Source organism: Harpegnathos saltator, unplaced genomic scaffold, assembly GCF_003227715.2.
Source record: "Harpegnathos saltator strain DR-91 unplaced genomic scaffold, Hsal_v8.6 scaffold182, whole genome shotgun sequence".
NCBI lineage: Eukaryota > Metazoa > Arthropoda > Insecta > Hymenoptera > Formicidae > Harpegnathos > Harpegnathos saltator.
The window spans coordinates 1215727-1287815 of NW_020229964.1; the positions used below are offsets into that span (position 1 = coordinate 1215727).

The 72089-nt window shown below is 34.9% G+C and overlaps 2 protein-coding genes across 2 annotated transcripts in view; both read left to right on the top strand.

The window, feature by feature from the left end:
• The first annotated feature begins 4601 nt into the window (after positions 1-4601).
• LOC105184288 (facilitated trehalose transporter Tret1-2 homolog) lies at positions 4602-41750 on the top strand. The gene is made up of 6 exons (XM_025297637.1): positions 4602-5040; positions 32090-32273; positions 32831-33002; positions 34059-34331; positions 36119-36430; positions 38730-41750. Exons 1-6 carry the CDS (start codon positions 4791-4793, stop codon positions 39156-39158), a joined length of 1620 nt encoding a protein of 539 aa, XP_025153422.1. The 5' UTR covers positions 4602-4790; the 3' UTR covers positions 39159-41750.
• Positions 41751-71927: 30177 nt separating this feature from the next.
• LOC105184287 (uncharacterized) overlaps positions 71928-72089 on the top strand; it is a 1922-nt gene continuing 1760 nt past the window's right edge. The window contains exon 1 of the mRNA XM_019841951.2: positions 71928-72089. This exon is cut by the window's right edge and continues 452 nt beyond it. The gene's annotated coding sequence lies outside the window, so the exon portion shown is untranslated.

Sequence of the window (72089 nt, forward strand, 5' to 3'; positions counted from 1 at the left end):
AGCAATACACACTCGAATGTAGTTTATGATGGAGCTCTGGCCCATTTTAGTCAAACTAAAGAAAGCTAAAGAATACCTTAATAACAGTTGCATCAATCGGTGAATTGGTAGAGGAGGACCAATAGTCTGGCTTGCCCCTGATTTAACTCCTTTAGATTTTTATTTGTGCGGACATCTTAAGACTAAAACTTTAGTCTATAATAATAATATTATTGATAGTCTGGAAACCCTCAAAAACCGGATTATTGTCGGATGTGACAAAATTCGGAATACACCAGGAATTTTTTAACGTCTTCGACATTTTCTGCAACGTCAATGTGAAGCGTATATTATTGCAGAAAGAAATCATTTCCAGCAATTTCCTTAAATAAGTCTTAAATATTCCTACAATACTCAATCATAAACAAAAAAGGATTTATATCTTGGAAAGGAAGAGTTTCCGGATCTATGTTTATATGACCATTTTTCATTTTTAGGAAGAATAGAATATGGTACTGAAGTTTAACCTTTTTCGGTATCATCTTATATGTATAAGGATATTTTGATACAAAAATTGATTTTTTCTAATATTTCATCCATCATTACACATTCAAGCGGTAATATTATCGAAAATAGAATAGAAGAAAATAAATGGAAATCATCAAGTAGTTGTAACGTTGCATCTCCCTTTAAGTACAAAGCATGTGTATTTGTAATTCGAGTAACGATAATTCTTCCGCGAAAGTGTCTTTTTTGTATAAAATCCCTTTTTATATAACATCTTACATCTCGTATCGAGAAAAAAGCAGCATTTTGTAAGCAAGTGCACACAATTCGCGCGACGTCCATTATTCGCAAGAATCTGTGCTCGTCAGTGGGTCAATAATTTATAGATATATCTCGCGCGTAATCGCTATTGAAGCGGCGCTAGAGATAATAATCCGTTTATCGCGTTATCAAGGGCTACTGGAGGTGACAAAGATTACGATTGCGTATGCGACGATCGTGGCGGCGCGACAGCCGGCGACATGCGCGTCTTTGAAACTGATAATCTATCTCTCACCTCCACTCGCGTTACGTAAGAAAATGATCGGAGGCTTATAATACAGCTGCTCCCCGGCGAAAAGAGCACTTTGAGCGAGTGTGTGTGCGAAACCGGTAAGTGGGCTTCTTTTCGCCGGACCGTTCCGCGCTGCGGATCTTTTCGGACCGAACGCCCAGCGTGCCGGCGAAATCCGCCCTTATCAGGACGCGATAGAAGTCGCAATTAGATCACCGATACGTGACGACGATCGCCGATATGCGACTTCTTTTCCTTCGCGCGTGAAAAAGCGCGGTGCGAGTGATTATCGATCCTTCGCCGGACTTCGCCGTAACAATCGCCGACGCTCGTCGGAAAAATGGGACTCCTCGGGGGGGTAAGGAGGGGATTCGGGAGTGATAATAATTATTCCATACGTACGCGTGCGAAACAATCCGTTCGATCGTTCCGCGAAGGGCGGCGACGCGTGTTTCGGCCGCGGCCGCGAGTGATAATGATTGATAACGCGATCGCGCGCGTGCGAGAGAGAGAGAGAGAGAGAGAGATGCGTCGAGCTCTCTTACGCGCTCTCTCGATTGTTCTCGAATTCAGCGGGAGTGTCAGATAAACCGCACAGAGTTACATCGATCGACATATGTTTGCAATTAGCTCGATTCGTTCGACGAGCGGCTGGATTCAGCTCGATCCCGAGCAGAATAATTTATGGAAAGGTTATTCGCCGATTTTCCTCGTTTTACCCTCTCTCGTGATCCAACAGGTATCTGGTATTCGTCGTACGTGCGGAAAGCGTAAAAAGAAACATCGCAAGAGTTTCCAGGCAAATAAATGTATTTTCGCGTCTGGTTGCTTCTCGATGTGGTTTCACGTTTCGGCAATAGGGGGAGGGGGGAGTTACTTTTATCTTCGCATTTTATCTCGACGCGCAAAGGCAACGTTTATCTATATCGCGCGTTGTTTATGCCGCGAGTTATTTATATTCGTTTAGGCGTCTCCTTACGTTTTTCGTCGTAGGCTTTGTGTGGACAAGTGCAGTTGCGCGCGGAAAGAAGCGAACCGCCTCGAGCGCGATCTGTTGTCTCGACGGCCATTTTGTCGATTTAATTAATCTCTAACGATTAGCCCGACCCGCTAGTCGCTCACTTCTCGTCGCTCCGTGGCGTCCGAGGAAGATCGAGAGACGCGCGTCGTCACGCATGTACGTAACGCGGCGATCGGTCGCAGCCCAGCCGAGCGAGTGAATCTCATACGTCTTGGGCTTTATTGATTTCTTCGTCCTACGTGCCTCTGCGAATTGCTCTGTCGCGTGTACTTTGATTGCTAGGGAAAATGCGACGAGGCGATGCAGCGAGAAACGCCGCGAAAATCTCTCGCGCAGATCGCGAGATCAACGCGCGACATCCGCGATATTCCCAGCGAGATTGCTTAGAAGCGCCCCTTGCGATCTCGATCGGCGATCGATCTGTGCTTTGCTACCCAATCGGCCGTTCTTACATCAGCATTACAATACGCAAGGCGGGTCTGCTACGCGTTAGCGGGTTATCGATTTTCTTTCGTCTCATATTAGGGAGCGAAGCGACGAATGGGTGGGAGGGAGTCATCTTCGAGCGGTGGCTGATATTTCTACGCAGGATGGGCTCCTTGGGCGTGAAAGAGATGAAAATTTTGTGGTGCTCAGCACAGCGTCGCTTTTAACCCTTTGTGTGGCAGTACTAAGTATACTCATTCAGCACAAATGTCGAAAACATTCTAGAGATGTCCCGGAGATGTCAGATATCTCTGTGATGTTCTCCAGGACGTATTTTGGACATTTGTGCCGTGCTTACCACTTTCTTTTTCTTTCTCGTGACGTTTATAGTTTACTGTTTGCAGTTCCGTGAAAATAAGTATGACCTCACATTTGTCTGATATATTAATACTTACTTTATGTGTTCCCCATGATTTTTACATTCAGTTCAATATTGTTCATCTTTAATTATTTATAAACAAATAAAGATGGAAAAAGGTAATTGAAAAAAATTAATTTCTTGGAAAGTATTTAAGATTGGGGGCTGAAAATTTTTACCGAATATTCTTCGCACGTTGAAATATAATGTATATTCTTTCCAGAATTTTTTACACGCTAGATTTCTTTTATAAATAAATTACTTGAATGAATTTTATAAACCTGACTGTTTAAACAAATTAATTTCTTGGAAAGTATTTAAGATTAGAGGCTAAACAATTTTACCGAATATTCTTCGCACGTCGAAATATAAAGTATATTTTTCTCACGATTTTTTGCACGCCAGATTCCTTCTATAAATAAATTAATTGAATGAATTTTGTAAATCTGGCTGTTTAAAAGAACATAATTTTTTTGAAAATATTGAAGATTAGAGGCTGAAACTCTCACCAAATATTCTTCGCACGTCGAAATATAATATATATTTTTTCCAGAATTTTTTGCACGCTAGATTTCTTTTAATAATTTCTATAAACAAATTATTTGAATGAATTTTGTAAATCTGACATGGGATTCGTAATTGACGATCTAAGAAAAAGACTGTTTTACAAGAGTGATTTTTCCATAAAATGTGCATCAAATTATTCATTCATAGTTTCATAACTTTGCATTTACACGAAACAATGTTTCCGCACAAATTTTCGCAGCAATCACGTATATACGTGATGAAGTTGTGATCTACGTGATGAAAAATCCTCATATAATCGCTGAGACAAATTATCAAAATTGCTTTCCTTAATTTTTTCTGTGGCAGTAATAACTATATTTACTGCCTCTTTTTCTTCCATTTCTACAATATATTGTTTACAGTTTCATGAAAATAAGTTTTTATACTTGATTGTTTATTTTTAATTATTTATAAACAAATAAAATTTTAAAAAGTGGTTAGAAAAAGTTTGATTTCCTGAAAAGTACTTATGACTAGAAATTTAAAATTTCCATTTTTTTTTAATTTAAAAAATTTTAATTAAAAAGAACTGGATATTCCTCATATGTCAAAATATAATATATATTTTTCTCAGAAGTTTTAGCATGCTAGATTTTTTTATAAACAGATTATTTAAATGAATTTTGTAAATGTGGCATAAAATTTGTAATTAACGATCTGAGAAACCTTTATATCGTGTATTCGATTTACATTTATTCAGATTTGCACTAACTTACCCTTGTATGACGGCCATATTGGATTTGTCATTTTGGATTTTTGAAATCTGACTTTAGATTTATAATCAGCGACCCAAGAGACACAGAAATCCATCAGGTAGAAAAAGTGCGCTACACAAAGGGTTAAACCGTGAACTTGACACGACGGACGTCATGTGGTTCGGTAACTCATGGAAAATTCCCTTTGCAGATAGCAGAATGTAGCTTGGTTGTTTCTCTGAAAAGAGCAAGATGATGTCGGTCGAGCTTATCAGACTGAACTGAATGATAAATCGCGCGCTATAGTCTCTCCTTTAGGACCCGTCGCATTCGAAACTCCCGCCAACGGTAGAGCATCCCTTTTCAGATAGAGGGGTTGCTCTACGGTTGCCGCGCAGCGACACCGCGCGACCTTGACACAGTGCTTGGTTTCAGGGTCTAGATCTCGCGACGTAGGTCGTTGTGTTTCGCGATAGTGACCCGCGAGAGAGCTCGAGTGGCCGCGTATATCGAAGAGCGACCAAGAGGCAAGAGCCAGACCGAAAGAGAGGGGGGACAGACGAAGAAAACTGAGGTGGAGGAACCGAGAGCGCGAGAGAAAGAGAGGGAGAGAGAGATCGGAAAATGACCCCCACTCAACACGACGAGGAGATAGAGGGGCGCTCGTATAAAGACTATGTCTACAGCCCTGTACCAGTAAGTTCCTCTTCAGCGGTGTTTGATGCCAACACCCCCGGCAAAGAATCCGTGCAGCTGAACGCGGTACATGGTAAAGAGTTGCGCAGGACCTCGTCTCACGTCGTTGACACGCGCTACCCTGAAGACATGACGGAAAAGGGTTCCACGTTTGTTCAGTTCCTGGCCGCTGCGGCAGGTGAGTCTTGGCCCCCTTTGTACCTTCCCGACGAAGGGCCGAGTTTCTTTGAGCGGCCTCCTCGTCGGCTGCTGACCGAAAGTGCGTTGATTGAAACTTGCCATACCGAAAACAACAGAAACGTGGTCGTTCTTAAAAAGCCCTGAATTTTCGAAAATTGTATTTCGAATTTCGAATCTCGTTGCTAAGGCGCGCGCGCATTCTCGATGGAGCGATAGTCCGGCAGGCGTGTGGATGAGTTAACCTCTTTGGCACGGCACTCGTTCGCCGCGTAGAATTGACTTGACAGCTTAGCGCAAAAGCAACGCCAGATGCTTCCACATATATATGTTTTGTGATAAAGTATCACCAATGTGTATAATTTGCTTTTAATTAATAGAAAAGGAAACAATTTTGAAAGTTCGGTTAAAAAATTACAGGTCGCACGTCGATATAATTATGATAGACATAAACATAAACCATAAGTAAACGTAGAAAGCAAAAAGTGATTAGATTTAAAGAAGCTTGGTATGATAAATTTCGAAATACAACAGTTCACAACAGTTGTAACATATGTTATGGTTATGTATTTGGCGACCGTCAATAATCGTACCGGAGAGGTCCACGTTGTTTGTCCGAAGACGTCGCGTATTAATTTAGCTTCGCCTGTGACATGTGACATGCGGCGACTCCTGTTTGCGAAGAATACATTGCCGCGACGGGAGATTTGCAGATGCGTTAGGGAGAAAAACACCCTCGGGCCATATGGCTAGCCCGATCGATTGGCTCGCCATGCTCTAGAGTTCCTTTCTAGTGTTCCTTGCATCTGAGTGTTCGATCCCTCTGCACTTCCGAAATAAACTCCGTCACAGAAGAGAGAGAGAGAGAGAAAGAGAGGGAGGAAGGGGGGAAGATCGAGATGTCACTTACGGGGTGGTATTGCAGTTTTCGATCTCTCTGAACGTTTCTTTTTCCTTTTCCCTCTTTCTTTTCATTAGGCATCAAGAGAGAGAGAGAGGGGGGAAGGGGGGGAGGGAGAGAGAGAGAGAGAGAGAGAGAGCTCTCCTCTGGGAAACGAAATTATATTGTGCACTCATCAAAGCCTCGTACGCGGCACGGCGTTTTTAAGCATACGGATTGAATGATGGGACAATAGAGGTCGCACGATTTGCTGCTTAACGGTGCAGTTACTCCTTTGATGCGAGTGATATTAATTGAAGACATTGAGTAGGCACAATGCGCGCCCCTCGGCTATCACCATGTGCATCGTCGGCACACCATGGGCGCATCCTGCACATGCGTCTTCCGACGCAGCTTCCTTCCACTTCGATCGTCGACCCGCGAAATTCTCGTGAGAATTCGTCAACCCCTTAGCTGTCTTCGATGACGGAAATATCCGAAAGAAATGCCATCGTGAGACTCGTTACTTTCATGTCATTCTCTAATCCCGCGTCCGTAATTTCGTAATTTTTCGTGATTCTGTTATTTTGCTTAACAGCTAACAATTATTTTTCTTAACAACTGTTATTTTGCTTAACAGCCAAGAGGTTAAAATTCCTCTCCCTCTTTCTCTCTCTCTCTCTCTCTCTTTTCGTCAGAAATTTTGTTATAGATATCTACGAGTATGTTTGTTCATGCTACTTTTTTTCCTTTATTCAAATTTTGTCTTGATCCTATCCTTCGGCGGGATTTATTCCAGGACGCCCGATAAGCTTTGCACTCTGTCTCTTTCTGTCTCTTTCAGAAATACAAGGTGTCCAGGATCTTTCGGAAATGAAAAATTGTGAAGATTAATCAGATCTAACTGAGAAGAAGTTATTTTGCAAAAATCGCACTAAATAAATAAAAAATAAATAAAATAGTTAGTAAATTATTAACGATTGAAAATCACCACATCTAAAGGCTCTTTTAATTGTAACTTGAAAATTTGCCTATTTATGTGCAAAATGGTAAAGTACTGTTTTGTTCGGAATGACTTAATCTACAATTATATGACGGCTATTTGCCTAGCGATGGATATAAGTATATTGAACTTTGAATCTTGAATCTTGAACCTGTCGCTAGCCACAATAGCCGTCACGTAATTATAGGTTAGGTTATCCTGAACAAAAAAGTCTTTTACCATTTTACAAATAAATACGTAAATTTTCAAGTTAACAATTAAAAGAGCTTCCAGATGTGGTCATTTTCAATCATTAATAACTTAACACCTATTGCGATTTTTGCAAAATCATACTTGATTTTTCTTCTCAGCTTGATCCGGTTAGTCTTCACAATTTTTTGTTTCCAAAAGATCTTGGACACCCTATATATTTCATAATATTCAAAGTTCACGATATGTAATCATATCGAATTGTTTGCCGAGAAATCAGCGTAATTGCGCGCAAATGTTTATTATTTATCGATCGGCGTAAGTTCTCTCGTGTCCGCGGATGGGAGAGGATTTTTCAAATCCAATTTCTCGACGATGATTGCTCATATTAAATGCAATCATCCGACAGAGAGCGCAATTTTGGTATTATACGCCCCTTATGTGTGCGGAAACGTCAACGACGATAACGACAATATTGCGGCGAGCGAGCGGCCATACTCGCGTGTAAATGTTATTATAATAATACCGAGGCCTGATGCATTCCCCGGCGTGCGCGTAACGCTCGTTATTCAATTCCCATTTTCTCGTCGAACGCGACACATTCACGTCCGACAAGTTATGCGTCTATTCTGTCATTGTTTCGTCACTTTCAAGGCAACTGCTTCTTATCGCTCGATAAGCTCGCAGCGAGAGATTTTAATTTCGTCGTTTCTCGAGCGACTTTTCTCTGGAATCCAAGTCTAATCACAACTAACATCGCAGATACGATCGGAGATTCAGCAACCGGAGGAACGATCTATTCGCGAATTTGCATGTGCGTATGAGAGAGAGAGAGAGAGAGAGAGAGAGAGAGAGAGAGAGAGAGAGAGAGAGAGAGAGAGAGAGAGAGAGAGAGAGAGAGAGTGAGAAAGACGGAAGGAGAAAGGGAGGGGGACAGATACGTCAGGTCGCGCGCGTGACGAAAAAAGGCAGAATAATTATTCGGTTCGGTGATTCCCCGATCGGCCGAGCCGAGATTAGCGCGAACTCAGCACACCAGCGTCGAGAACTGGGAAGAACGGAGGACGAGGCCGCGTGTGCGCGAAGGATCGCGATTCATATTCGCGATCCTTCGCGCGCGCGGGCGATGGGAATATTAAACGCTCGCATCCGGTGCTCAAACCAAATTCAATCTTGACCGACGGAGAGATCGCAATCAGCAGAAACTATTAGATCTTCCGGTCAATTTTGACCATGAATGGATTGCTTCTAAAGATAAAGTTTATTTCTATCGTGGAATCCGTGGAATTTGTTGCTAAGAAGACGGGGAAAACGTGCAGCAAGCAGAGGAAAATATTTTGATTGAAATAATTTCAATAATAAATAATGAAGAATCCATTATTTCATATTGTCAGAATTAATTGAATCACCTAATGTCGTAATAGATGTAGTAAAAAGTTGCAGCAAGCAAAAAAGTGGAAAATATTTTGATTGAAATAATTTCAATAATTAATAATGAACAATCCATTCATATATCGTTAACCTTCAGAATTAATTGAAACACTTAATGTTGTAGTAAGTGTAGTAAAAGGTTGCAGCAAGCGATGGAAAATATTTCGATTGAAATAATTTAAATAATAATGAACAATCCATGTCGTCAACTTTCAGAATTAATCGAAACACCTAATATAATAGGTGTAAAAGATTGCAATAAGCGGTGGAAAATATTTCAATTGAAATAATTTCAATAGTACATAATGAACAATTCATTCACGTATCGACAACCTTCAGAATTAATCAAAACATATAATGTTGTAATAAGTATAAAAGGTTGCAGCAAGGTTGCAGCAATTAAAATAATAAGTAATAAACAATCCACTTATCTCGTCGAGTTTCAATATTAACCGTAACATCTAATGCTTCTTCGTTACCGACATAACTGGCAGTCATCGGAAACGAAGCCTAATGCGATGATTTGAGGGTGCTTCACTCTTTCTTTTTCTCCTTCTCATGCTCTACCGGAAGCCCGATTCGTCAATGAGACGAATGCTGCGCGGTTCTTCGATTATTCGCTAATGATCACGGCCGACTGGGAAACGGGAGAAACGCGGTTTCCGATGGAAATCCGAAGCGTTCAACGTCGAGATCCTTCCAAGATCGACGGTAAGAAGCGAAAGGAGCTTTTCGTCTCCTCTTCACGCGTCGTTAGATCGTGTTCTCGAGGATATTTCTCCTCCTGCCGCGCTTGAACCTCCTCGTTTCGCGGGGAATTACGCTTAATTCTTCGGATCGCCGCGTGCGACGACACTCTTGGAAATTGAAATTCGGATAGATCCGCTTAGTTTCGCAATTGCGAAGAATTTAAACGCGCAGAGGAAAGAGGAGAAGAGAGAGCGAGAGAGAGAGAGAGAGGGGGGGGAGAAAGAGCGAGCGAGTATCCTTGAACGGAGAGAGAACGTTTTCTTGTTTCGCTTGTCATTCGAATGATTATTTATTTATACGGGAATCGACGAGCGATCCTGCTCGCGCTCGTAGTAAACACGCGAGTCGACGACCAATATTTACAGCATCGTCCACACTTGTTTCCACGCGATGCCAATCTTCGCGGGCGCGACAAAAGGATACTCCTACTGCCATGCGATATACGTATCATTCGCTATGATATATTCGCCGCGCCGCGATATTGTATTACAATCTGTCAACGCGGTAAATGAGTGTCTGCTCACGCGAAGCGTAACATATCCATCTGCTGGGCTCTTTATTCTATTCTCGGTGTTCTCGCGGTTTCGACGTCTTCGTGTCTCGAAGAATATTTCGAATAAAAATTTCAATAGTCGGACCAAAGGTTGCGAATATATCTCTTTCTTATTTTTTCTTCAGTTAGATCGCCTTCCTGTTTGTGTTTCATCGATGACGAGCCAAGCAAGGAGATACCTTAATCGCAACATTTGCTTTGAGTTATATTGCGTACAATTGAATTTACTTTTTCTAATCACCGTATATGTGTTCTAATTCAGCAGAAGCGACGAAACACTTCCGTAAACACGCTTATGCTCCGATTTAAATCAAATTTTAGTAAGAGAGTTCCTCTTGGATCGAAAAGAGGTGTAACGGAAGGATCTTCGCGATTCAAAAGTTAAGAAGCTTTTACAACATTTTCTCATATTTTCTGTATATATTAACGCACTTTACCGACCAAGATTATTGGTCTGTGTAATACTTAACAAGTTTTAGCCACCGCTTATTGTTTATTAAAAAGTCACTAACAAAAGAAGTTTGAAAAAACAGATGACAGTTAACTTAGTTTTGCAAGATACACTCTGTTGGCAGGAACAGTATATGTTTTTCTTTTCATCTTGTGTAAAAGTAACCTTGTGTAAAAGTAACCTAACCTAACCTAACCTAACTAAATTGTGTCATTAATGTACATTGTCAAGGGATGTCACAGAAAAAAGCAACTCTCAAGCGAAATGAACAACGCGCACTGTTGATACAACACACATAACTAACGAAGATATAGATGTGACGTCAGGACAAACTTTGCACATTAATATACAGGGTGTCCCATTTAAAATGAGCCAGTTAACAATCTCGAAAAATATGAATGATACTAAGAAACGTTTTAGACAAAAATTGCATGGTTTCAAGGGCACATAAAACAATTATATCAGTTTGTTTACATGTGGCGTCGCTTTCGAGATATTTATTGATTATTACCTTCTTTTAAATATAAATCCAAATTTTTATTACATCATTTTTTCCTACCAATAAATCTGAACAACTTTTATCTGAAATATTTTTTTATTTGCTTAATATTCTTTGAAATATTTAAGGAAAACTTTTTCAACATTTAACTTCAATTTTCAACATTTAACTTACGATATCTTGCTATCTTTTTGTCGAAAGAAAAAATAGTACTACACATTTTTACTCTTTTGGTCTCAACAATATATTGTTACAATAGCGCCCCGACTTTTGTTAACTTATTGACTTTTGAAAATTACAAAATCATCAAATTAACAAAAGTCAAAGCTATTGTAACAATATATTCTTCAGACCAAATAGAGTAAAAAAGTCTAATATCACGTTTTTCCGACAAATAGCGAGATATTATAAATTAAATAACGGAAAAATTACCAAGTTTTCTTTAAATATCTCAAAAAATAGGTGAAAATGTTTTAAAAATTAGACGAATAAAAAATTTCAGATAAAAGTTGTTCTTTATTGGTAAAAAAAGATGATATAATAAAAAAATTGGGGCTCTCATTTAAGAAAAGTAATGATCAGTGAATATTGTCAATATTTCAAAAGGGGCGCCATTTGTGAACAAAATTATATAGTCGTTTTATATCGCCCTTGAAACCATGCAATTTTTGTGTGAAACGTTTTTTAGTCTTATCTATTATATTTTTCGAAATTTTTGCCTGGCTCTTTTAAAATGGGACATCTTATATACGGAAATTATGGAAAATTATTAAAAGAGTTGTTTAACTTCCAAACCGTAGAACATCCTTCTAGTATTCTTCTTTTTCATACAAGAGGAACTTATTTACAAATTTTGACCTGAATCGGGATTTCTTTCTGAGCGCTTTCGAAGGAACAGCCGCGGAAGCTTTGCAGACCTGCATGAACAATCGTAACGATGGGAATTACGTTCATTATCGTAACAAAGTGCGCGGTGACTCAAAATAAGAAAGTAACAATTGAGTTCTCTCTCAATTAATACGTGCTGGAACGTCGAACTACGTGTAACTTCTATTCGAAATTCGGATCTTAAATGTAAAACATTCTTGAATCATTAATTTATCATTTTTCTGGTATTTTTTTTAACTTTTTAACAATTTATCATTTTTTGAACCTACTTCATTTCTCTTAAAAGACCAAACCTCAGAGCAGTAATAAATGCCCTGTCCATCAATTATCTACTGTCCATATCTCGAAGGCGTAACCCTGAGATAATAACATAACCCCACAAAAGACTGTAGTCGGTGCCTAAAACCGGACAAGTATATTCTTATGTATTTTGATCCGCTGAATCCGAATCCGAGGTCAGAATTGGACAATTACTAGCTTTATTTATTACCAGCTCGTCTCTAACCTCAAAAAACTGGTGATTCGGATTCAGCGAGTCAAAATACATAAGAATATACTTGTCCGGTTTTAGGCACCGACTACTTTTTTTTTTGTAGGACTGTATAATTAGCATTACTCAGTCACTCACTCTTCTATCCTCATTGCGTCAGCTCGAAAATTAGTTTCAGGTTGTGTGCTGTCACAAACTTCTTGAAAATCTTCATTTTAATTTAGTCGACACGCGCGCTGATTTTTATCTCTTCGTTAAAACTTTTCCGCGTCGCGTTTGTCACACGTGCCGTAATTTTCCATTGTAATTGATTGCGCCTGTGTTCCTTCATCATGGTAGCTTTTACCGAGTTTTTGCTTGCTCTCTATCTGTGCCCGATCTTATAAGTGTAAACGTAGGTCCATTCGATGATCTCCTTTTTTTATTCGTGTTTATCGCGACAACTATGTGATAGATAACGCTCTGTCATTATAACGTTTTTATCTTCGACTGTATCGCGCACAATCTGGATTTTTCCAGGCAGTTCGTTATCCGCGGTGACGCAGCGATTTGTAATTTGCTCGCAATTGTACGCGTGTGTAATCCTCCCGTTGTTGCGATGTCGAACGCGGTTGAACGTTACGTAGCGCTCACTCACGTCAATGTTCGACAACTGAATGTGGTGCGATGTCAATCTGCACGATTTTGCAACGCAAATGACGTTAACGATGTTTACAGTCATGCGTGAAAATACGCGTGATAACGCCAGACCTCTTCCCCCTTGTCGGGCATTGATATTTATGCAACAATATCTGAGGTGCACGTAATCGCGCTTTCCTCGTCGTTATACATAACCGTCGTAATTCGTAAGACTATTTTCGTACGTTCGCCGTCGCGATATTATATCCATCGACGGCAAGCGATGATATTATTTCTCGTCTCGCCTGACGATTCGCTATACTTCTTTTCTGTTTTTGCTTGTAATCCGGATCGCGTTATTGCGACGATAAAGCAACTTTTATGGTTTACGCCTTTCTCGATCGCCGTCGACGTGAGCGATGACTTTCCGATATTATTCCATTACCATTGAGACCACGCGATCGTTCTCACGACGTCTAGTTAGTATATACTTGTATATCATAAGGTTATGGAAAGAACATAGGGGGAGAGGCTGGGTGTAATATTTTAACTTGATCTCATGAACAACTTGGCAATTACTCTGAGTAAAAATTCGACGATAAATCAGATGTGTCTGAAATCACTCGAAATCGCAGAGATTTATAAATCTATTTTAAGAATTAAGTTTGCTCCAGATATATTCTGAATCCTAGCAATTCAATCAAGAGTATTAGACTGAAATAAGAGTATTTAATTAAAATAAAAATGCAATTTGCTTCTTCTATATAGAGTATAAGTTTTATAATACTTTTGAAAAGAGAATAAATTTTTCTTCTTTCAAGGGAAGAATAAAATAAATTTTTTAAAAATTTGTGTTTAGTATATTTTAAAACTATCATCAAGAGAAGATTCTCTGTTGAAAACAAACATTATTTGGGAAAGAAAATGAAACTAATTATTTCTCATAGCAATAGAAGAATTATATTCTTTCCTGTGTATAGACAATAAAGAACATTAAATTGAAAAATAAGTATTCGATCATGTAAGAGAAAAAAAATATATGAGGCGAGGTAGACTAGAGATCGAGAATTGAAAATCCGGGCGAGTACTCTGCCAACTGAGCTACCCAAACACACTCTACACCTTTTGATATATAATTTCTCGCTTTCTCTCTCCCCTTCTTTAGTCATCAAGAAATTACTTATAAAATATTAAATGAATTAATTCTAAACATGACAATATATTTGCTGGATCAATTCTTTGAGACAATTTGTAGAAGAGACGAAAGCGGTACATACCCAGACAGCACACGGATGTCCATTGGACGTTCATTATATGTCCATTTTTTTACAAAAGACGTCCATAGGACGTACGTTTGTCACAACTTCGGGCATAGGACGTCCGATGTACGTCCATCGGACGTCCCACAGGTCCGATGTCCAATAAGGACATCCTTGTTACGTCCAATTTATGTCCACGGATGTAAATCGGACATACGGACATAAATTGGACGGACATAAAACGTACATCCATTGGATGTCCGGTGCTGTCTGGGTATGTATCGGGCATATGAGTAAACTGGGCCGGGAATCAAATCCTGGACCTTTCGTTTGCCGGGCGATGACTCTACCAACTGGGGTACTAAAGCGCCCTGTTTTGTTGTATCTTCCTCTCCCCCTTATACTTGGATTTTATGTCAAAATGATGCATCTGCAGGAAAACATATTATGATATTCAATGAAACATATTTGTTGAGTAACTAACTTTTTCCTATTATGTAATTGCCAAGGTGGCTCTAAGGTAAACACCGCACTCCACAAATATTAAACACCGTAGAAACAATCGTAGAAACATCATGTTAAATAAACGTTAATACGATCACCCTACTCATCTCATATTTCTTGCACTCGCTGATTTCATATAAAAGTATGCTGTTATCAAGAAAAAATCCACTGTTAAAAATAAACATTACTTGAAAGAAGAAAATTAAACTAATTACTTTGAAGCAATAGAATTATATTTATTTTTTTTTATACAGACAAGGAAGAATATTGGATTGAAAAATAAGAGTATAGAATTAAAATAAAAATTAAATTTGCTTTTTCTGTATAAAGTGTAAATATAAAGTGTATATTTAAATAAAATATAAAGTGTTAATTTTATAACATCTTTAGAAAGAGAATAAATTTTTCTTCTTTCGAAGGCAGGATAATGAATTTTCTTAAAATTTATGATTGATATATTTTAAGACTCATCAAGAAAAGGTTCCCTGTTGAAAACAAACATTATTTGAAAAAAAAAATTTAAGTTAATTATTTTTCTTAGTAATATAAAATTATATTCTTTTCTGTGTATAGAAGGAGACTTAGTTTTAATATGGTTGGAATCCTTTTATATGTTGCAATTTAAAACATGTAAAGATGTTTCAATGAGAGAACTTTTGTGAATTCATGGAATGCAAGTTCTGTCATTGGACTACCGGCTGCATTTCAAATAGCATCGCAGAAAAAAACGTTGCTGATTCGCGGCTCCTCCGAGCTGCGAGAGCGAGTGACGGGAGAGATGACTCTCCGCATCTCGCGAATCGCGTGGTTTAATTCCATTTCACTCGTTATCATTCCTGTCGGCACGGGCTATTTTTTTCTTTTGCCATCGGCACCGTATATTTCTGCCGACGCGATAATCCGTCACGCATGACATGTCGCGCGCGTGTCGACAAAAGAGACGAATCGTCACGTACAAGACATACGAAAAAAGAACACAGCGGCGATTACAATTTCTCGAGACGGCGTATGATAGCTTGAATGAGCGTCGGCGAATGAAAATCCAACGGCCAAGACGGATTATCCGGTCGACACCGGATCTGAGTTTTCCTTCAACTTCGATTACTCAGCGCGCTAGTGTCGCGCTCATATTATCTCATTTAAGGGGGCAAAGATGCACTTGCTCGTGAGGTAATAAAAATAAAAATAAATTTTCTGCTACATTCTGCCGTCGATATCTCGACACTTTTACTTCAATGGTCGCGCAAAATTACGCGTCATCACTCGTTTCTTTCCTAATCCGACTTTTTTACATAATTATGTATACGAATGCTGCGACAAGTCAAATAAGCAAATATACAGGGTGTTCAAAAAAAGAATTCCAGATTTACAAGATAAGATAATATGTTATACTGACATGTAACTTTTATCAAGTGTTATACGTTGATTGTTTTCACGTTTCGAAATCTGATATAGGAGTCCAAAGAGAGATAAAGTGTGAAAAAAGAATTTGTTCAATATCGTTCAGAACATTTATACAAAGAGTGTAGTTTGAAAAGGTATAAGGAAGGTATGATACAATATCTCACAAAGAGATTTTTAGAAGAAACTTTTGAAACAAAATTTGCTTGGTTTCAAAGGACACTTGTGACGATGATCTTGAGAATTTCTTTCAAAGTCACATAAAGTCGCCATAAAAATTTGTCGACAAAATTATAAGATGAGATTATTAACAATAACCGATTTACATCATAATTCTGTGTGAAAATATAAATACACATACATACACATCATGAAATATAAGCGGATAATAACAACTTCCCACACTATTCTAGAATTTTCGCCATTTCTGTACGAAAAAATAAATAAACACACATATCTGATTTTTTATCTTTCCATACTATCCTAGAGGTTTCGCTATTGAATATTCTATTATCTGCTTATATTTCAAGATGCGTGTGTGTGTGTGTACTTTATGTGTTTACTTATTTTTCCATTATTACAAAATTATTACAAAATCTCATAATTTTGTTGAAAAATTTTGGTAGTAACCTTATCGTGACCTTGAAAAAATTCTCAAGGTCAAACAAAGGTCATCGTGTCCTTTTCAACTTGCATTCTTTGTATAAAAGTTCTGAACAATATTGAGCAAATTTTTTTCTACATTTTATCTCCTTTTGGGCTCCTATATCGGATTTCAAAAGATGAAAACATCGGCGTATAACACTTGGTAAAGTATGGTGGTTACTAAAGTGGTTATTTGTGAGTAAAAAATGTTTAGTAAACGTAGATCGAAAAACTAATATTTTCAGAATGTACTTGTACACACGCGCGGGCACATATACAAACACGTATGCACTTGTCATTTAATGCGGATCAGTGAACTCGTGCAAATGATTACCTATGAAATCATACTCGGCATGGATTTCCTCGGTCGCTAAAAATGTCGCCTTCACTTGATGCGACACGCGCGCGCGACCGATCGGTGAGAAGTTGCTAAACGCGGTGTAATTAGTAAAGCGACAATGCCTGACACAGCGTGGAAATAGGTTGAAAGGAAATGAACAGGCGACAGCACCACGCGTCACAGTGCTGATTAGATTTGAGGAAAGCCGGATCCATCCGCGGCGAAGGTCGTTGACCCGTAATGCGTTAATTATCGACGTCAACCTCCGACTGCTCAAGCTGCGAACGCCAATGCTTGAATTCCTAATTGGGCTTTTCGATACTACCCTGGAGAATAATAAGGGCTGGAGAATAATGAGGGCGATGTTCATAGTCAGGTCTTGTGTTGAAGATCATCTCAGGTTCATCTTCGGATACGGGCGGTTTCATCGGTAACGAAGCATTCGAAGATGAACTTAACATTAGAACCACCGAGACGATTAACGACCTATTTCCACCAGAAACCAATTAAAATGACAGAGAGAAAGATATGTAATAGAAGAGAAAAACTGTTTATTTGTTCCTCTCAGTTTCATTCAATGCCAAATAAAGATGTGAAATGCATTGTTATAAGTTTGAGCAATTTTTATAAGAATTACGAAAGAGTCACTTTGATTCCTCCAGTAGTTCACAATTTTTAATCCTTTGTGTAGTACATTTCTTCTATTTCTACTACGGATTTTTGTAAAATCTTGCATTTCTATGTTTTCTGGCTCGATGATTATAAAACTGAAATCAGTTCAACATCAGTTCAATATATTGTGACGAATATTTAATAAAATTTTTAGCCTCCAATCTTAAATATTTTCCAAGAAATTAAATTTTTAAAAAAATTGCTTTTTATCAATTTGATTTGTTTGTAAATAATTAAAAATATACAATCGGATATGAAAATCATGAGGAACATATAAAGTAAGAATTAATATATGAAAAATGCAAGATTGTACTTATTTTCATTAAATTGTAAACAGTACATTGTAAAAATAAAAGAGAAAAAGATGATGAATATATTTGCTACTGCCACACGAAAGATTAAGACAATCTTGAGTACAAGACCGGCTATGAGCTATGAATGAGACGTATACTATTTTCCAGTTGATCCATTAACGACGTCACGTCGTTAATGTGACTTTGCTCACACCAATCACAATGTAACACGGTCGCTCTCGGCCTCCCTGCAATTTAGCGCAAATCCGCAACTGGTTGATCAGATCGTCGCGCTTTCGGCGGCTTTCGGAAATTTGCTGCTTGAATAATCGCGCGTCGATTAAATAGCGTATATAATTTATGGAAATCTAGGACAGTTTCCAGTGTGTCAGGTAATCAGAGGCGACAGCTAATGTAATTCCCGACGAGCAGAGAGCCGGCCTGGCTTTCCGCATGACCGTTTGCCGTTGTCAAACTGTCTGTCGCGAGGCGCACGTTGAGACGAGGAGATCGCTGCGGATGCTTCTCTCACCTTGGAGACCGCTCAGAAGAGAAGCACCCGATTCCGGGATTCCGCGGTCAGCGTCATCAATGGCAATCATGTTAATATGAAAATCCGCGTGATCGTATCTCCTCGATGTTATGTGCGCCTGTCTCTTACGACACATTACTGCTGCTGTGTGATAACGCAAAGCACCATCGCCGGTACAATTCCCGATTGCGTAAACGCGATAGTACCGAGAAGCGCACGTTATCGCGTTATAATAAATCGCTCGACCGGTTTTTCTCGCTCTAACGTGTGTGTACAGAGTGTAACACCAATATATAGGTCAGTATGATGGGTCGCCTGCCTCGGTTCGGACGATAATGTAGAGATTGCCGAAAAAGTCACTCGTTGACATTATTGATAATGATATTTGCAATGTTCCCAGTTATGACGAGGCCAACTAACTCTACACCGTGATTGTTATGATCGTTTATCGACAGGGCCGAGCCTCATTGAATTAAAAAAGACGTGTAAAAAAGTAAACCTGAGAAATATACATTACGGATTTAAACGGAGTAATAGATAAGGAGTTCAATAATACAACATATTTTCTTGTTTCATAATTTTTTAATTTCTTTCTTGCATTGAAAAGTTCGATAGGGATTGGAAATTAGAAAGAACGATATAGAAATATTTAGAAGTCTTATACAGGGTGAGTCAAAAGTATGGAAACCTTTAAAAATCTCGAAAGATATAAGTTTTACGGAAAAGTGTTTCAGACAAAAGTTATAAGGCTCAAACAATGTATGATATTTACTGATCTTATCAGTTGGACCTTGAATGGTGTTGCCAGGTTATGTCAAGGTCAACTTATTTTTTTTAATAGAAACTCCCATTTTTTTATCATATCATCTTTTTTTACCAATTAATTTTAATAACTATTGTCTGAAACATTTTTTTATTTGCCTAATATTTTTTGAGATATTTAAAGAAAACTTAGAAACTTTTTAATATTTAATTTACGATATCTTGCCAACTATTTATCAGAAGGAAAAATGCTATTAGACCTTTTTACTTTACTTTACTTTACACCCAGACTTTTGTTAATTTGATGATTTTGAAATTTCCAAAAGTCAATAAGTTAACAAAAGTTAGGGAAATATTGTAACAATATGTTCTTGAGACCAAATAGAGTAAAAAAGTCCATGTAGTCCATCCTAGTACCATTTTTTCTTCCGACAAATAGTTAACGAGATATCGTAAGTTAAGTATTGAAAAAGTCATCAATTTTTCTTAAATATCTCAAAATATATTAGCTAAATAAAAAAATGTTTCAGACAAATTAATTGTTCAAATTAATTGGTAGAAGATGATATAATGAGGGTTTCTGTTTAAAAAAAAAAGTTGATCTCAACCTGACGTTGACAACGCCACTTAAAGTCAAACTGATAAGATCAATAAATACATCGTTTTGAATCTTATAATTTTTGTCTGAAACACTTTTCTATAAAATTTATATCTTTCGAGATTTTTAAGGGTTTCCATACTTTTGACTCACCCTGTATATTATATTCCATTCATGTTTCTATAAAAGATTGCTTCTGCAAAAGTACGTGAATGGGCCAAACACGCAGTATAAATATTGATTATAACTTATTCGCTGACAACTATCAAGCGTATAAACATATTTTTGGTACATCATAATTTTGTATCTTGATGCCTCTTTTACCGAAAATACAGCTTGTCATCGATCAGAAGTAATCTTTTGTAGAAATATGGATGAAACATAACATATATAAAATTTTTAAATATTTCTATACCGTTCTTTATAATCTTCAATTCTTATCGAACTTTTTAACCTAAGAAAGAAATTAGGAAATTATGTGAAACAAGAAAATATGTTGCATTATTTATCTCCTTAACTATTGCTCTCATTTACTCTGCTTAAATCCGTCATGTTTATTTCTCAGTTTCACTTTTTTAAACATCATTTAATTCAATGAAGCACGACTCCTGTCATATATGGTCGATAAACTGTCATAACGATCACAGTGCAAAGTTAGTTGCATTCGTCATAACTGGGGGTACTGCAAATATTATCAACAAAGTTAAAGAGTGACTTTTTCGGCAACTTCTACATTATCGTCCGAGGATAGACAACCTATCATATTAACTTATATGTTTATGTTACACTTTGTACAATTTTGTGCACTATTTGTAACAGACCGAACACGCGCTTTCTGTTACATCGGCGATGTGAAGTTTCACGATACTGTAAAGCAGAATCCCGTTATTAGACATGGCATGGAAGTTGGTAGGAAATAGGGTGTAGGTCAAACACTCTCCTTTCGGAAGGATTGCCTTTCTTTCTAGCCAAAATGTTCATGTCCTGTCAAGGATGCTACGGAAAAATTGTCCATTCGATGATTATGAATTCATATCATATGGAGTTTAATATAAATAACACGCAACAGAAACCACATTTGAGCCATTGGTTAGAGCTAAAATCGTTCGGTTCGATTTGTCGATAAAATTTTATCGAACGTGAAGATCGATTAATTAATCATCGAACGCCATATGAATTCATAATCATCGGATGGACAATTTTTCAGTAGCGGCCCGCGTCATCGAGCAGTTAAGGAATTTTATTTCGCGTGGGACCGAAGAGAGACGAAAAATTTGCTGAATCTAATCTAGCCGTGATAACCAACTGTCGAGTATAAACTGATCTCGGCTTGAACCAATTTTGCCTTGTAAGCTTCGAACGGTGCAGCCATCGATAGTCAAACCGGAAGTGCCGCGGGCCTTAAATCTCACTGTGTTGCCCGAAATACGTAATTATGTAAAACCGCTTTATCGCCGGGAAAGCCTTCAAAGCGCTTTGATTCGGCGTCTCGTCGGCGGAATATTGCCGGCAGCTTGTTTCCGACCGTTGATATAATTGAATTATTAATCTGAAAAAAGAAACATGCTCGCAGGATCGACTTCACAAAAACGGCAGAAAGCGCGCGGGTTTCGTTGCGATAAAAAGAAAAAGAAGAAAAAAAAGTCGTGTTCAAGTTGATCAACGTGTCTCGCCAAGTTTCCTCGCCGGTAAAAACAATCGTCGGCCGCGTTTGATATCCTTGAAATGGGTCGCGAATTAACGTGTTGCATGCTCTCGTAATCGTTATTGATCGTACATATCCGAAAGTTTCAAGGCTTCATTGATCGAAAGTCGAGATGAAATATATCGATTTTGATGCGTAATCGAGCATGGAGAATGCGTTTCGATATGTTCTCGAAAAATCTTAATTTATTGAGTATAGTAATGTAAACAATATAATAATGGAGGCCTATTTATATTATTTCTAATATTAGAATTTAGTTTTGAAAATATTTATCTCAAAAACTGATTTACTTAAATAAGATATTGAACGAATACCACCTATCAAAATATTTTCCTTCATTTTCTACAACCATTTCTTATCTTTCTGACAAGAGATGGATTTCAAGACAATAAAAAGATTTTTCTTTGAAGTCGATCTAATTTTCACATTTGTTTGAAATAATGAAAGTGTGTATCCTTTAGAGCAGGGGTTCCCAACCAGGAATGTTTGCACCCTCTGACGGTGCGAAGAAACATTCTTGGCGGAAAGTGCGAGGAAAAGTGATTGTAATTAATAATGATTAAGATGAATTCTGGAGTAATCCGGAATTTTTACCATCAAATTAAAAAAAATGTTATTAAAATTATATATTTTTTACGTATCTGTACGTATATATTCATTACGTGTCACTATGCGAAGCTTAATACCATGGATAATAACTTTATAATATTAAAATGATAGTTAATTTCTATAAAACAATACTATGTAATAATAAATTATTATAAATTAACTTCTTAAAACCCTAACAACAAATTTTTACCGTAAAACATACGAATAATTTTTTTTGTAAGGGGTGCGAAGGTTCATTAATAAATTTTTAAGGGTGCGAAATATAAGAAAGGTTGGCAAACCCTGCTTTAGAGCATGTTGCATCGACTGAAACTGGAATAATAATCGGATGAATCAATATCAGGAGAATACGTGGGGTGTCGTAAAACTTACCATTTCAGCTTTAATAGCGTTTGTTTCACTGATAATATAATACGAGGTCGAGGACTGTTGTGAAGAAGGATCACTTTGTGTCGTTTACTCGCAACTGATGATCGTTTTTGGTCCAATGTTCGCTTGAATTTGTATAATTGTTGTCGATAATGATCAACGGTGACAATTTCATTCGAATTTAACAGTTTATTGTACACAATACCTTCTTGATCTCACCATATATACAGCAATACCTCTGAACTGTGAATATTGCACTTTTAAGTGCATGTCGCTGATTGTCCTGGATTAAGCCACGATTTTTTTTGTGTTGGATTATCAAAATAAATCCACTTTTCATCTTCAGTTATAATTCGCCACAATAAAACTTTTTTTCTATCTGGCAAGCAAAAACATGGCGATATTCAAACGATTTACAATGGCTCTTTCACTCAAATGTTCATGTGGAACCCATTTGCCTTTCTTTTGAATTTTTCCCATGGCATGTAGACGTTTAGAAATTGTTGATTTATCGACATTGAGTTCTTCAGCCAATTGTTTATCCGTTTAAGCGGTGTTTTCATTCAATAGCTTGCAATTCAGAATCTTCGAATTTTTTCGCTTGACCAGTACTTTCTTTGTCATTCAAATCGAAATCACTACTTTTGAATCGTTGGAACCAAAATTTACAGTTAGAATACGATGGAGCTTGATTACCATAAGTAACAAACGTTTCATAAGCTTCAATTGCCGATACATCGCCTAATACATCGTATGTTGAAGTTGAATATTATCGAACTTATATTACTCTAGCGATTATTTCTGATTTATATTTATTCTAAACTTTAATTATGAATAAGCTAAAATGACACGCGCATAGCGCGCGCTTATAGTGCTCTAGTGTTATAAAGAATGTCAAATCTTTCAGTGTTGCCAGATTTCAATATTCGTACTAACCATTAACTTGTTATTAAAGCCATCTATTGCTAGGGACCAGAATTAATTTAATCTCCTAATAATATTAAAACATATGTTAAAACGGTACAAACTTCCTTGGTTGCCTAATACAAGTCAAAATGAGAGAAAATATATCTGTTTCACTCTAATTTATTGCACCAATTCAGAAGTCCTTCGAGAAAGAACAGACACATATAGTGACTCAACCGGAGTTAAATAATTTGATTGCAGATTTGCATTTATCAAAATAAAATGCAGAGTTTTTGGCATCGCGTCTATGGCAATGACAACGTCTTACAGATAATATCAAAATTTATAAAAGTCTGTTTATAAAAATTGAAACAAGCCATTTGCCAAGTTTTTTGAAAAAAAGCACAATTTGTTTTCTTACACTGTGACGTTCGAACTCCAATTGATTAAATAAATGGCGTTTGTTCTCTATATAAAAATGACTTTAATTATATCTCGAAAACCGGAGCCGATAGAAATGTTTTGATGGCACATTCGCGTTCAACGTTGAAAACCAGAATAGCGAAATAGTGCTCTCTCGCACAAGATCTCACTTATAAAGTAGCGTTATCGTAATGTTTTATCGTCGGCTATTTTTACACTAACTGAGATTCGATTTGCAATCAGCTCTTATCGTTTTTCAATATTGTATTGTTTGATCTTTAACCCTCTTAACTCCGCCATACAACTTTGAAGTCACATACTGGTATATCAATATTCATAACTTAAATCATATATGCAGATATTGTAACTTTAAAGTTATAAACCGTTTTCTTTTAGAGTAAAACCTCTGAAAATTGTAAATTGTAATTGTTAAATGTACGCGGAGATTAATATTTGCTGGCTTAACGTTGCATAACTTTTTTTATAGTCAGGCAAAAATTAAGTATAGAGGGTTAATAAGAAGTGTTGCAACCGTAATTTAATACAATGCAATACGATAAAATACAGTTCACTTCGGAATAATATAAATTATAATATAATGTATGATATTGTGTTTATCGCTCAGGAAGCGTGTGTGTCATCTTTCTGTGTGTGTCAGAAAAACTGATAAACGCGCGCGCGATAAATATGTTCTCTAAACTGCTTTCTCGAATCATTAATTAAACTATCTACTTGAGATATGCGAACTATTCGAATTCGAATCGAATCTAATGTAATACGATTTGATTCGAATCCGAATCTCTATGATTCGAATCCGAATAATTCAAAAATTTCGAATCGCGAAGATTCGAATACGAATTAAGTACATTAGTGTTTGCGCGCTACAATCAGCTACAAAATGGGCCATCTGAGCCTGTATGTTTGAACTTTACTTGTAATTAACTTAACTTAACTAATTAATAACTTAATTATAAATTACTTTAAATATTTAAATATATATTTTACTTTAAGATGATATTACAATATCAATATTCCCTTTCATATTAAAATCTTCTATCATTATTTACATGTCTAATAGTTACGTTAAATTTTTTAATGATTCGATTCGATTTTATTCGATTCGATTTGAATTCGAATAAAATTTCATAGATTCGATTCGATTCAAATTCGAATTTAAAAAATGAGATTCGATTCGATTCGATTTGACATAAAAATTCTTGATTCGCTCTACTTGTTGATGAGACAGTTGAGGAACATGCAATCTTAAAATAAAAATATCAATTACCGGATAATATTGAAACTCTATACCATATAAACTAGTAGTAGTCTCTATACCATATAAACTAATAATATAAACTATAGGTCTTCAATACTAGCAGTGAATATTCGAACGCAGCTTTAATCTCAAATATTTTCTCCAATGCAATATTAACATTCAATTGAAATTTGTCAATATTAAAAAATGTTCAGATATTGTAAAAATTAGTGTCCAACGAAGAAGAAAATTATAACGTGATTCGGCATGGGACATGCTTTGACGATGTTCTTAACATTTTTTTAAGAAGTTTGACATATTTGTTGAGATATTTCTTTCTTGATTTCTATCTTATGAAAATTACGGTATATTCAATCCGATAATGCTGAAGAATAATTACAAGAATGCATTTAGTTAGCAAAGAAAGTTATTTGTAGCAAAATTTTATGAGTTTGGCTACTGATACTGTAATCTCACGAGTACCTAGTAACCGACCACATGTTTAGTTATCAATGCAACTCGCTTTAATGACATATGTGCTCGCGAGTATCAACAAGCAAACTGAGGGATAACTGATGATAAGATTAATTTCACAAGTGCGATTATAAATGAGGCTACGTAATAGTATTGTCAACCTCAGTTTAAAAAGCAAGTAGATATTTTAGTACTTTAAAAGTACGTGTTGATCACTTTTATCATAACCTTTATGATAACCATTATCATATTTCAGATTACATCCATCCCTTTTAAAGACGGGAAGTGGTTTTAAAAAAAAATTTCGAAAATTTTTACAATTAGATCAGGTACGTTCTACCCAATGATATTTTCAACTTCCGATACTGACCGGAAATTGCTTATAAAGATACAAGAACATAATCATCGAGGAAAAGAAAAAACTAAGTACAAAAAAGAAGAAATTATTATTAGGGATATGAAAAAGTTTCTATTGCAACGTTTTTATTAATATTATTATAAATAATATAGTACCTTTAATCGAAATATTTTCTGGGATTATCTACTACTTTTTTCCATCTTTCAGGCAAACAATGGATATCATGATAAAAGAAGTCTTTGCTCTTAGAACGAATGAAGTTATCGATGAATTGTTGCACTTCTTCAACATTGTAAAATCGTCTACAGAAAGACTGTGCTGCATAGAACAAAATAAATGAAAATCCGAAAGGCAATATCTGAAGAATATGCCGGGTGTGGACTTCCCATTGCAATTCCATTAAAGTTTTCGGGGCCATCAATACAAAATGGGATCTGGCATTGTCGTGCAGAAGAATCACTTTGTTTTGTTTTGTCGCAAAATATGGCAATTTCTCGATGAATTACTCATTCAACTGCCTCAATTGTCGACTGTATAAATCCACGGTGATACTCTGGGATGGTTTTAACAGCTCATAATACAGCATTCCTTACATGTCCTACCAGATACATAGAAGGATCTTATGACCATGGATATTTCGTTTTAGCTGTGACGTAGAGGATTCTCCGGCATTTATCCATGACCTTTTGCGACTGGGATTGTCATAATAAGTCCATTTTTCGTCTCTGGTCACAATTCTATACAAAAAAGATTTGTGTTTGTGTCTATTGAGCAGGCGACTCGGCTGGCAATAGTGGGTAATTCTTGAGGAACCCATTTTTCTTCTTTCAGAATTTTTCCCATCTCACACAAGCATCGAATTACAGTGCTCTGATTAACATATCATCTTTTTGCAAATTCAACACTCGATCGAGTCGAATCTCTTTGCATTAAGGCTTCCAAGTTATCCGATTTCGTCTCTTGCGATCGTGTTTTTTGTCTTTCACACCAAAATCGCCACTTTTAAAGTGCCGAAATCACTCACGACATGAACTTTCAGCGTTCCTTCATCATAAATTTTGCAAATAATTCTGGTTGCTTCGGCAACTGTTTTGCGCTGATGAAATAAAAAAACAGACAAATATGCGTTTTATCGATTTCCATCTTCGTAGAAATTAAAAATGTTTATGTCAATAAATATGACTTATTACGCATCAGTTTCTATGCAAGTTGACCAATACTGACATAATCTAATAGAAATATATCGTAACTTTCATGTAAATAATTCACAATGCCATCTATACGTGAATAATGAAAACTTTAGCATACTCCTAATATAAGAGAAAAAGAGATTTAATAAAGTAGAGAGCGCAAAAAAATTAAGAAACTTAACTACCCAGTCTATAATTTAAAATAAAGTATATAATTGTTATTTTATACGAGACATATAGTTCATAAAATGTTTATGAACAAAATAATTATCAATCGTAGGATGGTTTCAAATAGTCAATAAAACAGTCAATAAAAAGAGAACTCAATAAAAATGAAGATTTTATTTGCACGATAATAATAACTATATATATTAATAAATATTTATATTATACATATAAATATAATTATAATAATTATGTCCGGATATTGGATTCACAGAAAGTTTAGGCAATCGGGACAATTCTTCGCGTATTGATTCATTCGTGCTCTTTAAAATTTTAATTATTTTTGAATTAATATTTTGGAACTTTCTATATCTTTCATTTCTTAATAATAAATTTTAATATTTCAGCCTTCAATTAATTTAATATATTTATATCATTTCTTAATATATTTATATCATTAAATTTCATGTGCCTCTGTAAAATTAAGCAATCATAGCATTGCGCCGTTAATTGTCCGGCTATTGGGAGACATTTACTTTACTTTCTCCCTCGGAGTTTTTAATTTCTACAGAATATTCTAAATGTAAGGAAATCGATGACACGAAAATTCCATATTCGATTATTTACAACGTTCTCCTTGGCGACAGAAATTCGCACCTCGTTGTATGTTTAAATACGTTTCCGATACGTATGTAATCATTGTCAACAATTCGCGAGACGCGCAGAGAAACGTGCAAATTTCTTCGCAGTACTCACCAAACAATCGTTAAGTATACATCTTATATTATGCTTGACGAGTCTTATTGTTTACGCTGAGATAACACGTTCCACGAGCATTGTTTCCAAATGGACATTACGAATAAAGTACCCATTATCGTGAATTAACGAAAAATATCTACATGGCTTCGTTGATGCTGTACTACGGACCGCGTATACCTGAACATTATAATAAGTTCTTCCATCCGAACGTTTGTCACGTCTGTAAAATGACGAAGGACGACAAATTGATATCATGCCCTGAGTGCAACATGATCTTCTACTGCAGCAAGGAGCACAAACAGCTTGATAAACCACATCATGCGGAAATGTGTGCTGCTATTCAAGAACTTTCAATAATGGAACATCTAGACATTATACGCCAATTAAGCACGGACGAACAGAGAAAATCGAGGAGAAGAATTATCCCTATGTTGCAGCGGGCACTAAAACGTGAATTAGAGCCGTATGAAATGGAGATGGTCATGTTTACGAGAACATGTTTCATTTGCCATGAAAGCGCGGACCTACAAACTTGCACGAAATGTTATTCGGTCAACTATTGCGTTAATCACGCAGGAAATTTTCGAGAGTGGCACGACTCACAAGCAGCTTGCAAGCATCTCTTGACAAATCTCAATCTGGATATCCTTTGTTTGCATAATGTAGCTATGTTGAAATTCTGCACATTTCCCGATAAGAATAGATCTCTTGACGATATGGCTATGTTTATCAGACGGTACATGCCAAAAGAAATGAAGCAGCAACATAAATGGCCTCTATATAATTATTTATACAGCGATTTTATATCACAGCCGTTGACTTTATACTACGGGATGCGGAATGTAAATTTGTTATCTGTTTTTAACATGCAAATTCCTACTTGTGTGGTTCATATAATAGCGGCGGATTCCTTGGATATGGAATATTTACCTGCCTGGGAGCTTTTATTGCATCTTAATTATAAGATAAAACATCTAGAAATTGTGCTGATAGGAACGCGGTTACAAACCGAATCGGACAATATTAACGTTTGCTCGTTTTGCAATTCGCGCAAGCAATTGGTTAGTTTTGAATCTCATTGCACGTTGTACGAGATTTACAAGAACAGAGCAGAGTACAAACGACCGAATGTAATTGTAGGATTCCAAACGGATTTCGTCGGTGGGGAGATATGGCCGGAATGTATGTCAGCAATGCGCGAACAAAATTGTCCGTTGCTTTTTACCGCAATATCGCAAGTTAAAGCGCAGTCGAATATAAATAAGATACAAGCCGTTCTGGGCGTACATTTGACACCTTTATTTAACGAAAAAAATAAATTTGCTTCATGTAGACCACGTAAAGACCTTGAGTTTAAGCATATAATATTTCGTAATGAATATTTAACTATATTCCGGAATTTATGTGATTGACTGTTGCCTCTCTGATTTATTCGACGTTGTTGTATGCAATTATTGTGTGTCACTTTTAACAGAATATATAGTTCGTTTGATAAGAGTGTGTCTGGCGTAATTCGAAAACAATTTATTGTAATGACTTGGATAAATATACACATACTACTTAACTAGAACTGTGATGCCTTATTATTAATAATTTTTCCAGTCGCCTCCATTATCAATAATTGCACGGCATCTTTCTATTAATTCTATGGCATGTTCTTGAGGTAAAGACCTCCGAAAAATCAAATAAGCTTGAACTAACTTTTTGACCTTCTAATTTTTCTCCCCACGAAACTTAAGCTTCATCAATGCTCAAATGTTTTCGATAGAATTTATATCCGGTGTCTGTGACGACTAGTCCAATATATCATTCTATAGAAGAATGATTCCGATGCTTTAGGTCATTGTCCTCTTGTAGTAGTCATTTTTCATTTTACTTCTTAAACCACTTTTAACTAGACGGTAATAAAGTCCTTTCGTAAATCTCGACCATTCTAGCAGCGTCCAAATTATTCGTGAAGATGCAAAGGTAAAAAAACAGTATTAAACAGTATTAACGATATTAACAGTATTTTATTTTTTTAACCATACTGCTAACTTCCGTTGAAATTTCCCGTTTAACAGTTTCCATGTAAAAATTTTGCTGGACAAGCTCTTATCAAACAGATTGTATATAAGAAATATATACTTTATTTATGAATAAAAATTATGAATATCTTTCTTTATTAAAGTGTTTAATTGTTGCCACATTATTTCTCGATTGTAATAATACCTATAAAAACGAAGAAATTCTCCAAGTGCATAAAAGTCTTTTGTAAAAGAAGGAGCAATATTTCGATGAAATTAACAATTTGTATACAGGCAGTATATGAGGCATTTAAATCATGCTATCTCAATAACTATGAAAATATGTTAGATAGAAAAAAATGTTAAATACACAAGCTGTTTTAAGTGACGCATTATATAGCAATATTAATATGACCATGAACAGCAAAGTTACGGGAACGCCTTGAATTTTTTAAATTGAGTCTATTTTTATTGTATCATCTTTTTTCTATCAATTTGAACAACATTAGTCTGAAAAGTTTTTTTATTTGCCTAATATTTTTTGAGATATTTAAGGAAAACTTGGTAGCTTTCAATATTTGGCTTAAGATATCTCGATAACTATTTGTCGGAAGAAAAAGTAGTACTATACTTTTTTATTCTATTTAATCACAAGAATATACCGTTTAATAGTAGCTTAATAATAAGCTTAACTTTTGTTAATTTGATTTTGAAATTTTCAAAGGTTTTATTGTAACAACATATTCTTGAGGCCAAATAAAATAAAACAGTTTAATAGCATTTTTCCTTCCGACAACTAGTTATCAAGATATCGTAAGTCAAATGAAAAAGTTACCAAATTTTCTTAAATATCTCAAAAAATATTAAATGAATAAAAAATGCAAATAAAGAAATGTTTCAGACAAAAGTTGTCCAAATTAATTGGTAGAAAAAAATGTTATAATATAAGATAGGGGTTTTCATTTAAAAAATTCAAGGTGAGCTTCTTGTAACCTTGATGACTCTGTCCAACGTCATATTAATATTGCTATGTAATGCATCTCTCTCTCTCTCTCTCTCTCTCTCTCTCTCTCTCTCTTTTATTTAAAATCCTACAACTTTTGTATTTAATATTTTTTTCTATTTTACATATTTCTAAAGTTATTCAGATGGTCTGTTTTAGATGCTTCACCCTATATATACTTTTAAATTTAAACTGTTTACAAAAAGAATAAAGAACTACTTAGATTGTTAGGATCTACATTGAAACATATATTTGTTAACGTACTTTGCATATATTTGCGGTTTAAAAATTGTGGCATTATGATTTTCAGATAATTATCCCATTTTTTGAATTTCAATACATTTTTTTTCGGAAGCAATACATGTTGATCAAAGAAAAGTTTTTTAACGTGTAGTCGCAATGGAACAATCGTTATTTAAATATGGATTAGTAGATTCAACCAATGAAAGAATATTTGCGGTTAATCAAGCTGGTTCTGCGTTATGCATGACCTGGTTTCGTACGAGGTTTGAATGATCATGCTGAAAAATCGTGTCATGAATAGGCTGATCTACATACATTTGCCCAAAATATTATTCCACTAATTTAACGTTATTAAATTTTTTAATGTTATTTAATGTTAATTATGTAGAAGAATCCGTTATGACTCCAGTTGGCAACTACTATTATATGTCTAAAAACCTAGATAATGCACTTTGTATTTCTTCCATTTATACTAAATTTCGCAACGTTTTTTGATATATGAAGTTTTTTTTTATTATCCTAATTCTACTACAGTCTATCTCTGTGAGAGACACTCAGCAGTAAGTGTAACAGACAAATAAAGAGATAAAGTAAAATAAAGACAGGAGAATAAGGAGCAGCGAGGCTCGGAGGAAAGATATCCAGGGACACATTCTTATAATTTATGCAAGAAGATTTGATTGAATCCTGTGATATCTACCTCTTCAATCCATGCATTATCTTGACTTGATGTGAAGATATTTGTTTTTGACGTATTGATACAATTGTTAAATAACATTGCTTTTATTAACGCACATACATCTCGGTTTTTCCCGATGTGATTGTAGGTAACATATGTATCGTTGGGACTGGAGCCATGTTAGCATGGACGAGCCCGATTCTACCTTTATTAGAAAAAGACGGTGGACCCTTGGGTGCGCCGATCAGTGAAGATGAGAGCTCTTGGATAGGATCTTTGGTGCCTTTTGGAGCGATCTTTGGCAGCTTCATCGCGGGATATCTTGGCGAGAAGTACATTTTTGCATATTTATGTCGACGGTATAATTATATCGACGTCTTAATTTTGCGATTCCTTTAAGCGCTTTTCCATGCTAAAAGATCAACTCAGAGACTCTTGACTGGAGAGTGTCGGTATTCTCGCAGAGATGAAATTCACATTTTTTAAATATTTTTAAATATAGATTAAAAAATTATTATACATTGTTGAGGTTCTCAGATATTCACTGAAAACTAATTTAAGTCAATAAGAGCCGCAAGGATGTCGATAGCAAATAATTTTTATTTTTTTATTTTTTTCATTATAGGAATATATAATATATAATAATGTCGATAACAAATTGCACTGAGATTTTCCTTAGTTTTTTAATGTACGTAGAGCAATTAGCCGCCATTTTATTGTCTAACCGATCTTACAATCTATTAACATCTTTTTACATTTCTCGCTCGTTTTTCAATTATATATATGTAACACTGATCAATATGTGACACTGATCTTTTATTTTATTTTTTAGATATCATTGCAAAATAACGGAAACTGATCTCTCTTTGTCGTCAACATTTTTTTTCAGGTGGGGTCGCAAACGAACCTTGCTACTCTCGACATTACCGTTTTTGATCGGATGGATACTAATCGGTACTGCAACTCATTTCGCGCAACTCTGCGTGGCTCGATTAATATTTGGAATAACTCTAGCTATCCCATTCACGGTCCTTCCTATGTACGTCGGTGAGATCGCCGAGGTAAATTCGTTTTGCACATTATGTTTATATGTGCGATTAGACTTATGCAGGACTTTTATTTGTCATATTTTCGCTCTTGAAAAAACAGTAATTAATATTAAGCTATTAAATAGTTTGTATACATGCTTGTCAATAGCATTTTGTTCCTGATATTTCCATCACTAGATTATCAAAAGATCCATCTTAATATCCGAGAATAATATTTTTACTAGAAATCTTTTTTTATGAATATATTGGGAGCTCCATTTTAAATGAGCCAGATAAAAATATCGAAAAATATGAAAGATACTAAAAAACGCTTTAGACAAAAGTTGTATGGTTTCAAAGGGGACATAAAACAACTACATCATTTTGTTTACGGATGGCGCCACTTTCGAAATATTCACTGATCATTACTTTTCTTAAATAATCTTAAATAATAAAGAAATCTCAATTTTTTATTATATCATCTTTTTCAACCAATTAATTTTAACAACTTTCGTTTGAAATATTTTTCTATTTGTTTAATATTTTTTGAGATATTTCTATAATAATCTAGTACTATATTTTTTTCTGACAAATAATTAGCGAGATATTGTAAGTTAAATATTGAAAAAATTATCAAGTTTTCCTTAAGTATCTCAAAAAAATATTAGGCAGATAAAAAATATTTCAGACAAAAGTTGTTAAAATTAATAAAAAATGGTAAAAAATGTTTTAGACGAAAGTTGTCAAAATTAATCGGTAGAAAAAGATGATATAATGAAAAATCTGGATTTCCATTTAAGAAAAATAATGATTAGCAAATATCTCAAAAGTATCGTCATCTGTAAACAAAATAATAGTTGTTTTATGTCTTGAAATTACATAATTTTTGTCTGAAATATTTTTGTTCTAAAATGCTTAGTTCTCGAGATATTTCACCGTCCCAGTACTTTTTATACATTCTATATAGTATTTTTTATTAGAGACTTTTTTTTATTGGACAAACTGTTTTTACTAGAAATTGGAATATTATTTCAACAGCCTTTCTGCAACTGTTTATTAACAACTACTGATGATTGCTCATCCTTGTAGACTTCCATCAGAGGCGCGCTGGGCTCCTTTCTTCAGCTCTTCATCACCATTGGCATGTTCTATTCTTACGCTATCGGGCCCTACGTCAGTTACACGGTATTTTGGATCCTTTGTGCCATTTTACCCATACTCTTCTTCGTCTGCTTCATAATGATGCCGGAGTCTCCATATTACCTCCTCAGCAAAGGTCGCAAGGACGAAGCGATCGTATCTTTGGCAAAGCTCCGAAGCAAGTCCGAAGCGGCTGTCCAGAAAGAGGCTGACGAAATTCAGGTAAGCATATTGTAATTTTGTATCGAATTTTCCATTTGCGGAGCAATAAAGATAACACGAAGAATCGAGTGTCGGCAGCATCGAAAATAAAAAAAACGCAGATTAACGGTTTTAAAACGCGGAAAGGAATGGCTAATAAAAGCTTTATCGCAGTTGTCAACACATTCAATTTATATAATAAAATAATAATAATAATTTATATATAAAATAAAATGCCTGAAGTAAGAAAATGAAGAATTAAAAAAATTAGAGAAATATCCGAATTGCGATGAAACATGAAGCGAAGTCGCACACGAGCACGAATCGCATATGAGCAGCATCCTTAAGCTGAAAATATGAAAACTCGAAAGAGTCGACTTTATTCTCCTGCAACAGCGATTGTGATTTCTATTCTGTTGTGGGCACATTCGCGACTTCCGTCAGTAGATTTCACGACGGACTATTTGAGTGACAAGGTAATCGCCAATACACAATTGACTACAAGGCGAGCACGTGCACGGTCGTGGTTAACGCATGCTCGAGTACATACATATATTGTCCGTCAGGTCACGTTAGACAACCGAAGTTGCGGCTAAGGCCATTCTTTGATCTTGAACGATATCGTCGCGACTCGTGAAGGACGATCACCACTGGTTCGGCTTTTTAAATATAGCGGTCTCTAGGACTATTAGGTGTTTATTTTCGATAGTAAATGAAGAGATAGTAAATGAAGAGAAACAATCGTTTCGTCGATCGGAGAAAAATATAAAATTACGGTCTCACATAGTTTTAGTATTAAATTTAAATGTCATACAAAATATCTAATATTGAATATTAAAAATATGGTGGGAGGAAGTAAAGTATTGGGTTGTTTGGAAAGTAATTTTGGTTTTTTTAAATACATGGTGTTAGTTGCTTTTTCAGCAGTTAACCTCATTATAAACCAGAAAATCATTTTATATTTTTACAACGTACATTTCAAGCTTTATTTGAAAGAAAGTTATTTTGGAATCTGTCAATCTTATTTTTGTTTGGCGTCGCGTAAAAAATGGAAAACTAACATAACCAACGTATTTTCGTCACATTTTGCTTTTTTATTACCGTAAAAACAAAAATGCAGCGCAAGCAAGAAAAAAATTATGTGCCGTGTATGGAGAGGATGTGTTGACCGAACGCCAGTGCAGAATTGGTTTTCGAAATTTCGTTCTGGGAATTTCGATCTCAAACATGCACTACGTTCTGGAAGATCAGTTAAGGCTGATGAAGACCAACTAAGGCATTGTTAGATGCAAATAGTCATTTAACAACACAAGAAATTGCTGAGAGATTGAATTTATCGAATTCGATTGTGCATGAGCATTTGGAACAACTTGATTTCGTTTCAAAGCTCGATATTTAGGTTCCATACGTCAAAGAAAGAGATTTGATTCGTCGCTTTACCATTTGCAATTTGCTGTTGAAACATGAGGAAAAAAATCCATTTCTGAAGCGACTCATAACTGAGATGAGAAATGGGTTGTGTACAATATTAAATGCCAAAGATCATGGAGCAGACGTGATGAATCAGCTCAAAGCACATCGAAAGCTGATATCCATTAAAAGAAGGTGATCTATTTGGTAGGGTTGGAAAGGAATGGTTTTGTCTCGATGTTTACGCTTCGGTATCGTGATTTTTCGGGAAATCACTTCAATTTTCGAGGTTTCGATCTTTTGGGATGGCGCATGCCGTCACCTAACAATTTCATGGCATCCTGCGCACTCTGTTGAACTTAAGTTGTTGCTACTAAACAATTTCCATTTTTTTCCAGGTTATAATCGAGGAAGCATTCAAAGATCAAATTAGCATCTCCGACCTGTTCAAGGTGAAGGCTAACCGCAAAGCCTTGATCTACACTTGCGCCTTGGTCTCTTTTCAACAGTTGACCGGGATCAATTTTGTGCTGTTCTATATGGAGAAAATATTCATCGCTGCCGCAAGCTCCGACGAACCAACGAAAGAAGCGCCGATTATTATCGGCGCGGTGCAGATGTTGGCGTCGGCGGTGACGCCTGTTGTTGTCGACAGGTTGGGCAGAAGGATGCTTCTCGTCCTGTCCGGCATCGGAACAGCAATCAGCCTGGTAAACAATTTTTCATTTCTTCAGATAGTTAATCCTAAATCAATTTGCTTTCGCTGGACGCGAATTCGAAGGCGCATGTCCTCAATTCGCCGAGACAAGAACTTTAGAAGTAGAATTCGTATGATAGGACTAATTTCGAAATTTATAATTTAATTTGTAATTTTTATTTCAAATATTTACAATAACACAACTAAATATCCTGAAAAAAACCCAGGATTATTTTGAAGGCAACTTGTGCTGTCTAGATTATGATCTGACGCTGATATTTCAATTCAGCGAGTAACTTGTCTTAACATTCTCTGTAGCAGATGATGGAATTATCGCTCACTTCTACTTTGCTCTCGCCGATCATACACGTCGGATTATTAAATGCATTCCACAGCCGCGAGCTCACAGCCGGGGCGCGTTTAATTACGCTCCTTGTACAACTTAATCATATGATAATTATCATTTTTATCGCGTATCTCGCTATCGAGGACGGAACGTGTGATTAGCCGACGTTCACGCAGCTCGGATCAGTTAGGCGGACTTCGTCCGCGTTGAAACTTCGTCGAGTCGAACGAACGCCATTGAACTCGAGGACTCGCCGCTCTCGGAAGTATCCGACGTAGAAAACGCAACAAGTGCACCGTCGGATGCACGTTGCTCGCGAGATGAAGAAAAAGGTCGAGCACCGTGTGCACATGCCGATATGCATACCGATGGAATGCGCCGATTGTCAGTGCACCGTGGGCTTCAACCGCACGATTGCATATTCATGATTACGTAAATCGGTTTCGAATTTGTAACGAGCAGCGGAGATGCCCGCGAGGACGCGGCGTCGACTGATGAATCCTTCCGTTTCTCGTGACTCTGGCATCACGAGGTTAGCATGAGGGGAAGTAGCAAATAAAATTGTCCCACATGGCATACTTTATCTCAAGGACGTCCGATGGGCATCATTTTGGAATATTGCAATACCTTGGGGATATACAAATGTCCGCTGTTTTAGATCCTACAGATATTCCACGGATATCCCTTTCAGTAACTTTTAGTTCCTTTTCAGAAACTTTTAGTTTCTAAAAATGGTTACTAAAGGAAATATCCGTAGGATATCCGTAGGATATCTGTAGGATTTAAAACAATAGACATTTGTATATCTCCAGGATATTGTTGTAGAATATCCTTGAGATAGTGTATGTTATGTGGGGTTGATACCGAATTTCAATTGCGGCAACTGAAACTCTGCGTTCCTCAGGAATCAACTGAGAATTCGGTTGAAAAGAAAAATTTCGTCAGGAGGTTTCTGTTGTCCCAGAAATATATTTAGTCATCTGAATCGAACATTAATGTTGTCGAGGATACAAGTTTCGTTCTTCGGATAAACAGAAAGCTATGTCTCGTATATATATACAGGGTGTATATATATATATATATATATATATATATATACCGAGTGTTTCAGACCACCCGGGTCACCCTATTTTTTCGTAAACGCGACATTTTAGAGAAAAATGTTTCAGACAAAAATTGTAGGGTTTCAAAAAATCTATTTATCGATATTATCAATTTGACCTTGGAATGACCTTGAAAAACCCAGTCAAGATCAACATAAAAATTTTAAACGGAAACTTCAATTTTTTATTACACCATCTTTTTCCACCAATTAACTTGAACAACTTTTGTCTGAAACATTTTTTTATTTGCCTAATATTTTTTGAGATATTTAAGGAAAACTTGGTAACTTTTCCAACATTTACCTTACGATATCTCGCTAACTATTCATCGAAAGAAAAAATAGTATTAGACTTTTTTACTTTATTTACTATCAAGAATATACTACTATAATAGTGCCCTAATTTTTATTAATTTAATAATTTTGAAATTTCCAAAAGTCGATAAGACACCCTGTATATATATATATATATATATATATATATATAAAGCAACTATGAAATTAGTTATTAGTTATAGTATATATATATACAGTTATAATTAGAAAGTATAATTAGAAATTAGTTTTAAAAAAATGTAACTAAGTTATGTTACGGTTACAGAAGTAGATAAGAGACGAAATTAAGTTACAGTTACAGAAAAAAAGTAACTGTAACTGTAACTCCGTTACAAATAAGTTACTTCTCATGCTTGTTAAAATACCACACGAAAATTTCAATGCAGCGTTGATATCAATAATAAAAAACCTAATTCTCATTAAATCAAACTTATCTGAGCAATCGTCATCGATATTGATACCATCATCGTCTTGTAAACATTGCTGATCTGAGTCTTTTGATAAAATTTTATCTCGTCTGTTTTGTAGTGTGTTCTGGGTCTGTACTTCTACCTGAAGCAGGTGCAGCACGCGGACGATGTAGTGGCGCAGATATCCTGGTTACCGGTGGTCGCGCTTGTCATCTTCATCTCCACTTACAGTGTGGGCTGGGGTCCACTTCCATGGGCCGTGATGGGAGAGTTGTTCGCTTCTAACGTCAAGGCTAAGGCTTCCAGCATGACTGTGTCTGTTTGCTGGTTCTTGGGCTTTATCATCACCAAATTCCCCAGCAACATCAACCGGGCGTTCGGCGCCTACACGACCTTCTGGATATTTAGCGCGTGTTGTATCATGAGCATCCTCTTTACGGTGTTTATCTTGCCGGAGACAAAAGGCAAAAGTCTTCGCGAGATCCAGGACGAGCTCAACGGCGTGGTTCCAACCATCCAAGACTCCGAGAGAGGTTCAAAGAAGTGAGAAAATGACATTTTCGTAATCTGTCATCATAATGAACTCTGTACGCAAATAGTTCCTGACGAATTTGCGAAGCGGACCGAGCGGAGACCTGAAATAGTCGGCGATAGGCCTCATGTGAATTTTCGTGTCTAACATCCTACTGCCAAATTTACTGTGAGAAGCGGAATGATCAACTTTCAGCCTGTGCGATATCACTGCATTATGAACGAATCGCTACATGGAAGAAACGTTTCTTCGCATCACTGATTTTCCATCATTTAGGGAACCAATTGTGTACAAGAACAAGTTGGTGAAGACAGAAGGATTCCCGGAGAAGATTTCTATGCAGTCAATTTTCTTCTCAATTGTCTCAATCGAATTTCGATACGACCAAACCATAGGCGGCGCTAGAACTATTCATGCGAATGGGCCACAGGTGGGCCAGCGTTTATGTGGGTGGACCATATTTATTATATATTATGTATCATTTTATCATTCATTTTAATATTTCTAACCGTTGCGCTTTGTCTCTGGGAGGAATTAACTATGAAGATAGAATTTAGGGTGGGCTAAAGGGTGAGCCAGCGTATTTTTAGGTGGGCCGGAGCCCACCCAGGCTCACCCTTGGCGCCGCCGCTAGACCAAACTTTTGGACGATTATTCCCGCTCGCAATAACAAAGACGTTGTTTTTCATCAACGACTTCTCGTCTAGTTCTTGCTCTGTTACATGAGTCGAGAGAATATTTCTTCCGTGTAAGATAAACGAGCGAGGCTCCTCGCGATATGCACCATCGTGAGAGCGTACATTTCCGTCATTATCAGCTAAATGATTCACGAAAATCACGCCATAACATATTTATAAGTACACTCATGTTATCGTATGCAGTCGGGCATGAGTTTCATTGTGCCCATAGGAGCATCTGTCTCTCGCCTCAATTTTGCATTGAGCGCGCAGGACTTGCGAGAAACTAATGACGGTGTTCCCGTACGATTTTTTGTTTCGCCCGTGATGGCAATATATCGCGATCACTATCATAATTACCCCTTTTGTCAATATATAGGTACCCGAGTATCCATTGCAATATATATCAAAAAAGTTTCATATTACTGTGCGAATTTCATTATATAACTACGTTCCAGACTCCCACTCCTTGGTGTAACGAAGTACAGTTTTCAATAGAGCTTATCTTGAGATACCGAGTTTTATTTTTTTAGTAAAGTCGCAGTGAAATTGAATATTACGATATTTAACGTATGAGTACTTTGGTATCCACTAGTGATTTTTTGCTACGAATACTGTACATCATGTTTGACTTTTTTTTCTAATGAATAATTAATAATAATTTCTATAAGATAAACAAATATTTGTTTACTATGAAAAAAAACATTATTCAAAGGACCCCGCACAATTCCTTATGTAAATTGAATTTCAGTGGAATTGGCTGAATATTTGATATGTTGTAGATCTTGTCTCTCTGATAAAAAGTTCCCATAGGCACAAACCCCAATAATTATTAGCTGCTGGATCTTACATGTGATTAAAAAATGAATTTTTAATGAACTATAAATATTCTGAATTGTTACGCTTTAAAATATAGTTTAATTAAAAAAGTTGTGCTTTATGTTCTCAACAGAAAGCGAAATATAATCGAATGGTACACTTAATTGTCAATGTATTATACATTGAAACACGTGCTTCATATAGAAAACGAAAGTATCACTGAAATCTCTGAAATCAAGTCATCATTTTCAAGTCAATATTACCTTTATAGCTTTTTATTTTTATTTTATACACAGAAAAAAAGTTTTTAGATGTAAATCAAAGTAGGAATACATCTTACTCATTGAAAATAAGAAATTGTGATATTAGACACTTTTGACATTTGACGCCTTGTAGAAGTCAAATGGTCAATTATTAAGGATTGTGCCTATGGGAACTTTTCATCAGAGAGATAAGATCTACAACATATCAAATATTCAGCCAATTCCACCGAAATCCAATTTATATAAGGAATTGTGCGGGGTCCTTTATATATTTTCGACAATATTGTCGCATGTCATTCACTGCATGTTTAAGGAACAATATTTAAAACCTTATAGCTATAAAGTCGCAGCGTAACGTACCGAAAGCACGCAAAATACTGGGGTACCCGGGTACTCATATAATGATGAAAGGATTAAAAATTATATACTGACAGAAGGATTAGTGATAATCGTAATTAATAAGTCTATATCATCGCTTTCATTCTTATGATGTCATGCTCTCTGGCTGTAAACGAAGAGACCCGAGTTGCTCTCGCGACAAATTCCTCGTTTGCGCCCGGCAGACTACTAGAGACTAGTCACTTTTCTTTCCTATTTCTAACGTTTTTCGTCTTATGGACAGCGTGATTATCAATGATCGTGCGAGTAACTGTATTATGTAACGGGATATTTACGATCAGCCAGTGACACATCACATACATATCATCGAGGTTCTTATCATTGTACTGCTAATAAATTGTTGAATATATGTAGTGTGTAGATTTTTAGAGATCTTCGTCGCTGCCGTTGATCGCCGACAACAACCAAGTCGCTGTCGATATATTGAATCGCATACTCGTATAAGAAGACATATAATACGTAATTACCGATTACTAACCGATATCGTGCGTTCATAATGCGAATTATTGCGATGAGTACGAAACCATATTTAAACACGGTATTATTATACTGCGCTTGCGTTCCTTTCCTTTTTTGAATTATCCTATTTAAATAGTATTTCAATAATATATTTATCTTTAAGTATACGCGCTTTAAGTATAGTGTGCACAGCTTCCTCTTTGCTTAGACATAATTAATGTACAATTATATTTTTTGTCTAATAATTATTGAATATTCCGGCGCACAACGACAACGAGTAACATTTACCGAAAAATTGTACTGTTTTTTTGTGCACATTATACTTTAGAAATATTATCATGTAGGATATATTTATTAATATTTTGACATACACGACAAATAAGCGCTGAACACACAAGTCCGTCAAGTAAAAAAAAAATATATATATATTTCTTAAAATAAAAATATGTTTTTATAAACACTTTACAATATGAGCGAAAACGTTAACTAAAGAGAAGTTGGGACAATTTTTTATGACTCATATATGTACAAGAAGTGTTACAAAAAGCAATAATAAGAAATGAGGATTCCAACTCAATAATTCTTGCTTGCGCATGGAAACTTTAAACAAATGTTAAACCGACGTCGAAAACGACAAACGACATCATGCGATGACGTGTCATATTGTTCGAATCAAATGTTTACCATTTTGTAAATATTGTATTTTAATACACGCACATCCATATTAAAAGAAGCTCATAATTCTGTATATAACTGTTGAAATAATATAAGATAAAATTATATTTTAAGTGAATCTGTATTGTGCTTTGTCTATTGCACCTTTTTAATCCTATATACACGTATTTGTAGTAAACATGTGCATATCGTAAACTTGCTTTACAAGCAGCTTCCCAATTATCATTATCCTATCAATTATCTTGGTGACGATAGTTTAAAGATATAATATTTTCTTTCCTTCAAAAAAACCACGACTTTTTCTTCTTGTACAATATTAGTTAATCATACTATAGATATTTTTCGCAAAAGTTATTTAAAATCTGTATTTTGTCATATTTGCAGTTTTATATTCATATACATATATTAAACACCGTAAAATTAATTGCTTGTGCGAATTCAATATTATAATTATTGGCGATATTCTCTATGCAAATAAACATTTATATTGCATATATCACATTTTCTACTGACAAGGAAGGTTAGGCATCCCGGAAATTCAGAAAATTCTGAACTTTTGCTTATGCCATATTACAGTTTGAGACAATGAAATCACTCTTCGAAAAAAAATGTAATTTCTTTTCTGCGGAGTAACTGTATTGAGAGATATAATGAAAGATATCGAAAAAAAGTTTAAATAAAAGTTGTCTCTTTTTTATGTTTACAAAGCTGTGTATAGATAAGTATCGAAACATTCATGTTTTTCTACTTACCCCCACCACCGACTCTTAAAATTGAGTTTTTGTACTCTGTAAATTTATACGAAAATATTTCTTCATAATCTCTTTTCATATATTATAATCAATTTATGTGTTCTACTAAAAAAAGAAAAATACACTGAATTTTTGAAGTCCATTTTAGTAGTTTTAATTATTAAAATAATCTTATAAAGCAATATGTAAATTGTTATTAATATAAATTTTACACAAATTTCAATTATTTAAGTAAATCAGTATGTGCTTACGACTGTAGTTGGGTAAGTCAAATTTTTTTTTAACCAAGTTAATTTTAAAGTTAACGACTCATAACCCAAATAATACAATGACATCCTAAGGATATCCAGAATAGATATCCTGTAGATGTCTAAATTTTATCCCGGAATATACTCTGGACATTCTGAAGATATTCTGTCGGACATCGTAAGGACTTTTATGGGATATTTCTACGGATATTTCTTAAGCGTTCAAAAGTTAAAACATTTTTTTCTACTTCAAATTTCGACATGCCTTCTTTCCACCTTTCTAAAACTCCACAGCTTTTCTTTTATGATTAAAATCGGCCTTCCTATCTTCATTATCAACAATGCATTTTTCACAAGTTCAAAACTGTCTTTATCTTTTTCTTTTTCTACAATCGCAATATATTCTACAATTTGTGCTCCATGTAATGGATTGACAAAATTAAGAACGTAATCATCTTTATACAGGATGTCTGAGATCTTTTAGAAATGAAAAATTGTAAAGATTAATCAGATCCAACTGAGAAGAAAAAGAAAGTATCATTTTACAAAAATCGCAATAGTTATTAATGATTGAAAATGTCCATTTTAGTACTTTAATAGAGGCTCTTTTAATTAATAATTTGAAAATTTGCATACTTATTTGTAAAATAGTAAAGGACTTTTTGGTTCAGAATGACCCAATCTAAAATTATATTATGGCTATTATGTCTAGCAATAAATATGAGTATTTTGAACTTTGAACTGATCCCTAAATCTTGCACCTTGAACTAATTAATTTTTCATACAGTTGTAAGTATATATCGACTTGCTTAAATAATTGAATGTTGTCTAAAATTTATATAAATAATAATTTAAATATATAAACAATAATTTAAATATTTAAAAATTTAAATATCTTTGTGAAGCTGTTTTAATAATTAAAACTATTAAATTGGAATTAAAAAATTCGATTTTTTGTTTTAATAGAACATATAAATTGATTATGATGTATAAAAAGAGGTTATAGAGAAGTATTTTTGCATGAATTTATAAAGTACAGAAACTCAATTTTAAGAGTTGCTGGTGGAGATAACTCGAAAAACATGAATTTTTCGATACTTATCTATACGCAGTTTTGTAAACATAAAAAGGAAATGCAACAAATGCAATTTAAAATTTTTTAAAATATTTTTCATCGTTCGGCAGTTACTTCGCAAAAAAATTACATTTTTTTCAAGAAATGATTTCAAATCGTAACATGGCACGAACAAAAAGTAGTTTTGTGTTACAGATAAACTACTCTACTTGCACTCAATGCTTCACAATTTCCTAAATTTTCGAGTTAACTAAAGTACCTTGATAGTAGACCAGTATTAAAATCCAGCTGATATTTCCACCCTGATTAAAATTAACGTTTATATAAACATAATATTCTGGAGATATGATATGTTAGAAGAAATAAAATAAACTTAAAGTTACAAGACATTGTTGCTCTTATATGCCATCTTCACAATTTTATAAGGAAAAAACACATAGTATACATGGCAAATACATATCTTATATTCGTGTTATCAAATCATTAAATGCCTTATCAATTTATTGGTAACAACAATTTTAAATTCTGCAACCATATGTCACCAGTCCTTCCCCCAGACATAAATGTTTATAATTCATCCTACCTCCAAATATTATTTAGTTTGTCAACAATCCTCATGGTGCGCGCAAATACCTCGAAATATTTCTTCAGTGTTTTCAAAATAATCGACAGATATACATCCGAGTGTGTTTCGAGTGAAATTTATTATTTTCGCTACGGTTCTTAAATCCATACATTACCTCTGAATTAATATCACAAATAACGTATTCGGAATAGTACAATGCATTATTCAAACATTACAGTGCAGTCGTTTAACATGCCAGTAGTTCATGATTCAGTAACAGATAATCGTCATAATAAATTCTTCAATCCAAACATTTGCTATGTTTGCAAGGTGACATTAGTTGGCGATTTCGTAACATGTCAGTGCTGTCATATGATTATGTACTGCAGCTATGAACATAGACGGTTACATTGGCCGCAACATATGCAATTGTGCACAGTTTTAGAAAATTTATTCAAAATGGATGTAGGATGGGGCAATCATTGATTAAGTAAGGAGAAATGGGTTCAGCCCAGGAAGGAATTGATACGTACAATTCAAGGGAAATTATCACGTGAACTAGAATCGCACGAAGTGGAGATAATCATGTACGCAAAGTCATGTTGTATTTGTCATCAACAGGCTGCAACCTGCAAAGACTGCAACCGTGTACGTTGTGTTATTCTGTCAACTATTGCGAAGATCATGCAGAAATGTTTCAAAGCGTCCACAGTTCTGTTTGCGGCTCACATTTGTTGTGTCTCATTCTAGATATCGCATTGACGAATTACATTTCATATATAATAAAATTCACTATGTTTCCCGATAAGGATGCATCCGTTTCTGAAATGAGTGAGTTTGTTCAAAGATATTTAGGATCAGAATCTGATCAGGGACTAATCAATGATTCGTTTCTTTATAATTGTGTATTTTCTGAATACGCATCAGCTCCGCTGATGTTGTACCATGGATTGCGGGATACAAAATTATTAGATACTTTAGACAGAAAAAAGCTTTACTACGTTATTCATATAATAGGCGCGGACTCCTACGATAGAGAATGTATCCGAGCTTGGGAACTTCTTCTGCATCTTTTAGATCATATAAAGCACTTAATAATTGTAATAACAGATATAAATTTTGGACGTTTTAACATCGACCTTTGTAGCCACTGCATAGAACGCAACCGAAAGATTAGCATTGTATCTTGTTTAATACCATACAGCAATTATGTGAGCAGTAATATGTATAAGCAACCAAATGTGATTATAGGATTTCAAATAGATCTTAATGATAGGACTACATGGCCCGAAACAATTTTAAAATTACGTCAGCAGAATTGTCCCTTGTTTCTAACCTCCTCATCCGAACTTATAGCAGTACAAAACATAAGTAAATTGTATGAAATTTTAAATACACCTTTAGCTCTTATGTACTTTAGCGGAAATAAATTTCATTCGTTAGCGCCACGTAGAAACTTCGAAAGTAATGATTTGTTTTATCGTAATAAACATTTGATTATCTTCCTAAATTTGTATGATTTGTTCGAACACATTCAAATCATTTGAAGCTATTACAGACAATTGTAATATCATTTTTTTATCTTATTATCTTTGCAAATAATATAAAAGATTGCGTATAGTTCGTAGAATAGTGTGTTTACGCACATTATATATATATATATATATATATAAAACGATATACATGTATGTACAATAAATATATATCTAAACACACATACATATACATATTAAATTAAAAATACACATTTAAATCTGGTAGTTGTGATAAAAACTTCGATAAATTTTTTTAATTTGCTAAAGATATTGCTGTTAAAATTATAAAGTGTATAATGTAATGTGTGTGTAATTATAAAATATATAATAATGAAAACGTGCTTATTTCAATATTATATGAATTTTTGCTTTTATGTTAAATTCCTAATTGTGGCTCTCTACCTTGACAATTTTACGTCTGCCACAATAGAAATTGTTCGTTAATAAATTATTTTATTTATCTCTTGAAATAGTATTTTGAATGAGCGTGTTTACGTGTTTTGTAAGGCTTTTTTCTTAAAAGAATTTTATTTTTTCCGCTGAAGAGCAGATTCAAAAATATAGATAATATGTGATATATCATATATAAATCAAACGATTTCAAAGAATTATAATATTGTATCAATTTTCGAAGTTATTACTGCATTAGTTAATAAATGATATTATCGCAACGTTCCCGAAAATTGTTTTATATACAAGGAATAAGTCGTGAATCATATAAATTATTTTTCTCTTCGCATATATGTTACATATATTTACATAATGGAATAAATTAAAATTATGTTTTTTTTATATTTGGTATATTTTGTTCATTAAAAGTTAATATTACATGTAAATACATATTTGTTACGGAAAAACTCCTCTTTTTGTTCTTTCAACCTATCAAATATAGTATCAGCTTTGTCGAAAACAATGTTTGGAGGATTTGTAATTATCGTTTCTTCTTTTTGCGTTCAAAATATATTGAAGACAGTTTAGAATTGGCGAGTAGTTCTGAGCACGGAGTTCGCGTTCTTGAGAGCGTTTCTCGAGAGCGGGCGCAGAGCGCTCCGTTTTTCAACAGCGAGCTTGCGGCGTTCCGCTAAGCGGCGTAGTCGCAGTCACCGATCCTGCTACTCGCTCTCCCTATCAAGGTTAGTCTCTTCCAGGAAGAGTGACTTTGATCACCTTCCTTCAGCAACCGAACTCTTCTTCCTAAGCATCCTCGTGATCCATCCTTTTTTAGTTTTCTGAATAGCTGTAGTTCCCTCTTTTTCAGCTTGGACCATTTCTAGATCCAATAACTTGTTTCTCTTCTTCCAAGCGTCGCTTCACTTATTAGCGATCTTGGCCAGAGGTGTCTTTGTAATAGCTCTACCTTAAGGATGCCGATTTTTTTCAAACAGATCGATTTAAAGTGCGATTCGAATCACGAAGAAAAAATCGATCTCTAAAAAATCGGTTTGTAAAGAATCGATTTCAAAAAATCTATTTGAATCGGTATGCATGTAAAGTGAACCACTCATTAAAGTATACTACCTGTCAAATTTCTACACTCTAAAGTAGACCTCGTGTAATTCATATAAAGTTTAATATGAATTAAAGAAATTAAACAGATGGTACTCTTTTGGTTGTATTGTGTATGACCACAACAAGATAGAAAAAGATCTTTAAATCTTTATGCTAAGGATTTAATTAGTTTGATTAAACATCAATCAAGAGTTTTTAAACGTTATTAAATAAGAAATCACGTTTACTGTTATATGCATATACATATACAATATATAATATATACTATTATATGGAGTGGCTGTGATTGGTTCGCGCGTTCCGTTCCGCTGAAAATTGTCGCCCATGGGACATCAGCCTAAAAGCAACGTAATGTGCATCATGCAGCCATTAAGTGAGTTCAAATATTACAACTAAAAAGAATTAAAAAAAAAACTATATTACTAGTAGAAACTGAAAAAATCGTACTGACGATTTTCAGAATTTACAGATCGATCCTTGAATCGATTCAGTTTCAGAAAATCGATTTGAAATTGCCTTTACGGCTGCTATAGTTTCTTCATTCGACAAAAAATGCTTTCTGCGGAGGAATTGTTTCAGGTTTCGGAACAGATAGAGGTCGCTGGCTGCCAAATCTGGCGAATACGGTGGATGATCAACCAATTTATACTTCAATTCATTGAATTTAGACATTGACAAAACACTTTTGTGAGCAGGTGCGTTGTCTTGGTGGAAAATTATTTATTTGTGCTGCAAACCATGTTTTTTCTCACGAATTTTTGCGTCCAATTGATCCAAAAGGTTACAATAATATTCAGAGTTAATTGTTTTACCTTTTTCCAGATAGTCAATTAACAAAATCCCTTTAGTATCCCAAAAAACTGATGCCAAAACCTTTTTTGCCAATCTTTCATGCTTTGTTTGCTTTGGAGCTGAACATCCAGCTTCAGTCCACTGTAAACGTTCCAGTTTCAATTTAGGATCATGGTGATAGATCCAAGTCTCATCCATAGTTATAAAACGATGCACAAAATCGGTTTTATTCTTCTTAAAACGATCCAAATGACGCTGAGAAATTTGCTTTCGAGCGAGTTTTTGTTGAATTGTTAACGTATGCGGCACCACTTTTCCAAACACCTTTTTCATTTGTAATTCTTTATGCAAAATATGCCGTACCCGTTCATCTGAAATGCCTATGGTATGATCAATTTCACGCGTAGTCACACTTGAATCTTCAGAAACAATAACATGTATTTGCTCAATGATTTCTGGTGTTGATGCGCTTTTTGGACGCCCACTGCGTGGATTATTTTCAATGCTTGCACGACCACGTTGAAACTCAAGTGCCCATTTACAAACCATTGTTTTTGAAAGAGCAGATTCCCTTAACACATTTATCATCTCGAAATGAATTTCCATTGCCTTTAAACCTTTTTTAACAAAGAACTCAATCACTGCACGCTGTTTCAAATTTTCCATTGCAAACAAATATACTGACACGTCAACTTCAATTGGCTTGTAAACACAGAAAGAATTGACAGATGGAAATGAAACCTAACCTAACTCTCCCGCTCTCTCTCTCCTTCTCACTCTCTCCCGCTCACCCTCTCCCGCTCTCTCTCTCCCGCTCTCTCTCTCTCTCCCGCTCTCTCTCTCCCGCTCTCTCTTTCCCGCTCTCTCTCTCCCGCTCTCTCTCTCCCGTTCTCTCTCTCCCGCTCTCTCTCTCCCGCTCTCTCTCTCCCGCTCTCTCTCTCCCGCTCTCTCTCTCCCGCTCTCTCTCTCTCTCTCTCTCTCTCTCTCTCTCTCTCTCTCTCTCTCTCTCTCTCTCTCTCTCTCTCTCCTCCCCCCCGTTCTCTCTCGCACATTTTTTCTCCTATACTGTATTCTAGCATATCTCTTGCTTACTCGCTCGCATTCGCTGCTGTCTGCTTCTTCAGCGCTCTGGTAGCGCCCCTGGAAAGCGGAAAAACGAGATGCACATATATCCCCACTCCTGTGCGTACGAAGTTTCTTGCTTTCTTACTGAATCGAAATTTTTCGTGATTCGGACTTTATCTTAAAATACCTCCACTTAGAGACAACGTACACAAAAATCACAAGAACATTTTGCTTCCTATTTTTTAAGGCCGAATCGATTGGGACTGAAAAACCTCGATTGGTTCAGCCATTGCTGAGATATGAATATCTCACCTCCTTTGAACTCGCAGTTTCGCGTAATATAGGCACGGTGTGCCTCTTGATGCTATCTTTACGAGCTTACAAAGGAAAAACGTAAGCACATTAAACATGTTTTATATTTGTTTGATCAAATTAAATGTACTAGTCCATTAGTAACAACAATTTGAAACCTTATAATTATATTTTACAAATCATTTCTCGAGTAACGAAGGTTTGTATTTCGTCGTATCTTCAAATGTTATTTAGTTTGTCAACAGTCCGCGTGGTGTGCACGTAAGAAATATTTCTAAATATTTCTTCAGTGTCCTTAGAATAACCGACCGCTATACATCTGAGTGTGTTCTGTGAACAGAGAAATTTATTATTTTTGCTACAGTACCGAGTTCGGCACATTGTTTTCGAATTAGATCCACAAACATATACATAATACCCCAATATATTATACAAAAATGGCCACGCAACAATTGCTTCTATTACCAGTGCTTCATGGTCCACTGACGGCAGATCGTTATAATAAGTTCTTCAATCCAAATATTTGTCATATTTGCAAGGCAATAGTTGCTTACAATTTCATAACATGTGATCATTGTCACATAGTCATTTATTGTAGTCAGGAACACAAACAGTTACACCAGTCGCAACATATGCAAATCTGCATTATGGTAAAAGAAATATTAAACATGGACGCAGGATGGGACACTCGTCGATTTCATAAGGAGGAATGGATCCATTCCAGGAAGAAGTTTATGCGTTTAATTAGAGAAAAACTATCCCGTAATCTCGAATGGTATGAGATGGAGATGATCATATTTGCAAAATCGTGTCGTATTTGTCATCAACAGGCGAATTTGCAAACGTGCATGTTTTGCTATTCCACCAATTATTGCAATGATCACGTGGAAATATTTCAAGTCGTCCATATTTCCAATTGCTATAATCAATTGTTACGTCTCTTTCTAAAAATTGCATTAATAAACAACGTTCCAGCTTTATTAAAATTTACTCTTGTATTCGATATGTATGAATCATTTATAGATATGAATGCATTTGTTCAAAAACATCTAAAAGCAGGACCTTATAAGGAACTAAGTGATAATGTGCTTGCTTATGATTACTTATATTCTCAATACGCATCAGGACCACTTACGCTATATCATGGGCTGCGGGATATAATGTTTGATTCTTTAGATATGTACGTTACTTTTTACGTTATTCATATAATAGGCGTAAGATATCAGTCTAAAGAATATATCATAGCTTGGGAGCTTTTCCTACATCTTTTAAATCATATACAGCATTTAACAATTATAATGACAGAAATGAATTCAAGCACAGAACATTTTGTTATCGACGTTTGTACTCACTGCAGAGAACGTAACCGAACAATTAATATTGAATATTATTCAATGTCGTATTGCAGTTATGTGCAAATTAATGCATATAAGCAACCAAATGTGATTATAGGATTTGAAATAAATTTTGATGATAGGCCTACATGGCGGCAATCGATTTTAGCATTACGAAAGCAAAAGTGCCCCTTGTTTTTAACCTCTCTGTCTAAATCTGAAATGATACTATGTATTGATAAATTGCGCACAGTTTTAAATACATCATTACTTCCTTTATACTTTGATGAAAATAAATTTCATTCCTTAGCGCCATGTAGACGCTTCGGGAGTGATGAGGTACTTTATCGTAATAAGTATTTAGCTATTATCTTGAAATTATACTAATTATTTGAATACATGTAAATCATTTGGGTCTTTTATAAACATTTGTAATATCACTTTGTTTTAATCTTTGCATATAATATGATAAATTGTACAGAGTTTGTATGGCAATGTAAAGATGCGTATGTGTACATGTGTTTGCAAACATGCATACATATAATTTTCAGATATATAAAATACAAGATATATATAATAAAAATATGTCTAAATACACATAAGTATCAGGTTAATATTAAATATTTGAATCTGGTAGTTGCTGTAAAGACATCGATAAATTTTCAAATTTATTAAAAATACGGAGTAAATTCGAGCACCACGAACAACGAATAACGTAAATAACAAAAACTTGTGCATTTTGTATGTCATTCAAAATGTATTATTGTTAAATTTTCTATTTTAACAGAGTACTGTGACTCTCGTACAAACCACAATAAAGAGCGTTGTTAGACTGTGCGTTATATCTGTCACTTAAAATCTCTTTTTAAATGATTCCTTCCATTCTCTGTGTATATTTTTTTGTTTCTCTAAAGATTTTGAGTTTTCTGGTGACAAGTAAGTTCAATAATATCAGGAATATGTGAAATGTTATTTATATAAATAAAATTATAAAAATTATAGGATCATGCTAGTTATGGCAATTGTCGTTTTAGTTAAATAGTTATATTACCATTCTGCTTTCAGGAGACAGAGAAGGAGAGAAAAGCAGAGAGAGAGAGAGAGAGAGAGGGAGAATAATTTTAAATATAGAATAAACTATAAATTATTTCGATAAATTATTTCTCTCTGCTTGGGAACTTCTTCTATATCTTAATCGTGATATAAAATATTGAAAAATTGCTTTAGTGGTTTTAGAATTGTGTAGTTAGTGGTAGTTAGAATACGATTACGTTCCTGAAGATGGTCATAGTTTGTAATTAGTATCGTTATTTATAAAACCGGAACTTTTAATAAAAAATTATTAACTTCGTTCTTTTTATTAAGTAAATTTAATTTAATATGTTGAATCTTGTGCTGTGTTGTACAATGATTATGTGAACAGAAAACAATATTCTCGACTAGATGTGATTGTAGAATTTTAAGTTCATTTTAATGATGGGACGAATGTGTTTGGAAACAATTTCATCATGACGTGAGTGTCCATTGCTTCTAACTGCCATGATTCAAAGCGAAGCAGAACATACTATTTTGAATACAATAAAAGTAGCACTAGATACACATCTTAACTAGATACACATCGTAACTAGATACACGTCCTTAATATTACAAAAATATATTCGGTTCCCGCAAATCATGGAGAGACAATCAGATCATGTATTACTGTATAATAATTATTTAACTATATACAAAATTGATACATAATTTATAATTTTCTTTCTAATGCAGTACTGCTATATATGTTTTATTTTAATGTGCGTGTGTGTATATGTGTGGGTGTAAAAGATACATCATGTTAATAAACAAATTATGAATGCTTATAATACAAATTTATAGTTGCAACTACATTGCTGTGAAAATAGTTCTTATAAAAATCAAACAACACTCCACCACGGATAAAAATCTTGTGTGACGGAGCATATCATCATTCACGCTTTTGTGAAGCATTCACATGATGAATATACTTTAGACACAAGCCTTTCAGACAAAAAGTACAGGAAGATATTTAGATCGTCAGAGATTGTTATCGAAAAGTATGAATAAATTTGCATATATTTGGATATACGCTAATTTTATATATAGGCAGAAATGATTAAGCTAAATGTGTGTTTAAACGTAATATAGAAGGTGTTATGTATCGGAAGCACAAATAAAATTATAATTAAAAGATCGTTGGATGAACTAAGATATATAATCGGAAAACGCACGGGCAGTTATATGCTATCTTTATGAGTTTACAAGGAAAAAATGTAAGCACGCTAGACATGTTTTATATTTGCTTGATCAAATTAAATGCACTTAAATGGACTACTAGTTCAGTAGTAACAACAATTTAAAACCTTCCAATTATATTTTACAAATCATTTTCCGAGTAACGAACGTTTGCAATTCGTCCTATCTTTAAATGTTATTTAGTTTGTCAACAGTCCGCGTGGTGTGCGCGTAAGAAATATTTCTAAATATTTCTTCAGTGTCCTTAGAACAGTCGACCGCTATAAATCCGAGTGTGTTCTGTGCAGAGAGAAATTTATTATTTTTGCTGCGGTACCGAGTTCCGCACATTGTTTTTGGATCGGAATCATAAACATATACATAATTAGCCAATATATCATACAAAAATGGCCATACAACAATTGCCTGGATTACCGCTGCTACATTGCCCACTGACGGCGAATCATTATAATAAGTTCTTCAATCCAAACATTTGTCATATTTGCAAGAAAATATTTACTTACAGTTTTATAATGTGTGATCATTGTCACATGCTTATTTACTGTAGCCAAGAACACAAGGAATTACACCAGTCGGAACATATGCAAATCTGCATGGTGGTAAAAGAATTATTAAACATAGACGCAAGATGGGACATTCGTCGATTTCATAAGCAGGGATGGATCCAGTCGAGGAAAGAGTTGATACGTTTAACTAAGGAAAAATTGTCGCGTAATCTCGAATTGTATGAGATGGAGATGATTATGTTTACAAAATCGTGTCGTATTTGTTATAAACAGGCGAATCTGGAAATGTGCGTGTTGTGTTTTTCCGCCAACTATTGCAATGATCACGAGGAAATATTTCGAGACGTCCATATTTCCAATTGCTACAATCAATTGTTACGTCTCATTCTAAAAATCGCATTGATAAACGACATTCCAGCTTTATTAAAATTTAATATTATATTCGATACTAATGAACCATTTAAAGATATGAATGCATTTGTTCAAAAACATCTAAAAACAGAACCTTATAAGGAATTAAGTGATACTGTGCTTCCTTATGATTACTTATATTCTCAATACGCATCAGGACCACTTACGCTATATCATGGGCTGCGGGATGTAATATCATTTAAAACTTTAGATGTAAACGCTACTACCTACGTTATTCACATAATAGGCGTAAGTTATCAGCCTAAAGAATATATCGTAGCTTGGGAGCTTTTCCTGCATCTTTTAAATCATATACAGCATTTAACAATTATAATGACAGAAATGAATTCAAGCACAGGACATTTTGTTATCGACGTTTGTACTCACTGCAGAGAACGTAACCGAACAATTAATATTGAATATTATTCAATGTCGTATTGCAGTTATGTGCAAATTAATGCATATAAGCAACCAAATGTGATTATAGGATTTCAAATAAATTTTGATGATAGGCCTACATGGGGGCAATCGATTATAGCATTACGAAAGCAAAAGTGCCCCTTGTTTCTAACCTTTATGGCCGAATTTGAAATGTTACAATGTATTGATAAATTGCGCGTAGTTTTCCACCCATTACTTCCTGTATATTTTGGCGAAAATGATTTTCGTTCCTTAGCACCATGTAGAAGCTTTGGGAGCGATGAGGTGCTTTATCGTAATAACTATTTAGCTATCATCTTGAAATTATACTAATTATTTGAATACGTGTAAATCATTTGGGTCTTTCATAAACATGCGTAATATCACTTTGTTTTAATCTTTGCATATAATATGACAAATTATACAGAGTTTGTATGGCAACGTAAAGATGCACATGTGTATATGTGTTTGCGAACACGCATACATATAATTTTCAGATATATAAAATACAAGATATATATAATAAAAATATGTCTAAATACACATAAGTATCACATAATATTAAATATTTGAACCTGGTAGTTGCTGTAAAGACATCGATAAATTTTCAAATTTATTAAAAATACGGAGTAAATTCGAGCACCACGAACAACGAATGTAAATAATAAAAACTTATGCATTTTGTATGTCATTAAAAATGTATTACTGTTAAATTTTCTATTTTAACGGAGTACTGTGACTCTCGTACAAACCACAATAAAGAGCGTTGTTAGACTGTGCGTTATATCTGTCACTTAAAATCTCTTTTTAAATGATTCCTTCCATTCTCTGTGTATATTTGTGTTTCTCTAAAGATTTTGAGTTTTCCGGTGACAAGCAAGTTCAATAATATCAGGAATATGTGAAATGTTATTTATATAAATAAAATTATAAAAATTATGGGATCATGCTAGTTATGGCAATTGTCGTTTTAGTTAAATAGTTATATTACCATTCTGCTTTCAGGAGACAGAGAAGGAGAGAAAAGCAGAGAGAGAGAGAGAGAGAGGGAGAATAATTTTAAATAAGGAATAAACTATTTCGAGGAATAAATTATTTCGATAAATTATTTTTTTCTTAACACATGTGATATTGAATAATCGCTTCTCTCTCTCTCTTTCTCTCTCTTTCTCTCTCTCTCTTTCTCTTTGCCTCTTTCTCTCTGTCTTTTTCTCTCTCTCTTTCTCATTCTTTCTGTTTGGGAACTTCTTCTATATCTTAATCGTGATATAAAATATTTAAAAATTGCTTTAGTTGGAATACGATTACTTTCCCGAAGATGGTGATAGTTTGTAATTAGTATTGTTATTTATAAAACCGAAGCTTTTAATAAAAAATTAATAACTTCGTTGTTTTTAATAATTAAATTTAATTTAATATGTTGAATCTTGTGTTGTGTTGTACAATGATTATGTGAACAAAATATAATATCCCCAACTAAATGCGATTGTAGAATTTTAACTTTATTTTAATGATGGGACGAATGTGTTGGAAACTATTTCATCATGAAGTGATTGTCCGTTGCTTCTAACTGCTGTGATTCAAAGCAAAGCAGAACATAAGTAATTATAGATACACATGATTTTAACATTACAATAAAAATATATTCGGTTCCTGCATATCATGGAGAGATAGTCAGACCTTGTGTTACTGCATAATAATTATATAACTATTTACAAAATTTATACATAATTTATAATTTTCTTTCTATTTCATTACTTCCATATATGATTCATTATAATGTGCATGTGTATGTGCGTACGTTCACGTGTATATAAAAGATACATCATATTTATCAATAAATTATAAATGGTTATAATAAAAGATTAGTTGCAACTATATTGTCCTGCATTAGAATAATATGTGTAAAAATAAAATAACACTCCAACACAGACCAAAATCTTGTGTATCTTATAACAAAACATATTGTTCACAGTTTTGCTCTCTTATGAAGCATTCACACAATGAATATGCTTTCGACACTAGCTTTTAAGATAACAAATACAGGAAATTATTTATTAAAATTATCGAAACTTATTATCGAAAATTACGAATAAATTTGCATAAATTTGAATATATGTTAATTTTATAAAAGTAGAGGAAAACTATTAAAGTAAATGTGTGTATGGACGTAATATAGAAGATGTTATGTATAAGAAATGCAGTGAAATTATAATTATAAAATACTATTAGGTAATAATAGATATTAAATACTGTTGGATAATGCTTAGGGCGCTTATATGCTATTTGTATGAGTTTATAAAGAAAAAGCATAAGCATACTGAACATATATTTTATAGTCGCTTGATCAAATTATTAAGTGCACTACCAGTCCGTTGGTAACAACAATTTGAAATCTTCCAATCATATTTTATAAATCATTTGCCGAAGAACGTTTGTATATAATTCCTCCTACCTTTAAACATTACTTAGGTTTGTGAACAGTCCGCGTTATGTGCGCGTAAGAAATACTTCTAAATATTTCTCCAGTTTCCTCAAAATCATCGATAGGTATACATTCGAGCGTGTTCTGTGTATGAAGAGTTTTATTATTTTGGCTATAGTTTCGAGTTTCGCATTGCCTCTGAATTGATATCACAAATAACATTCGTAATTATCCAATATTATCATGCTAGGACTTCTTCAAGTACTGGCGTTTCGTGGCGTCCAGTGACGGCGGATCGTTATAATTATTTTTTTAATCCAAACATTTGTCATATTTGCAAGATATTATTTTCTCCCCAATGGCTAAGATGTGATTACTGTGAAATGATCAGTTACTGCAGTCAGGAACACAAACAGTTACACCAGCCGAAACATATGCAAATCTGCTGGATAGTAAAATAATGATTATTAAACAGGAACGCAGGATGGGCCACTCGTCGATTAAGTAAGGAGGAATTGATCCAGTTGAGGAAGGAGTTGATATATTTAATTCAGGAAAGACTGTCGTGTAATCTCGAATTGCACGAGATGGAGATGATTATGTATGCCAGATCGTGTAGTATTTGTCATCAACAGGCGAATTTGCAAACGTGCATGTCTTGCTATTCCACCAATTATTGCAATGATCACGCGAAAATATTTCAAAACCCATAGCTCCAAATTGCGATAAACAATTTTTCCGTCTCATTCTAGATCTCGAATTAATAAACCATTTTGCAGATTTATTAAGATTTACTAGACCGCTCACTACATACGAATCAGTTACTGATATGTACGCATTTGTCGAAGAACATTTAAAAGCAAACGAAAAATATCACAAAAACCTACAGCGTGTCCTGTTTCCTTATAGATATTTATATTCTGAATACGCATCGGCGCCGCTGACGTTATATCATGGGTTGCGGGATGCAAAGTTATTTGATCCTTTAGATGTACAAGATAGTAACTACGTTATTCATATCATAGGCGCAAAATGTTATGATAAACATTATGTTCATGCTTTTGAAATTTTTCTACATCTTTTGCATCATATACACATACAAAAAATAAGGGGATTCTATTTAAAATAAAAACGTAACTGCATTTTTCTGGACTAACATTTATTGCACCAACCAAAAAATTAACTCCATAAAAAAATAGTGTGCTCATCAAGCCATCCAATTTTCCCTTACACCATTTCTTTCTACTGTCCAAAATGCAATAAATATTAACTATTACAGTTTTATAAAACATCTGGTGGATGACAAGAATATTGTATGTATTTATTCTTGTACCATCTGTTGTCGTAAATGAATGTCGTGGTAGGAAACCAAGGATCTTATATTCTGTCGTCTTTGCTCGCCTAGGAGTGAAAGATATGAAAACTGTCGGACTTCGCACCTCATTGTCACAGATCGGTATGGATTCGATCATGGCTGTGGAGATCAAGCAAACGTTGGAGAAAGAATTCAACTGTGGAGATCAAGCAAACGTTGGAGAAAGAATTCAACGTTTACCTTATGACACAGGACATTAAAACTGTCACTTCCGAGAAACTCCACGATATGACAGACAAAGACAAGTGCTTCGAGAAGGCTGAGGTACTTAATTCAATGGGTATAAAATTTCTAATTCATTTAGTGAGCAGTTCAGACATAGTTCCGGATATTTGCTTGGAGATGACTACGAGAAATAAGGCAGGCAGAAAGCAGATATTTCTTCTACCAGGAATCGAAGGTTGCGGGAGCATATTTAATTCGCTGGCTTCGAAAATCAAAGGTCTCGTGACATGTTTACAACATGGAGCCAACAATATCCCCACGAGTGAATCTATACTGCAGTCGGCTGTTAGTTTGTTACTTGTAAGTATTAATGCCATCTGATGGTACACATGCACTTTCTTACCAAAGGAAGATAAAAATAAGGTTTCAATTGAGAAGTATGAACATTAGTATCAAAATATGATAATTTAGTTATATTATTTGTTTCATGCCACTCTTTTCAATAAAACATATAAATGGAAAAGAATGCATTTTGAAGGATGATACATTTATACAAATTCAGGCGCTCTACTAAATCGCATTAACACACGACATAAAATATATCATCGTAAGAAACAAAGAATTTTATGAAAAATGAATTTTCCTAGTCGTTCCCAGCGCGCCCTGCCTAAATAGCCGGTCGTTTCCGCGTTTCAAGGCAGTAAAGAGCGATATTTCCCAGATCCATTGCGCAACTTTTATCCCCGCAGAATATTAGAACCTATTTCACTCCCTTTCGCCCCCATAAAAGCAATAACACATAATTCACAACAGTTTGGCTCCGCGTGAGATAAGCGTGTGCCAAGGCTGGCACGGCTCTACGCGTCCTCTTCGAGACTCAGAGTCGAAAACACCATAGGCTATCTTCCTCTCGTCGTAAACTGTTTAATTTCATCGCGGAGAGTCCTCTTAACTTTTAATTTTTACACACGCGCGGGGAGAATCGGCGAACTCGCGAGAGTCGTTGTCGTAAAAATACGGCGCCCCTGTAAAACACCTTCTCGCTTGTTTTCGTTTACCGCGCGATGTAATTGTAATCACTCGTGCTAACCAAATAGTACGGGATAAGATAAAAATTGTCAGGCACTTCTCTTTATTGAGATATCATCTAGCCCGGTTAATCAAACGCGCTTTCGCGGAAAGAAATGGACATGTTGAAAATTATCGGACGTAAACAACGAGCACGGGATCGAGCCTGCCGAGGTGTAAACATCGCCGAGGTCACATTGATGAGGAACGCGGTCGCTAATATTTTTTCAAGCTCGAAGCCGAAGCACAAGCATGAGAAAAAATATGTCAGTGTATATCAAGGAAGAGACTGCCGTAACAGTGATTCGTTAAATTTTTTTAAATTGACACCGCATAAATATTATGCACAAAATATTAGATTAATATTCGTATAAAGTGTTGCAAAAAGAAGCCAGCTTCAGTGCAATCAGTATGGTTTTTCATTCGTCAAATATATATATTATCGCTTATCACTCTCAAGGTTCTGCGTATAATTTTTCGCAGAATAAATATTTCCGCAATGATCAGAGAGGAAGCAAACAATGTTTCTTGCAATTCATATTTTTATTAAACTAGATATGAATGTATATTATCGCGCACTATTTTTTATTATCTCTGGCCGAAAACCAATGCGATTTATGCGATATGAGCATGTATTATAAAACATGACGCTTTCTGAGCGTTTGATCTGCACACTTACCGAGTTTGGTTGATTCCTGTGACTCTGCGTCCAATATCCAGTCTCCTCAGCATTCAGGACAAGTTCTCTTTTTTACAATATTTTGTCGCTTTTTCTTTCTCTTTGTTTATCTTTTCTCTTTCATTAATTTCGATGGGATTTAAGGAAAAGAAATGGCGAGATAAAGAAGCGCGTATATGGTCGCGTTCAAGAGATGAGATTTTTATCTCAAAAAGAAATAAACACGATAAATTGCAACGTTCCGAGAATGTATACGTGAGACGCGATTTGTGTAGAATCAATCGCGAATGAAAATTACGACGTTTAGACAAGAGAGAAAAAACGAAAATGTTTTATTTTGCGGACGGTAATTCGAAAGAAACGCACGTCTTGTTTCGTAAGGACTAAGTTGTAATTTAAATAAACGCGCGTACCGAATTTATCGGTAATTTCAAATGAAATATTATCACTTCTGACACGCGTGAAAAATGTAGAAAACTGATAAACTCGACAGACATAAAATTTATCAAACCAAATAAGATAAATAATGGTGAATTTCACGTGCGATGGCACAATTCTGATCAAATTTTAACATTACACACTACTCGAAGCAGGAGTTATATTGATTGAATCGAAGCAAATAATTCCATATTTTGATTTCAATATAATAACAAACTAAAACATTTATATCTGTATCTTCTAATGATTTAGAGTAAATATAAAAGAGAGAAATATATATTATATCTTAAAGATTCTGTTGTGTAATACGGCCATTGAAAGACACGATCTCCTGATTATTTCGAGCAACGTGTGAAAAAAGTATAATTAAATCGCATTGATTTTCTCGAGATATTGCAAACACCCATCACCATAAAATTGTCTTTTCTTCTCTGACTCACCGATACACAGCAGACAGAATCAGCCGCGTTCTGCTACGGATCTGTAACAAAAAATATAGTTTCGTTAGTTAAACCGTTAGGTTAAAAGTTAAGGTGCCAATACATGGGAGCGTCGAGCGTCGAGCGTCAAAGCGTCCAACTAATCAAAGTTCCTTGTTTTTATCCGTGAAATAAGAAATGAAAAACTGATTGGTTGGACGCTTTGACGCTCGACGCTCGACGCTCCCATGTATTGGCACCTTAAGATTAGGTTGAGTACAATCCGCGGAAGCGCGCGCGCAGATACAAACGTTGACCCTTTGCCATTGTAATTCAACGACTTTTACTCCAATCGCTCGGTTTTCGATCGCAATAAATCAAGAAAAAATGTACAAACGATCGGTGAACCTTACCTTCAAGCCGATTCTGCTCGGCCCGAACCGGATCCTCCGGTGCGGCATCGGCGTCCGTCGAAACTGCGTCCCGATAATCGCAGCTATCGCGTGGCTGCAAACTCCAGCAGATCTGTAACAAAGAACGAGTTTCCTCATTAGTATTATAGCGACAAATGCGCCTCGCATCAAGAGTACGAAGACTCGAGAATACAAATTAGCTTCTTCAATTTAACCAAGTTAACCAATAAAAGTTTACCTTTAAAGACCATGAAACACTGCTATTGCTCAAGATGCTCCAGATCGTCACGCACGTACGCACGCACGCACGCACACGCACACACACACACACGCACACACACACACACACGCACGAATATTACACGTTACACACGCGCGTACACTATGATCGAGCGTAAAAATTTGGAAATTATTATGCGCGGCGATCCGCCGATCCGTCTGCCGCCGCGGTATAAACAATAATGGAAACGGTCGCGGCAATTGCGTACTTATGAACATGTTGTTTTCAAAGTCGCGCGACCTTGCCCCGCCGAGACGCGTCTCAGAGAGCCCGTAACGTTGTATAAAATTTACCTTTTTAAATAAAAAGGTAAAAAGAGGCGCCAAATACACGCACAACACGTATTATGTTATTTTTAGAAATTCCAAATAACTTTTCTTCAAGTTATACATGTAACATAAAATTTTACAATTTTACATTTTACAAATTTATATAATAAAACTCTACAACATTACTTTGCAAAAAAAATGATATAAGTGGCAATGTTTACGCTTTTAGTACTGTGCGTCGTATCGCACTTGAACGTACATCTTTGGGCAATGTAATTTATTATTTTCGTTATACAAGTAATAAGTTTGTACAAATAAAACTTTTATATCTCTAACAATAAATTCTTCTATTGAATACTATAAATAAAATTCTACAAAACTGTTCTACAAAGAAATGATATAACAAAACAATAGCATCAACTGAAAAACTCTATTCAACATCAACTCTGCAAATGAGAGCGATTTGCAATCTGAAAATAAATGTATCGAAAACTCCCAATGATACACAGTCTGGTACTTTAAAAACAGTGTCTTCATTATTTACTAGAACACTGAGTTTTATGGTTATTTTAATTGTTATTATAATAAATTAGTTATTATAACAATGCAATAAATAAGCGTAAACGGCTATGATAGAGAATATCTAGCGGCTTGGGAGCTTTTCCTACATCTTTTACAACAAATAAAGAATTTAACAATTGTAATGGTAGATATAAAAATGGACACAGAATGTTTTAATATCAATGTTTGTAATCGCTGTATAAAAAGTAACCGACAGTTGAGGGTGGAGTCTTATTCTACATCTTACTCCGATTATGGGTACAGTAATACATATAAATGACCAAATGTGATTATAGGATTTCAGACAGATTTTAATGATATCTCTACAAGATCGGAAATGATTTTAAATTTACGAGAGCAAAACTGTCCCTTGTTTTTAACCTCTACATCCGAATTTGAAGCGGAACAATATATGGTTAAATTTTGCTTAATTTTAAATGACATATTTATTCCTTTATATATTGGCGAAAATAAATTTCATTCTTTAGCGCCACGTAGAACTTCCGGAACTGATAGTGTATTTTATCGTAATAAGTGTTTTGTTATCTTTGAGAATTTAAATTAATTATTCGAACACATGCAAATTACTTGAAGCTATCATAATCATTTGTAATACCACTTTGTTATCATCTTTGCAAATAATATGATAGATTGTACACAGTTTGCATAACAGTGCGAGAATATATATGTGTACGTGCGCACGCACACATATTTTTTATATATATAGAAAACAACAGTTGCATGTAATAAAAATTTGTCTAAATACACATCGGATTAATATTAAATATTTGAATCTGGTAGTCGTGGTAAAAGCTTCGAAAAATTTCCAAAGTTGTTAGAAATACTGAATAAATTTGAGCACAGCGTATAACAAATGTAAATAACGGAAACTTGTGCATGCTTTGTTATAAAAATGTATTGTTATAAAAATGTATTTGTGTGAGAGAGAGGAAGAGAAAGAGAGGGACAGAAAAAGACAGAGAAAGAGAGAGAAAGAAAAAGAGAGAGAAAGAGAGAGAGAGAGAGAGAGAGAGAGAGAGAGAGAGAGAGAGAGAGAGAGAGAGAATATTTGTCGATAAGGAATAGACTGTAAATTATTTCTATAAATTATTTTTTTGAGGGTTTATTCTAGTTTGTCGACCGAAAAATTCAAGGATTTTCTTCATTTTTTTTTTGCAAAAACTACTGCATCTAACGACAAAAATTTTTTTCTCTCAAAGAGGTACCCTTAAAGAATAGAAACTAATTTTTGTTATAGTAAAAAATGTATATTTATTTCTTTATTGAACAATAGGTGTAAGTATGTTATAAAAATATTTGTCTTGCTGGCGCAGGTGATTTGAGCCCTCCAGGTGGTCTGAAACGAAAAAGATTCTTAATCTGTATGAGTGTCGCTATCGCTCGTACTTCAATTATTATTGATCAATAATTCAAATATTCAATAATTTTGATCAAAAATTAACAAAATGGCGGCAATTTTCGCAAAAGTGTAAAAAAAGTACGTTTTTTCACATGGGATACAAATAATACTTAAAATGAAAATATTTTAATAATCGAGGTACCGGCGATAGCCATATATGTGCTGAATATGCCTCTAAAATTTCAGATCGATTAGTCAAACAGTTTTTGTGAAATCACCTGAGCCAGGTGTAAAAATATCGTTTTGTGAAAAAAAGTGTTAAAAGATTTTGTTAATAAAAACTTGTGAAAGTCGAACACTTACGGCTAATCAGCGATCCCAGGCCCATACAGAATTCCTTCTGCTTCTTCGTAGAACTCATCAGCCACTGATCTAGCCTCCCTGTGAGCTGTTCGGATTTCTTTGGAGGCATCTGTGCTGCGCCGGTCCACCAGGCGTACGTGCGATGCGTCGTGTTCCTTAACGAAGCGCAGGCTTTCCGGGCCAAGAACGATTCCCATCACTTCTAATATTTGAAGAATTGGTCTGAAGCCTTCATTAAATATACATGCAGCAGTATATGTGGCAATTTCTAGTATTATTTTACCGCAAAATATATGTTTAGGTGCTAAATTTCAAACGCAGTTGTTGAAACTCTCGTTGTTATTTTGCGTATTGCAACCTAAGAGGTGCGTATTGCACCTCTGTAATAAATTTTCCTGTGACAGCTCTTCGTATATAGGCTTGAGAATTTTTTGAACATCCGAGAATCGAGAACAGGTAGATGTGAAAATAAAGACAGTTTTCTGGCGGCTTCGTGCTTACTCTACTTGCACCATGAATCTACGCCTTTGGGGCAGTGCATATGCTGAGGTTCTTTGTCCGTCGATATCTTATGATAGTAGGTGGCGCATATTTCTTTGTGCATATCTTCGATCGAATCAGGATGTCGACGGATAGCTAAGCCGTAATACAACGATAAATCCTGCATTGATTTGTTAGTTAAGGCCACGGTTTTCGGCTCATCTGTCTTTCGCTTTGGTTTCGACTTACTTTTAGCTTTATCATCTTTACTTCCTTGTTGCTTCTGTGCCTTTTTGTTTTGAGTAAGTTGCTTTTTAGCTTCTTTGATTCTTCTATACATTCTTTTTTTTACCTGTAAAACACATTCCTTTTTTTGTACAATCAATTCGTTACCGTAAGGTGATGCTTCGAGCAAACTTTTAAAAGTTATTGTGTCGCCGTCGCCAATGTAAAACACGTATCTTGGGCCGTGTTTATCTATAGATCGTTGAAACATTTCAATAATACCGTTAACCTCCATTTTCCCGGCGCTACCTTCGTGATTAGCCTGATACTCTGCTTCAAGACCCTCATACCAAATTTCGAATTCAGCAGTGTCTTCTTTGCCTTTCCAAAATTCGCAGGCTTTGCATACATTTGATTTTACGACAGTATCTAAGATTTTATTCGAATATGTTCCGATTAAAGAAACGATACCGAGAAGAGAAGGTCTTTTCGACCAGGAACCGTCACCAGAACCTGAAACTGAAAATTCGTTTCCTGGGTGGCCAGCTTCAACGTTCAACTTTTTTTTTTCTTGTTGCGCAGCTTTACTCATCACTAGGTCGTAAACAGTGTTCACACTTTCTTTTATTTCGTCAATAATTCTGTAATATGCATTTATGCATTTATGCCTCTTCCCATATCCATTAATCCATAAAATATGCGTATGCTTTGCAAACCGACTCTAAACAATCGCATAACGTATACGAAACGGCGGTTCACTTCATTATCAGTGTTTATCATTTTACACGAGTCTATAAATCTATCGTCGCATAAGCTCTGAATTCTTATTTTGAAACCAAGCCCTCGTTGACCATATTTTGTGAATTTAATGTCAGAATTACACTGTTTACACTTCACTATACTTTGCAATGCCGAAAACACGAAAAGAATTGAATAAAACAGTAGCTGATAGAGTCATCGCAACTCACGTCAAAACTGTCGTCTTTACTTCTTTTTAACTTTTGTGCTGAAGTACTGGCAAAACTTGTCCCAACCTCATCAGAGTGTTGTTGATTCCCACGAAATTTTCGTTTCTTTGAAGGATAGCTAGGCCGTCTTGCTGAATTTTTACGTTTTTATCCATTTATCGGTAAAATCAATACTCAATGCAATATTCAATATAATGCTTTCGTTTACAAATATGAAATAACACTGGCCTCTCAGAGTGTCCTTTTACTCACACAATGCTAGAAAAGACCGTTACCGTATAGTTTCAACTATAGACGCAGATATAAACGCGAAACAGCTGCTCCGAACGCCTGCGCGCGGGACAAGCGGTTTTTTGCCCGAACGCCGAGCGCGCACATGGAGCATCACTGTTTTGGCGCCCTGTACTAAGTCGTGCATATCGAAATTGACTATCCCGACGACTGGGTATGATTTTTATAGGTAAATACTATCGAAAGAGAAAATAAAAAAAAATAAATTTTTTTGACCCGACAAACTACGTAGAATAGCCACCTTAACATAGTTGATACTGAATAATTGTCTCTCTTTCTTTCATTCTCTTTCACTCTCTCTTCCTCTTTCTCTCTCTCTTCCTCTTTCTCTCTCTCTCTCTCTCTCTCTCTCTCTCTCTCTCTCTCTCTCTCTACTTGGTAAGTTCTCCTTCATCTTAATCGTGAGATAAAATATTCAAAAATTTCATTAGTAGGACCATAATTACGTTCCAGAAGATGGTAACAGTTTATAATTAGTATAGTTATTTATAAAGCCAAAACTTTAAATAAGAAATTAAAAACATCGTGTTTCTGTTAATTTAATTTAGAATATTTATTATTATGCTATATTGTACCATAATTATGTGAAAATAAAACAATATCTACGACCAACTGCGATTGTAGAACTTCAAGTTCATATCAATGATTGAAGTTATGTTTGGAAACTCAAAGCGATGCAGAACATATTTTAAATACAATAGAAGCAGCTGTAGATATGTATACATAATTTTAACATTACAACAAAAATATATTCGGTTCCCGAATATCATGGAGAGACAGTCAGATCGTGTATTATTGCGCAATAATTATTTAAGTATATAGAAAATTTACACATAGTTATAGTATTAGGTGTACAAATGAATAATCCAATTTTTTCAGTTACATTCAAGGTTTATTTTAAAAGAAAGTAAATTAAATTGTTCAATCAAAGTATTCGGCCGTTGCTTTCTATAACTTTAAGCCATCTTTCAGGCAGCCGATGAATTCCATCTCGGAAAAATGTTACGTCTTTGAACACAATAAAGTCGTCAAGCCATTTTCGGATCTCATCCACTGATTGGAAGTGCAACATGCCTTGTTCGATATGCACCTTGATCAGAACAAGTGGTAATCGGATGGAGCAATGTCTGGTGAATACGCCGGGTGCTGCAAGACGTCCCACTCATTATGGTGACTTTTGTATTGGAAGCAATGTGTGGCCTGGCGTTGTCATGCAACAATTTCACTGGACATTCTCTTTTGCCAGTATACGGGCGTTTTCGGTCCAATTCTTGACTCAAGTAGATTAATTGACGTTGGTAGCAGTCCGCAGTAACTGTTTCATCCGGTTCCAACAACTCATAATAAAGCATGCCCTTGATATCCCACCAAATACAGAGAAGAACCTTCTTTCCGAAGCGATTGGGTTTTGCGACTCATTTTGATGATTCGCCGGGATTTACCCATGACTTTCTGCGTTTCGGATTGTCATAGAGTATCCATTTCTCATCTCCCATAACGATTTTCCACAAGAAAGACTTTCGACGCTGCTTATTGAGAAGAGAAAGACACGCTGCCACTCGTTGATTTTTGTTGATTTCAGGGAGTTCAAGCAGAATCCATTTTCCTACTTTTTGGATCTTTCCCATCTCATGTAGACGTTTTTGGAAATCGTTTGCTGCGTTACTCCCAACTGTTCTGCAAGCTCTTTTTGTGTTTGTGCCGAATTCTCAACGAGCAGTTGTTCCAAATCCTCAATTTTTTATTATATCGTCTTTTTCTACTAATTAACTTTAACAACTTTTATTTGAAATATTTTTTCATTTTCCTAATATTTTTTGAGATATTTGGGAAAACTTGGTAATCTTTTTAATATTTAACATAAGATATCTCTCTAACTATTTATCGGAAGAAAAATAGTACTTTTTCTCTGGACGTATATGATGTTAAATAATCGCCTCTCTCTCTCTCTCCCCCCCTCTCTCCACCTCTCTCTCTCACTCTCTCTCTCTCTCTTTCTCTCTCATTCTCTCTGCTTGGAATAAGCTTGGAGTTTGCTAAGAAAAAACGTAAACATAATAAACATATTTTATATTCACTTGATCAAACCATCAAGCGCACTACTAGTCTGTTGGTAAAAACAATTTAAAAGCTTCCAACCATATATTATAAATCATTTCCCGAGTTACGAACGTTTATAATTCGTCCTACCTCCAAATATTATTTAGTTTGTCAACAATCCGCGTGATGTGCGCATAAGAAATACTTCCAAATATTTCTCCAGTGTCCTAAGAATAATCGACCGGTATACATCCGAGTGTGTTCTATGAATATAGAAATTTATTATTTTCACTGCGGTATCGAGTTTCGCATATTGTTTCCGAATTGATATTACAAACATATACATAATTATCCAATATATCATACAAAAATTGCCATGCAACAATCGCTTCCATTACCGTTGCTTTTTGGTCCATTGACAGTGGATCGTTACAATCAGTTCTTCAATCCAAACGTTTGTCATATTTGCAAGGCAACAGTTGCTTACAATTTCATAACATGTGATCATTGTCATATGGTCACTTACTGTAGTCAAAAACACAAACAGTTACACCAGTTGCAACATATACAAATCTGCATGATAGTTAAAGAAATATTAAACATGGACGAAGGATGGGACACTCGTCGATTAAGTAAGGAGGAATGGATCCAGTCGAGGGAGGAGTTGATATGTTTAATTAAGGGAAAACTGTCGCGTGATCTCGAATTCCATGAGTTTGAGATGATCATGTATGTAAAATCGTGTTCTATTTGTCGTCAACAGGCGAATCTGCGAACGTGCATGATATGCTTTTCCACCAACTATTGTAATGATCATGCAGAAGAATTTCAAAGTGTCCACAGCCTTAATTGCTACAACCAATTTTTAAATCTTAATCTAGAAGTCTCAATGATAAACAACATTTCAGTTTTATTAAAATACACTCTTTTACTTGGTATATACGAACCACTTATAGATATGCACACATTTATACAACGACATCTAAAATCAGGACTTTATAAGGAATTTAGCAATAATTTGCTTTCTTATAATTACTTATATTCTGAATTCGCATCAGGACCATTAACGCTATATCATGGACTGCGAGATATAATGTTATTTGATTCTTTAGATATACACGATAGTAACTACGTTATTCATATAATAGGCGCAAACCATCCTAAAGAATATACCCCGCCTTGGGAGCTTTTCTTGCATCTTTTAAATCATATACGGCGTTTAACAGTTGTAATAACAGAAGTGAAATCAATCCCAACATGTTATAGTATCGACGTTTGTAGTCACTGCAAAGCACGTAACCGAATAATTAACATTGAATATTATGCATTGCCATTTTATAATTATGTGCACATTAATACATATAAGCGACCAAATGTGAGTATAGGATTTCGAATAGATTTTAATGATAAGTCTACATGGCTGGAATCGGTTTTAAAATTACGTGAGCAAAACTGTCCCTTGTTTTTGACTTATATATCCAACTATGAAGCGGAAGAATGTATGGTTAAATTGTTTAGAATTTTAAATAGAGAATTAATTCCTTTATACAATAGCGAAAATAAATTTCAATCTTTAGCGCCATGTAGATACTCCGGGAGTGACGATGTGTTTTATCATAATAAGCATTTAGTTATCTTTTCGAATTTATATTAATTATCCAAATACATAAAAATCACTTGAAGCTTTCATAAACATTTGTAATATATATAAATATACATAAATATTTGTAATAAACATTTGTAATATCACTTTGTTATCATCTTTGCACATAATATGACAGATTGTATCATACATGACAGTTTGTATGACAGTGTGAGAATGCATATATATATGTATACGTGCGTGCACACGCATACACATGTTTATCATATGTATAAAACAACAGATATATATAATAAAAGTGTGTCTAAATATATATATGTGTCGGATTAATATTAAACATTTGAATCTGGTAGTTGAGTAAAAACACCAATAAATTTTCAAATTTACTAAAAATTGCAGAGTAAATTCGAGCACCACGAACAATAGATGTACATAACGAATAACGTTCATATCTTTATTTGATATTAAAAAATTTATAGTTTTATGTCTGTCCTTGAACTCGTTTTCCTATTAATTAAATAATGAAATTCTATTTTTGAAAGACAGAGTGAATGAGAATGAGAGAATAGTTTTAGAAAAGAAATAGTCTGTAAATTATTTTTATAAATATTTTTCTCTGAATACATATATTTTAAATAATCGACCCTTCCCCTCTCTCTCTCTCTCTCTCTCTCTCTCTCTCTCTCTCTCTCTCTCTCTCTTTCTCTCTCTCTCTTTCTCTCTCGCTCTGTTTGTGTGTGATTGCATGTAATAATTAATCAATTATATACAAAATTGATACATAATTTATAATTTTATTTTATTATAGTAATATATAAATTTCCATCTGCTTCATTACTGTCATATATGATTCATTGTAATATGCGTATGTATGTGCGCGCGCGCGTTTGTGAAAAATACATCATATTTATGAATAAATTATGAATGGTTATAATAAGAAATTTAGTTGCTTCACTGCTCTGCATGACAATAGTATTTATAAAAATTAAACAACACTCTACCATATGGATAAAAATCTTATATAACAAAACGTACATATCATTATTCACAATTTTTACGCTTTTATGAAGTATTCACATAATGAATATACTTTGGACACAAGCCTTTAATACAAGAAGATATTTAGATTATCAAAACTTATTATCGAAAAATACGAAGAAATTTGCAAATATTTGGATATATGTTAATTTTATAGAGGAAAACGATTAAAGTAAACGTGTATTTATACATAATATACGTATATAGAAGATGTCATGCATTAGAAATGCAGTGAAATTAAAATTAGAAAATACCGTTTAGTAATAACAGATATTAAATACCGTTAAATAACTCTTGGAGCGCTTATATGTTATATGTGCGAGTTTATAAGAAAAAAACATAAGCATACTGAACATATGTTTTGTAGTCGCTTTATCAAATTATTAAGTGCACTACTAA

What these genes read in the sequence shown, in the direction of transcription:
- LOC105184288 (XM_025297637.1), top strand. Translation starts at nt 4,791, where the DNA reads ATGACCCCCACTCAACACGACGAGGAGATAGAGGGGCGCTCGTATAAA. An exon ending in ACGTCGGTGAGATCGCCGAG is followed by an intron (nt 33,003 to 34,058) that starts GTAAATTCGTTT and finishes TCATCCTTGTAG; the next exon opens with ACTTCCATCAGAGGCGCGCT. An exon ending in TCGGAACAGCAATCAGCCTG is followed by an intron (nt 36,431 to 38,729) that starts GTAAACAATTTT and finishes TCTGTTTTGTAG; the next exon opens with TGTGTTCTGGGTCTGTACTT.